Source organism: Macrobrachium nipponense, chromosome 23 (assembly GCF_015104395.2).
Source record: "Macrobrachium nipponense isolate FS-2020 chromosome 23, ASM1510439v2, whole genome shotgun sequence".
NCBI classification, from domain to species: domain Eukaryota; kingdom Metazoa; phylum Arthropoda; class Malacostraca; order Decapoda; family Palaemonidae; genus Macrobrachium; species Macrobrachium nipponense.
The window spans coordinates 14,944,476-15,016,564 of NC_061090.1; the positions used below are offsets into that span (position 1 = coordinate 14,944,476).

At 37.6% G+C, this 72,089-nt stretch overlaps 2 protein-coding genes across 6 annotated transcripts in view; one reads left to right on the forward strand and one right to left on the reverse strand.

The window, feature by feature from the left end:
* Positions 1–21,487: 21,487 nt before the first annotated feature.
* On the forward strand, positions 21,488–51,761 carry LOC135198820 (ADP-ribosylation factor-like protein 4C). The gene is made up of 3 exons (XM_064226791.1): positions 21,488–22,884; positions 50,627–50,862; positions 51,502–51,761. The coding sequence occupies exons 1-3, from the start codon at positions 22,665–22,667 to the stop codon at positions 51,673–51,675; spliced, it is 630 nt and encodes a 209-aa protein (XP_064082861.1). The 5' UTR covers positions 21,488–22,664; the 3' UTR covers positions 51,676–51,761.
* Positions 51,762–70,277: 18,516 nt separating this feature from the next.
* Positions 70,278–72,089, reverse strand: part of LOC135198828 (protein RER1-like) — a 49,498-nt gene continuing 47,686 nt past the window's right edge. For all 5 annotated transcript variants that reach the window (XM_064226829.1, XM_064226815.1, XM_064226821.1 and 2 more), the window contains 2 exons: positions 71,850–71,933; positions 70,278–71,504 (listed from right to left, as the gene is read on the reverse strand). In XM_064226829.1, the coding sequence (XP_064082899.1) occupies positions 71,415–71,504; positions 71,850–71,933 (174 nt within the window). In that variant the 3' untranslated portion in view covers positions 70,278–71,414. The remainder of the gene's footprint in view (positions 71,505–71,849; positions 71,934–72,089) is intronic.

The window sequence follows — 72,089 nt, forward strand, 5'->3', positions numbered from 1 at the left end:
TCTTCAGGTATATGAATGAGAAAAGTTACCGAAAAGGTGTCCTTTAATCTTCTTAAGCGGATTAAGAGGATTAAAGGAAGATTATCAGTGGGAGTGACCTAAATTGGCTTACCTGTGGATGGATCTCTTGGTATAAATACCACCTTTTCTGTAACTTTTGTCATTCATCTACCTGAAGAGGGAGACAGCAGTCTCTGAAATATAGTATTTTCTCTCTATATTTTGGTGTTTTTTATGAGCTCCTTTTATTAGATGGAATTCTGTTGTAACAGAACACTTTTACCAGTCATCTCTCCTAACATTCTCTAACGTCACGTGACATCCGCAATTGCTCCGAGAATCGCGTTAACCCTTTTAACTCTGACATCGACCGGCTCTCCCTGTCATCTGACATATAGTCTCAAAACGAATTTCCCACCACTGAATCTATAGACACAATTAAACGCGATCAATTTTATAATGTGGTACTTCTCATCAAAACAAGTTTTATCATATTTTTATCTCGTTTATTACTATTATCAAGATGAGCGCACCGACACCACCATAAAGAAACGGTAAGACGAGCTAGTCTAAGACGACAAGTCCGAGTCCTAGAGACGTTTCGTACCGCCCAGAAATTTAGACGAAGGTGCTTTCATTCTGCATCTACTATAGGAAGGTCCAGCTCTGGGATAAGTCGGACCAAACTCAACGACGGCTATCGTCGTTACATACAGAAATATAAAGGTACGCGGTAAGCTTCATTATGCCACAGGATTGTTAGCCAGAGCATTAAACCCACGAATCTTATTATATGCTTCACCTGGACATCACTTCATAACAAATCGAAATCACCTTATAAATCGGGCTATTTTTGGAAGCAATAACAATCAATCCTTGTATCGCAGTTTATTGTCTAATATTCTATTTCATTTTTCTGATTTTTCCACCTCTCGCTGACTTATAGAAGAGCAGGTTTGAACAGTTTTAAGAATAAACTACCTTCAGTAAAGACTTCTGAATTTCTCGAAAACGTTACAGAAACACATTTTTAAGCGTAGGGCCAAAGAGGCGGATACCGGAACCCCCTGTTCTAGCCCAGACCCGAAGAAACTAGAAAAGTAAAGGAAGGAGAAGCCGGGGTAACCATCGTCGTAAAGGAGGATAGGTTATAACGTTCGGGAAATACAAAGACAGTAGAGAATGCCAAAGCTTGTCAGCAGGCGCACAGTAACAGTCCAGTGAACCTGGTAAGGTAATTGTGGGAGTGAGTGGCTTGGCGGGAATTACGAGGAGTGACGAAGGAACTCTTCCCCTGTGTTCGATGTAAGTGTTACCATGAAATATACGTAGAAGTGGGTTTTTTCTTTTATATTGATTTATAGACGTGTTTTTTTTAATATTGCTATTGAAGTAAGAGAGCATTAATTATTTAACAGGCAAGTAGACAAGTAACTTAACAGGTAAAAAGAGCGATATCCTCATAGAGGAATAACATTGACAGATTTATTTCACTAAAAACTATTCCTAATTATTTAGCAGGCAAGTAACTTAACAAGTAAAAAGAACGATATTCTCATAGAGGAATAACATTAACAGATTTATTTCACTAAAACCTATTTCTAATTCATTACCATTATCCTTGTGAAGTGTTGAAATGTATCAGCTTCTTGACTGATTATAAGAATCGTTTGTATCAGAATGCTACACTGTCTCAAAGAGCGAAAGAAAAAATGTAAGAATATCTATAAAAACAAACCGAGTGAAGATGTCCTCCACTATCATCTAGTAAAAGATACAGGGTGTCCATAAAGTCCCAGTACCATTACAGGCAATAAATACTTATAATGGTACTGGAACCTTATGGACACCCTGTAGTTCTGAAAACCCATCCACATCGGTCTAGTTCTAACCAGATGTCAGGAAGCGATGAAAACAGCACTTCACGTTGCGTTGCATCACAAAACAATGAATCAACTTTCTACCCACGAACCTTCATTCAAGTGATTTCTGGTCGAATATGATAATGGCTTAACCTGTTTGAATCTGACAGACCCATCAAGGAGACAGCCATGTGGAAATTCCCTGACCAGATAACTGACAAAGCGGTTTCGTGGCTTTAACTTTTGCTTTGCGACTTTTTACGGTAGAAGCTTCTATAATGATAGTAATTATAATTATGTAAGTGAAATTATATATAAATATATTCATGTATATTATTATATATATTATAGGTGTGAGTATCCATATATATATACATCTACATATACAGATACGTCGAATCTGTAAACGTTAAACGAAATAGACATAGTCAAGCTTATTACTTATTTGAGTGAATTAGCAGTAATAGGATAGTAGTATAAATAAAATCACATCATAACAAGTCACTAAAGACAGATAGAACAGAACACAGAATTTCCTTTGCTAGATTCACGCCTGACACATGGCAAGAATGATGCTCACATTAATTATAATATTCTGTTACATTTATTTAGTTTGTTTTCATGAATGTTGTTCTCTCTTTGATCCACATGCAGTCTAGTTTTCGTGTTGGGGAAGTGGGTAAATACTGTGTTCATATGCTTTTGCTTTAAATTGAATAGGGGTGTGTCATTCAAATCATATATTAAAAGTTGGACCATGTGATAAATCAAATAAGACTACCAATACATTCAATCAAACCATCTTCAAAGTTATGTTCAGCTTATCGCCTCTTCCTGTACTTCAAAATTGGAGAAGACGAGCAGACGTACGGAGGGGAATAAAAGTTAGTCCAAAACTGTAAATAAACGCAAGGACCCGTTGCAGATCGCCGGCCAAGGACCGAAAATAACTACTTGGCGGTCAAGGCAGATGTGTCGAGCGCAAGTTGGCGGGAAAATCCTGGGAGTTGATTGGCTACAAATGGCGGGAAACAAGACGGGGAAGATGATGAGCCGCAAATGGCAGTTTTTTAAGAGAATAACGGTGCTCGGAGGGCTGTCACACTTTGCTCAAATGAGTCTCTAGCAGCCGTAGTGGGGGAGAGATCCGCTGTGAGTTTATGCTGTAGTGTTTTTTGCGTGCTTGGATTTATCGTCTCGAGGTGTAGTCATCCATGACAAATCATACGTTACAGAAGGGGCTCTTTGCTGCTCCAAGTGTAGGAGGTGTGACTACTTCAAAACATAAGGCAGCTCTTTTGTGTGAATGTACGCTTGCTTACGAAATTTCTTATGTTCATTATATTACCAATATGTGTACTACTAAAATGTATTAATTTTTCATAAAACAAATAACTAATAACTCGGCATCTTTAGCTAATTTACAGTAAAAGAGGAAAACAGGTAGACTAAATCGCAAAAGAAATTCACTACTTAAACCGTTTAGATTTCTCTCCATGAAGCATCTTCATGACTTTAAATTCTTGAAGAAATGTTTGTATTGCGTGTTTGAATCTACTGCCCATATTTTATGATTATTTGTCTTTTTCCCTTTTAATCTGCTCGTGCATAAGTACTGCCATTTCTATTTAGGGTTGTTTTTTATTGGGTGGAGGCAGACTCTATAATACACATACACACACACATTATATATATATATATATATATATATATATATATATATATATATATATATATATATAGAGAGAGAGAGAGAGAGAGAGAGAGAGAGAGATGTTTTTACGGATTAGTTTATTTCGTTGATAATTTGATCTTTAAAACATAACAGGCTCACACGCACATATATATATTGGTAGTTCATCACTGAACGAGTGGGTTCCGTACTCGACAATCAATCTGGTAGCCGGAGTTCGCTTCCCGCGGCCGCCAGCGACGAATCACTATTTCTAGTGATTAGAATTTCATTTCCCGATATAATGTGGTTCGGATCCCGCAATAAACTGTAGGTTCCGTTGCTAAGAAACCAATTGGTACTACCTAGCCACGTAAAATAAATCTAATTCTTCAGGTCAGCCCTACGAGAGCTGTTTATCAAATCAGTGGTCTAGCAAAACTAAGATATATTTAGCTTTCCCATGTTGGTATAGTGGTAAGTGTAGTATATGCCACTCAGATGTCGCGGGTTCGCGTGCTAACGACCCATTCCTGTTCATCACCAAGTCTACTTTATTCACCGGCGCCGTAGTTCCTCTTAAGCGTGTCGTGCAGAACCTAACGCTGAGCAGAAGTTCAATCTGTTACTTCCTTCTCACCAACGCAACTGAGGCACGATGCGATTTTGTTTATCTGTTTGGTAGTAAGTGCACTAGTTTTTTGTTTCGTGTCACGCGATACAGCCACACTGCTGTTCATTAATTTTTTCCCACATTTTTTTAAAACATTAAGTTTCCCTTAGAATTTCCCAATCCCCCTTAGACGCTCTTCTGCCTGAGGATGTGGTACGTGTATACGTAAGTGTGTATGTACAGTTGGACAGACATGTGCGGGTAGTACTACTCTCACATGCGGTTTTTTGTGCATCCCTCAAATTATCTTCTTAGAAGAGGTCATTAAGAATGCTTTGGAATACGTTTTGCCATGTTTTGTTTGCTAATCGTGAAACTAATTGAGCTCTCTCTCTCTCTCTCTCTCTCTCTCTCTCTCTCTCTCTCTCTCTCTCCTGTCTATCTTATTCATCCTCTTGTACGTTATTACATGTCTCTCTCTTCTTTTTATTTTCCTGAACCACTCTTCCATTATCTCACCATTTAATTCTCTTCTGCCTTATTATGACTCTATACCAACACAAACTTTGCTGGCTTGGTGATTACATAATTAATTTTGCACACTTTTCGTCTTCTTTCTTTTCAAATCCAATACTGATGGACCTCAATTTTCAACTATCCACTGAAGCTAGGTATGGGTAGCCAGACTTTTGGACTCCGAGATCTACTCTAAAGGCTGAAACTCTTTTACGATCTACCATACTTCATAATCACACAGTTACGTGGGAAAACAAATTCAAATAGCGCCATAGAACGATAAAACATGAGTACAATTGCCTCACTTATATATATATATATATATATATATATATATATATATATATATATATATATATATATATATAGTATATGCGTTTTTTGTTTTTGTTTATATAGGATTGTGGGGGAAAGGCGATCGACCAAAAAAGTGGCCGCGATCGACTGTTTGGCCACCTCTGTGAGGGTTAAATATTGGTTGCTACTTAATCTCTGTGAGGCTTAAATATTGGTTGCTACTTAATCTCTGTGAGGCTTAAATATTCGTTGCTACTTAATCTCTGTGAGGCTTAAATATTCGTTGCTACTTAATCTCTGTGAGGCTTAAATATTCGTTGCTACTTGATCTCTGTGAGGCTTAAATATTGGTTGCTACTTGATCTCTGTGAGGCTTAAATATTGGTTGCTACTTAATCTCTGTGAGGCTTAAATATTGGTTGCTACTTGATCTCTGTGAGACTTAAATATTGGTTACTACTTGATCTCTGTGAGTATTAAATATTGGTTGCTACTTAATCTCTGTGAGGCTTAAATATTGGTTCCTGCTTGATCTCTGTGAGGCTTAAATATTGGTTGCTACTTAATCTCTGTGAGGCTTAAATATTGGTTGCTACTTGATCTCTGTGAGGCTTAAATATTGGTTGCTACTTGATCTCTGTGATACTTAATCTCTGTGAGGCTTAAATATTGGTTCCTGCTTGATCTCTGTGAGGCTTAAATATTGGTTGCTACTTTATCTCTGTGAGGCTTAAATATTGGTTGCTACTTTATCTCTGTGAGGCTTAAATATTGGTTGCTACTTTATCTCTGTGAGGCTTAAATATTGGTTGCTACTTGATCTCTGTGAAGCTTAAATATCGGTTGCTACGTGATCTCTGTGAGGCTTAAATATTGGTTGCTACTTGATCTCTGTGAGGCTTAAATATTGGTTGCTACTTGATCTCTGTGAGGCTTAAATATTGGTTGCTACTTGATCTCTGTGAGGCTTAAATATTGATTGCTACTTGATCTCTGTGAGGCTTAAATATTGATTGCTACTTGATCTCTGTGAGGCTTAAATATTGGTTGCTACTTGCTACTTGATCTCCGTGAGGCTTAAATATTGGTTGCCGCTTGATCTCTTGTGAGGTTTAAAATATTGATTTGCTACTTGATCTCTGTGAGCTTAAATATTGGTTGCTACTTGATCTCTGTGACGCTTAAATATTGGTTGCTACTTGATCTCTGTGACGCTTAAATATTGGTTGCTACTTGATCTCTGTGAGCTTAAACATATTGGTTGCTACTTGATCTCTGTGAAGCTTAAATATTGGTTGCTACTTGATCTCTGTGAGGCTTAAATATTGGTTCCTGCTTGATAAATTAACTGAATTTTTCCTCAAACAAGAATTCTTAATTTGCGGGAATTTCCCTTAGAAATTAGTGCCCGTTTTCATTATTTCCTTACTTGTTAGCATAATAATAAGGATAATATATATATATATATATATATATATATATATATATATATATAATATAATAATAATATCTCGGGAAAAGACCCCATCTCAAGCAAACCTCACTGAACAGTATGTTCGTTCGTCTGGATTCCGTTTAGTCTGCATCGTAGTTTCTAAATCACTCGAGTGAGGTTCTTTGTAGCAGCAGGTAAAACAAACCTCATTCGAGAAATTGTGAAACTACAACACAAACTAAATTGCATCCAGACCTCCATACTGTTCAATAATACAGGGTGTCCATAAAGTCCCAGTACAATTACAAGTATTTATTGCTCAGAAACCATATACCATAGAGTAATGCAGTTTTTTTTTGTAGAATGAAGTGCTCCGAATGCAAATTTGAGGAAATATAGAACATTCTACAAAAATCTGCATTACTCTATGTTATATTGTTTCTGAGCAAACAATACTTGTAATGGTACTGGGACTTTATGGACACCCTGTATAATTATAATAATAATAAACAAATAGTCATATCTTCATACAAGACTTCAAGAGTAGTATCCTAAAGAAGACCCTTAAGAACGTACAGGAATTAGTGGTAAAAATGATTTTAAAAATCGCCGAAGTTTCTTCGGCACCGTCGAGTTTTCTGTACAGCGTATAATCAAGGACACCGAATATAGATCTATGTGTGAGCCGGGCCCCAAGTAACCTTAACCTAGACCCGGGTGGTGGCCTGTCCTATATCGTTGCAAGATTCACCATTAAAAGCTACTGAGGCTAGAGCGCTGCAATTTGGTATGTTTGATGGTTGAAGGATGGACGATCAACATACCAATTTGCAGCCCTCTAGCCTCAGTAGTTTTTAAGATCTGAGGGCGGACAGACAAAGCCGGCACAGTAGTTTTCTTTTACGGAAAATTAATAAAACGGGTACAACCGCACCCGACTGCGCCCTGACTCACTGGAGGGAAATTTCCCGACGTCCAGGAGCGATGCCCCTGCCCCGAGCACGGGGATGCCCAAACGGGATGTTCCTTTTCCTATTGGCATGACACCGCCTCGGCACGAAGTTGTTACTCGTCCCTGTTATTTCCACTTAATCAGCCGACTCTGGGGACGGGGGCATCGTTTTAATGGGACGGGTTGTTGATGGTGCGTGTGTGTGTGGCCACTTGAAACTTTTGTATTTAAGAATCTGTACTATATGTAGTCCACAAAGGTATTTATTAGTTGCTTTATATATATATATATTATATATATATATATATATATATAACATATATATATACATATATATATACATATATATAACATATAATATATATATATATATAATTATATATATATATATATATATATATATATATATTGTTGTACAGCTGGGGGAAGGAATGAAAGGAGTTGACCAATGCTTGGTCAACTCCTTTCATTCCTTCCTCCAACTGTACGACAACATGAGATATCCCATTCTTTAGCGATAAGATCGTCTATATATATATATATATATATAGTCGTAAAGCTGGAGGAAGGAATGAAAGGAGTTGACCGAGCGCTTTCGTGTATTTTTCACACCTCTTCAGGGTCAAGTGATACAAAAATTCATTATTCGTTACAAAGACACCTCTGTGGCAGCAATACATAAACATAAAAACTATCGTACTACTATTTAAAAACTAATTGTCTAAAAATGTTATTTACAAGTAGTTCATCCAGTTTGTACATCCCGGGGCTGCTGTTGATCAATTCTACGCGATTTTTCTTTATTATACATGATTCAACAATATTTCGTTTTATGATGTCTTTACAGAACATGATCTCTTTTGCTTCTTTCCAATTCATAGTGTGGTTGCATTCATTCATATGAATAAGAAACAATCCTTTAGATAATGTCAATGCTCACTTCAACAAAACCATCAAAAGTATTCTGAAAAACCATAAGGAATTATTACAAAAGTTCATCACTGTAAATCCAACTCTTCCATATTTATATGGGCGTTATCAAACTCATAAGGAAAATAATCCTGTTAGACCCATTATAAGTTCGGTAGCTCTTGTACTTATAAACTATCAAAGTGGCTTGTTAACGAATTGTCTCCAATGCTTGGTAACATATCAGGTGTGGCCGTGAAAAAAATAATGTGGATTTTATAGACAGGTTAAGAAGGTTTCAATTAATTATGATTTTAAGTTAATCAGTTTTGACGTCAGCTCATTGTTTACAAAGGTACCTGTGGATGAACTACTTGAATTTATGAAGGAAGAAATGGAAAATATACTTTCTCTTTGGACAGGCCTTCTATGATTAAGCTGATAGAATTGTGTGTTAGAGGTTGTAAATTTATGTTTGGAGAAAGATATTATGAACAAAAGTTTGGCATGGCAATGGGCAATCCATTATCTCCATTACTTAGTAACCTTTACATGGAGTTTTTTGAGAGTAAGTACTTACCAAGGATACTTCCTAAAGGTATCCTATGGGTCAGGTACGTTGATGATATATTTTGTGCTTGGCCTGTTGACAAAAATGAAGAGAGCTTCCTAACAGCATTAAATACCCTAGTACCTTCTATAAAATTTACCTTGGAAACTGAAGTAGATAACAAGTTGGCGTTTTTAGATGTTTTAATTGTGAGGAATGATAGAAATTTTAAATTTTCTGTGTACAGGAAGTCTACAAATGTAGATTCCTACATACATTTTTATTCTAACCATCATCCGAGAACGAAGATGATGGTATTTTCGTCTATGTTTTTAAGGGCACTGCGGGTCAGTTGCCCTGACTTCCTCGAAGCTGAGCTTTCAGAAGTCCGAGACATTGCAACAAACCTTAGATACCCTTGTGATTTTATTGACAGGGCTTTTTGTACAAAGCAAGAAAAACATTTTATGAAGTTAGTCGTAAGAGTGATTTTAATATGAAAAACCTCCTTGTTTTACCATACTGTAACCAGTTTATGGCCATCCCTGGGCTGTTAAGACCATTTAATGTTAATGTCATTTTTAAGAACTATGTTAATCAGGAATTCCCCTCTACAGAAGAGTGGCTGCATATATGAGATCCCTTGCAATCAGTGCAAGAAAATGTACGTGGGACAAAGTGGAAAGGATCTCGAAACAAGATTAAAACAGCATAAATATAATGTTAGAACAGGGAATAATGCAAGCAGCTTGTTTCAACATATGAATGAATGCAACCACACTATGAATTGGAAAGAAGCAAAAGAGATCATGTTCTGTAAAGACATCATAAAACGAATATTGTTGAATCATGTATAATAAAAAAAAAGAAAAATCGCGTAGAATTGATCAACAGCAGCCCCGGGATGTACAAACTGGATGAACTACTTGTAAATAACATTTTTAGACAATTAGTTTTTAAATAGTAGTACGATAGTTTTTATGTTTATGTATTGCTGCCACAGTGTCGTTTGTAACGAATAATGAATTTTTGTATCACTTGACCCTGAAGAGGTGTGAAAAATACACGAAAGCGCTCGGTCAACTCCTTTCATTCCTTCCTCCAGCTTTACGACTACATGAGATATCGCATGTTTTAGCGATAGTTCGTCAATATATATATATATATATATATATATATATATATATATATATATATATATACATATATATGTGTGTGTGTGTGTGACATATATATATATATATATATATATATATATATATATATATACATTGTGTGTGTGCGTATGCATACTGTTGAGCAAAGAATTTAAATCCTTTTGAAAAAGAACCAAGCAAAATGCATCTAAAGGCTATAGTTTCAATATAAAAAACTAAACTAAACCATAATCACTGAAAATTAGTCATAACTTTCATGAATATCATTCTACTTCTAATATTAATTTATCGCGTGTCGTGAAAGAAAATAAACATGCGTATTAAAAAAGAGAACAATTCTGAAAATATGTTGATACAAATGGAAAAGTGAATAGTGCATTTTTATCAAAATTCAGTCTCATTTAGTTTATCAGGATAGATTCCAAACCTCACGAGGTTGTTAAGTATATCTTAGTTTTATCAGACTACTGAGCTGACTGACAGCTCTCCTAGGGCTGGCCAGAAGGATTAGATATTTTTACGTGGCTAGAACCGACTGGTTACTTAACAACGGGACCTACAGCTTTTTGTGGGATCCGAACCACATCGAGAAATGAATTTCTACCACCAGAAATAAATTCCTCAGATGTCGCGTTGGCAGAACGAGTGGGGAATCGAACCCGGATCTGAGATCGCTAGTCGAGCACGTCACCGACTCGTCCAACGAGGAACTATAGTAGATTCACATCACCCGTGCATATTTGATGTCTAGGCCAGTCCCTTACGACGTTCCTGACTGGCTGTTGATAAGCCAATCACAGGGCTGGAAACTCAGTCTCTCTCGAGGGTTCACATGGGTAGGATCTATGTTCCACCTCTCCTGCGGGATACTTTTGAAAGACGTATCCCTCAGGAGAGGTGGAACATAGATTCTATCCATGTGAGTCTCCAGCCCTGTGATTGGCTTATCAACATCCAATCAGGAGAGTCGTAAGGGACTGGCCTAGACATCAAATGCACGGTTGATGTGAATTCACTATAGTACTGTTCACATTCCAGTGGAGTCAGAGAGTTTCTGTGATCAATACGTCATTACGAAAATGGCACGCTGGCACCCCATCCCTGCAACAAGACAACTTGTATTGTTTTCAGTCTGATTCAGTGATTATCACTTCACGGTTAAGAGGCTGAGACGGGAAAAATTTTCCCCGGATCAAGCTCACTCATTGTAGTCAAAGTCAATGGTGCACTTTCCGTATATGACAACAAACCTGTTCTGTTAACGGTACTAAGGTTGAGTCTAGAACAGGGGTTCTTAACCTAGGGGGGCGTCAGCAGTTCTCAGGGATGGGGCGCGAGCCCTAGGGACAAATGAAAAAAAATCTCTAATCATATTCGTTATTCTCTTAACAAGAGTGAGGAACCAATATTCAGTTTATGAAAAAATGCAAAAGTATCGCCTTATAACGTTACTTTCATTGAGTCCACTACTCTAGGTAGGCTCGTTGAGCTGACCATTTTTTTGTAGTATTGACCTCCCTTCCTATCCCTCTTTTTTTTTCTTTTCTTTTTTTCTTTAAATCTGGGAGGGAAATTTACTCATAGATGCAAGGGGGCCGTGTGAAATAAAAGGACCAACTCTTAGAGGGGGTGAGGTAATAAAAAGGTTAAGAACCACTGGTCTAGAAGCATAAAAGAAAGCAGTGTGTTTTACGCTTCAGAGGTAAATTTACGGCTAACTGCGTTTCAAGGGTCCGTGAGCAAGTAAGTCCATAGCAAATCAAAGCTGGAACGTTGGTAAGAGATGAATTTATATTGATGGGGCGGCGAGCCTAAATTACAGTGCCTGTTGCAGCTCTTCGGAAAGGGAAGAGGTATTTGAAACACTGCTTAAGTCATCCGAAGGTAGTGATTATTCTTTCTGTATCCCCTCACTTGTTAACAGCTCGGCTTTGTTAGACTCTCATTACTTACCCGGTTGCCATTAGTGAAATGCACTAAGCCGTTGCCTCGAAGAAGGGCTAATTGAACGTATGGAGCAACAATAAACGCTGCACCTCAGAGTGAGAGATGTAAATCAGTCACGCGAGCTTCCCGTTCAGCCACTCCAAGACAGCTTCTGGTTTACGTTCTTTCTGGCGAGAATAATGGATCTTCTTAGGCCCACAACATAAGCAGGACGTTCTACGATTTATTCTTTATCGACTTTAATAATGTGAATTTGTAAACATTTTTTGTTGCTGAAATCTGTAGCATTTTAGAAAGCGTTATTCCTTTCACGCGTTTTCCCAGTCTTGTTTATTGTTCCTTCTTTATTCTTCCTCTGTGACAAGAAGGTTCCTCTGAAATTGAAGGGAAAGTTTCATAGAACGGTAGTCAGACCAGCAATGTTGTATGAAACAGAAACAGCAAATATGAGGAAAACACAGGAAAAGAAGATGGATGTAGCAGAAATGAGAATGTTGAGATGGAAGATAGGATTAGAAATGAGTATATAAGAGGATCAACAAAAGTAGTTGAAATATCAAAGAAAATAAAGGAGGGAAGGCTTCGATGGTATGGGTACCTGTTACGAAGAGAGGAACATCATGTTGGAAGACATACGATGGAAATGGAAGTGCGGGATAGAAGGAAGAAGGGAATACCAAGAAAGAGATGGCGTGATTGTGTAGGGGAAGATATGCTACAGAAAGGTATTAACGAGAACGATGCACAGGACAGAAATCGACGGAGACGACTCATTCACAACGTCGACCCCATATAAATATTGTTGAAGCTGGGAAGAAGAAGAAGTTTATTCTTCCTTCCTAAACTAGGAAATCAACCATAGAAGTTTCTTCCTGCTGAAGTCAGGAGGAGTTGAACAAATGTTGTTACGTTTCACGCCTATGGCCTTCTCATAACCCTATAAGTCTATCTTATGCTTTCGACCGAGGAATGCGGCCGTTAAGTATTTCTTGTTGCTATAATCAGAAGTAGTTGCAAATTCTTTTGTATTTTTTATTTCTTTGATACTTAGAAATGCGACCTCAAGACTTTCTTGTTGATGGCTCAGGACTAGTTTAGAAAGTACCCATCTGTTCTAAACTTATTCCTTGAACACAATGTATCAGGTTTTTTTCCTGGTTTAAGAATGCAACCTTGCTTCGGAAATCAGAAGCAGTTTAGAAAGTATCTTTTTTTTAGGCCTACAACGCATACAACACTGCAAGTTCATTTTCTGTTTCCATGATAAAGAATGTGAACTTTCTAAGAATTTTTTAGGCCTACAGTATATACAACACTGCAAGTCCATTTTCTGTTTCCATGATTAAAAACCGGGGAAATGGTTGGGAAACTTTTTTTCTAAAAAGAAAAATTTTTTAAGGGGCCTTACCCAGTATTAAATACAAAACCCCCCCCCACCTTGCAAGGGGTCCATTTTTTCTGTTTTTCCCATGGATAAAAAAAAAAGGGAAAATATTTTTGAAAAAAAAAACTTTTCTTTTAAGGGAATTTTTTTTAGGGCCTTTTCAGGTATTTTATTTTTTTTTTACAAAAAAAAAAAAAAACACTGCAAAGTTTTCCAAATTTTTTCTTTGTTTCCCCCCATTTTGGATAAAAAGGGGGGGAATTTGTTGGAAAACTTTTCTAGAATTTTTTTAGGGCCTACAGTATATTACAAAAAACACTGCCCAAGTTCCCATTTTTTTTCTGTTTTCCAAGGATAAAAAAGGAATATTTTGGAAAAAAACTTTCTTAAGGAATTTTTTTTTAAAGGGGGGGCCCTTTTTTAAGGTGTATTTTACCAAACACTGCAAAGGTTTTCATTTTCTGTTTCCATGATAAAGAATCCGACCTTTTTAGGAATTTCTTTTCGCTAAAACCAGCGGCTCTTCCAAAAACATCTTAGGCCTACGGCACCAGTTTTCCTCTCTGGCTAAGGAATGTGAACCTTAGGAATATCTCGTTGCTCAAGTCAAGAGCAAAACGTTGTAGGTTTAATTTTTTTTTAATACTATTTAAGGAATGTGACCGTAAGAATTTCTTGATCTTGATTTTCTTGTTCTAACTTAGAAATACAGCCTAAGAGAGATCTTAATATTCACTTTTGTCTCAGTCGGGAACGCAGCCTCAAAAGAAGTCGACTTTTTCTCATGGGCACTGGAATGCAGTCGCTCAAGAATTTTTATAGCAAGAGGGGAGCTGAACAAGAATATTTTTGTTAGTCTGACATGGAAAGTAGTAACAACAAAATCTATGTTTTCTTCATTTGCATTTATTTATTTTTTTTTTGTCTTGGTTTGTTTGTTTGTATGTATGTGTTTTTACGTTGCATGGAACGAGTAGTTATTCAGCAACGGGACCAACGGCTTTACGTGACTTCCGAACCACGTCGAGAGTGAACTTTTATCGCCAGAAATACACATCTCTGACCCCTCAATGGAATGCCCGAGAATCGAACTCGCGGCCACCGAGGTGGCAGGCAAAGACTATACCAACCACGACACTGGAGCGCTATGTTTTTATTTTTTTTTTTTTTTTTTTTTTTTGCGGGGGGGATTTTAATTCAGTCAACATTCCTATTTTCGTTTTCTACTCCATTCTAATTCACCAACGCAAAAAAATAGCAGTGACAGATGCACAAACACGTAAAGTCTACGGAAACTTTCTCTTGACACTTGTTATGATCGTTCATATCCCGTAATCGGAAATAACGTTAAACTGTTGTTATGAAAAAATTCAAGTTAAATCGAGATGATTATGTAGTTATCAATAGAGACCTTCTATCATGTTAGAATCTTCTCATATGACTTGGAAACTCAGACCCGGTAAAGAATTCCACTTAATTGCACATGAAAATAAAAAACTCACAGAATATCCATTTTTTTTTATTAAAAGTTGTAACCTTACAAAACTTACTTTCTCATTTCCATTATTTCTTCTTCTTGATAAACGCTAAAAAGACTCGATAATTTCCAGGTTCTCTCGACTCAGTGATTAACTTAAGACAAATATGACCATGATGTTAAACCAAATATAAACATACAATAAAATAACTCGTTTATATCTCAGCTACTGTAGTAACTCGCATAAGTTGGTATTGGAATACTCAAGCCACCTAAAGAATTTATCTTTATAGTAATTCGCCGTCAGCTTCGTACTTGGGAATGTGTCAAAATGTGTAGCCTTTCTTCCCAGCAAAACTTTGTCTTTCTTCATCATCATCTACTTCATCTTCTTCTTCTTATTTGTTTTTCAATTGTTTTCTTCTCAGTTCCCGAGGTTCTTTATTCATCATATCGTTGGACTTTGAAACAGTCTCCTCCTTAAGGATGTCGTGCAACTGGAACGACAGGAAATCAGGCGAAGATGCAACGCATTACGACCCAAATGCAATTTTTGTCTATCTATTATTTTTTTTCTTTTTAGTGAGATCTCTTTAATTTTATTTTTTTACCTCCTGTTACTTACTAATAAGCATCATATTCTTTGAAAGCTTGAATTTCAAGCAATAATAATAATAATAATAATTTTTACCTTCTCTTATTTCCTAATGAGCATCATATTCTTTGGAAGCTTGAATTTCAAGCAGTAATAATAATAACAATAATAATAATAATAATAATAATAATAATAATAATAATAATAATAATAATGATACATTCGTAATTATTTAATGATGGGTCTTGAAATATGGTGTGGTAAAGCCGTAGAGTTTCTCGGTTGCCTGTGGGTGTTTTTTTTTTTTTCTTTCTTTCTTTCTTTTCTTAAGTCATAATTCATAAACCATTTATTCTGTAATCAAATTGTTGCGACTGGTGTACTTATATTTGCTCTGGGCTTATTCTTTTAATCATATGTGTCCTTAAGTATAGATACGGGGCTTTTATAGAAAGAGGTTTATCAATTTCGCTCACAATAACCATCAGCAGATTCGTTGACGAGGAGAGACCTGACAATGGAGTTAAACAAATAAGTGGACAATATTGTTTTCCTGTCGTATGTACACATTTGATGTGCTTCTTGATATTGTGAGTAGTTGATGTGATATGTGAACTTTGGTGATGATGGTTAATTGTTTATCTGAAATAGCTTGGCGACAGCGGTCGGTCGCCTAGCTATTTCAGATAAACAATGACCATCATCACCGAAGTTCACATATCACATCAACTACTCACAATATCAAGAAACACATCAAATACGTACATACGGCAGGAAAACAACATTGTCCACTTATTTATTTAACTCCATTGTGTGTGTGTTTACGTGTTTGTGTTTTTATGTATGTATAATATGTGTGCGTCTGTTTGCTTGTGTGTGTATTAAGCGGTGTGCTGGTATACCGGGTAGGAGGGAGGGAGAGAGGGAGGTGAGGTAGGGATGGAAAATACGTTGGCCCGTTTCCAGAAATACCTGTGCCTTCACTGACGTAATCAATGACTTATGTGTGCGTTGTAGTTCGTCGGAGGGCGGCGAAGGGTATGTAGGGGGTTAACATCCTCATCCCAACCAAATTGCTGAGAACCGGAAGGTCGGCACCCTCTTCAGCCACTTCCTCTACAGGAGACAAAAAAAAAATAAATAAATAAAAATGTAGAGTTCATTATATATGTGTGACTGTCTATGAGTTTGTGTGTGTGTGAGTGTGTCTGCATTCTGTGTGACTGTCTTTGGGTTTGTGTGTGTGTCTATGCATTTGTATGTGTATATGAGCGTGCGTGTGACTGTCTATGCGTTAGTTCGTGTCTGTGTGTGTCTATGCTTTTGTGTGTGCGTGTATGCGCGCGTGTGTGTGTCAATGCGTTTGTGTGTGTGATTGTGTCTACGCGTATGCGTGTGTGTGTTTATTTGCCTGCGTGTGTAAGAGTATCTATGGGTTTGTGTCTGCGTGTTTGTCTTTGCGTTTGTGTGTGTGAGTGTGTATACGCGTGTGTGGGTGTCTATGCGTATGCATTTGTGTGTGTGTGTGTGTGAGAGAGAGAGCGTGCGTGTGAATGTCTATGCATTTGTGTGAATGTCTATGCATTTGTGTAAATATCTATGCGTTTGTGTGTGTGTGTGTGTATGAACTTGTGTGTGAGTGTCTATCTTTTGTGTGTGGGTATGTGAGCGTGTATGCAGCAGCAGAGTCGCGTGTGGGTTGCCGTGAGATTAATGAATACGATATTCGGGCTGACAAGTCCGATCGTTAGTCAAGGTGGCTCATTTACCGCCTAAATTGCGTTGACAACATTAGCATGCAACGGCCGGCGATGGCTCCAGGCTGCTTATCTTCACTGGTGATGGTAATCTGGCTCTTCACTTCATTTACCCTTTTTCTTTCGTAGATCAGGACTTTCATAAATTTATAAAGGATAGTGGCTGGATTCCAGTCATCAATGTTTTAAAGTATTATTATTATTATTATTATTATTATTATTATTATTATTATTATTATTATTATTATAAAAGAGCAAGTTATCGAATTGTTTTAAAAATTAAAAAAAAATAGGAGGCTGGTGTCCAGGCTTAATTTTTTTTTAAAAGTTATATTATTTTTTTTTTTTTATCGAATTTTATTAAGAATTTTAAGGCCGTTTCTACTCGTGTTCATTTGCTATATTCCACGCTTCTAATCACGATATCTTTAGAGTAATTGCATAGACCGATGTCTATTGAAATCTATACAAATCTCACGAACAAATCCACTGGGGACCTACTGTAACTGTTAATGTACAGATAACGATGACAATGACAGTAGTAGTAGTAGTAGTAGTAGTAGTACGTAGCAGTTATAGCAGTAATCTTAAAAGACACTTATAACGAACATAGAGTTCCTATACAAGAGGTCCGTTGGTTAGACGTTAAAAAAAGAAAGATAAAAAAGTTATTCTTCCACCTATTTGCATGAGGATCTGCCGCTGACTCATCTACACGATTTTCTCCACCGCCCTCGTTCGTTTGTTTGTTTACTTCTCTGCATTCCTTTGTTCGTTCCAGTAAAAATTCAAAATATTATGTATAGCGTATATAATATATATATATATATATATATATATATTCTATATATATATATATATATATATCTATATATATATATATGTGTGTGTGTGTGTGTGTGTGTGTGTGTGTGTGTGTGTGTGTGTGTGTGTGTATGTAAGTAGAGACATACATTCATTATTAATGGATATAAGTACCAGAAGACAAGAAAGCCCAAAAATATAATAAAACTTGAGTTTAGCCGTGGCGATATACAAATGTAGAGGATATAGCTGGATCATTTTATCTACAATTAGTCGTTATTTCAAGTGATTCTTTTTTATCCTTTTTTTTTTTTTACGTACCCAGTCCACAGAGAAAATAAAGAGGCGAAATACGGTTAAGCAGAGATGAATTTTTAGTCGCATTTTCCAGACTATGTACGAGGTTGGATAGGCATCAAATGAATACATTCATTTAATGATACATATTCTCCATTCCCGCAATGAAGAGACTCTTCACTTTTGCAAATTCATTACATAAATTGACTTCATTGTCGTATGTACCATATTACCATGAAACTTCTGACTCGTTGTTAAGGATTGAAACTATTATGAAGTAAATCAATATTCTCATTTTTACCTTTTAAAGTTGAATGGAATTCGGTAAATTAATAGTCTCCTGTTTACCCTTTAAAACTGAATTTATTTTTCTCTGTTAAAGAAGATGCGTTCCTCCCATCTTTGGATGCAACAGTTGGCATCTACGGAACCGCCATCAACCCAAACCTGGACTCAGCAAGCAGAGAAAAAGAGGACTTTGATGACCACCCTGGTCTTTTCAAGCAACCCGACCATTACGAATGTATGCAGCGCTAGGAGCTGTGGGTCCTGGAAAAACAGTTGCACGTCAGCGGATTCCGAGAAGGCTGCCTGCAGCCAATCTATCATGCAGGATTGAGCAAGAGGTTAAATGGGAAAGAGTAGATAGTCGTGGTCAGTTATAGGAATTTTTTTCCGTGGTATTTATGAAGTCTTCGTCTTTCCCACCGTTATCCCTATATTAAAGGGTCGGTTGCCTGATGCGCCATCTCCTCCACTGCCTTCTGTCGAAGGCATCATACTCCACCGAACCTCTTCTCTCCATATCTTCCTCCATTATCGCGCCATCTAATTCTCTGTCTCCCTCTCGATCTTCTTCCTCTAACAAGTTCCTTCTAAGCCCCGTTATGATGTGAAATGGTTCAAATCTTGAGGTGAAAAATATTTCAGTTTACAATCCTTCCTAGCTACTACACTATTATTATAATTGTATGATTATTACTATCATTTATGTTGTTGTTGTTGAAGAAATCTACAATGATCTTCTTGATAAGGAGAGTCAAGCAGGTTCATTATAAGTATATGATTATTACTATCATTTTTGTTGTCGTTGAAGAAATCTACAATGGTCTTTATAAGGAGAGTCAAGCAGGTTCATTATAAGTATATGATTATTACTATCATTTTTGTTGTCGTTGAAGAAATCTACATTGATCCTCCTTATAAGGAGAGTCGAGCAGGTTCTCGAAAGCTCTCGCTGTATACATTCCGTTGAAAATACATATATTTACTTCACTGACATCACTATGGATTCCTTCAACATTCTATAGTGACTCGTGTGATTATGAGATTCTCATAAATTACTACCATGAATATCGTTGTTGTTATTGTTCTCGTACGAACATTCATATTAAGCAAGCCTTCTAGGTTCGCTGAATATGAATAAGATTGCTGAGCAAGATTTCTCAGAAGAAAACGCAGCATTCATTTTTTAAACTGTCTGCACCAAAACTGGTACAATCGTACTTTCTGTTACTACTTCCCAATGAACGTCAAGTTATTTGGAAGCTTGAATTTCAAGTCAGTGGGCCCTGTGGGCTTGTTCCACATGAATAAGGTTCCGCTTTTGAATAATAATGATAATTGTATCGTGAATCTATCACATAACTTGCAAACTAAGATTCCGAATCGCCTGAGTATATAGGTTCAATAGCCTCATCGGACTCAGAGAGGCTTGAATGGCGAGAGTCCAAGCTGATGTATTTGCCGAGTTCTGCTCAAACAGCATTTACATGCACGAGAGAATTCGCGAAGCAAAGTCAGTTTAATAGAAAAAGATCAAACTGGGTTTTTTGAAGGCTTTGTTACATACAATACGTGGCTTCCACGAACCACAGGTGACGGGACAACAGTCACGCAGATTATTTTCTTAGGGAAGCCTCGAACGTCAAACTATTAAATCAACAACTTCCCTTAAAAGGTGTAGTACCCCGATTTATATTATGTTATCATTGGGTTATGCAATTGCATAGCCATGTTTTTTTATGAGTGCTACACAATATTATCTTTCTTTGCTTATTTGTATAGAAATTCTATAAGTACATCTTAGTTTTACCAGACCACTGAGCTGATTAACAGCTCTCTTAGGGCTGGCCCGAAGGATTAGATATTTTTACATGGCTAGGAACCAATTAGTCACCTAGCAACGGGACCTACAGTTTATTGTGGGATCCGAACCACATTATATCGAGAAATGAATTTCTATCACCAGAAATAAATTCCTCTGATTCCGCGTTGGCCGAGCCGAGAATCGAACTAGAGTTCTATAAACCAAGACATATTTGCAAGTGTTAGGCTGTACATACACAACACACACACACGCACATATGTATGTTATGTATTCTATATTTATTTTTTTTTTTATTTTTTTTATATATATATATATATATATATATATATATGTGTGTGTTGTGTGTGTGTTAACGTAGTATTGATTGTGTACACGCTGTGTGTAAACTGTGGGAAAGCGGGGATTTGTGCATAATTTCTTTTTCTGATATTGCACTTATTCGCTTATTTAATTGTGAATATCGTTGACCGATTCTGTAATTTTGTTTGAATTTCTAAAATGTGTCGAGCTGTATGCTATGAGAGAGAGAGGAGAGAGAGAGAGAGAGAGAGAGATGTGGGTCTAGTGCGTTTTGTGTACGAATTCCGCTCAGGGAAATGTATTCAAACGCCCTCGTAAGACTGCATCGTTCACTGACAGTTGACGATAACGATGTATTTCAGTCCTCGCGGCATTTTTTTAAACGATCCTAAACCGCCAAAATGAGTGAAGTTCCCTTCCAAGAGTTTCCATCCTGTCTGCTCAACAAGTGTCCGGTTAACAGTTAGTCCCAAAAGATAATTAGATATGCAAGGGGAATGTTCTTGAACCCAGTCAGTGTGAAAATGTACCGTTCATGAGGAGTAATCCTATGGACTGGGAACCTGTGTGTGTCCGCTCGTACAGCATCATGGTGGGTTAGCAGGTTCATTCTTCTCACGAGAGTTTCCAGTTAGCATTTTCATTCATCTTTAACGTTACTCGTTTGTTTGCTGGTTATCGGCGCTATAAACGGCTATAGGTTTTTGTATTTATGATTAACATATCAGAACAAGACAATTGAACCCATTTTTCCCTACTTGTGTGTAAAATACGACTGAGTAAAATGACGTTTGGCCGAACGGCAAGATCGGTAACCATCCCGTGCTCCATCTTCTCTGGAGAGGAAGGAATCCAGGTTCCCACATTCTAAGCTTAGTCATTGAATAGGTGGCTGGCTCTTCACTGTGGAGATACCTCTTCACTGGAATTTGAATTCCTCGTATTCCTGTCGGTCTTGGAAATTAGTGCCGGATAGAACCGAACTCGAGAATTCATCACTGTGCCAGAAGTCGTCGTTGTGAGATATGGTGTTTCGTGGTTCTCTCGCCTCGTAGTGAGAAGAGCCTTCGGTATTTTGAAATGGCTAATGTTGCAGGGCGAATGTGAGGTTGGGTGCTCAGCGTGCGAGTGTGCGTGTGTGTTCGTGTGTATGCGTTTGAACCCCGACAGGAAACCAAATGTCATTCCTGTAATATTTTCCCTCCACTTCTGAGGATTTTATGGCGGTGATCAGACGCGTCTGGGCGCTGTAAACGGAGGGATTAGAAGTGGCTCATTGGCCCTGATGCGTCGCCATTTAACACTTTGCGGAAAGTGTTGTCAAAAGATTGAGAAAAGGGAAGAGAATTGTGAATGAACGGGAGAGTTGAAGACCACCTATAGCCCCAGGGATTGCGTTGGCTACCTGCCCAGCCTCATCTCTTCGCCTTCGCCTTCTCTGGAACCCCTGGCCCTCCCTCCCCACTGCCAGGACCCTCTACCGCCTCTTCCTCTTCAGATAAACTCCTTTGACCGCAATATAACCTATCGATTTGTACCAAAATAACGTCAGCAGACGCGTCTCGGTCAGTGTCACAAGAAGAACTTGGGTGGTTTTTCTCTGTAATTTGGCGACTTTAGTGTTTGAGTTATGTGGGTGCGTTGAATAAATGGTTATCGATTTGTAAAGGAGCAAAAGAAAAAAACAGCCAAAAAAAGGAGAAATTGCAAATTAGTCAGAGGGTACATTGGAATGTACTGACCAACTGTCTTGTGTAGCTTTGGTTGGTCTTATCAAAGGTATCGTCAGGATTGTTAGTGTAGTCAAATACAAGAGGTAGAAGATTCGCAACTGAACTAAGATAAGGAGACAGAAGTAGTATATCGTCAGTTGACTCATAATCACCAGCATCATGTGTGTGGACTCGAGGGTAATCTCCCTGAGGTCTCAGCATCAGACATAACAACCCTCTCTCCTCTCACCACCCCCTCTGCATGAGGTGCCCACGCCCCCTCTTCTCCTCCCGCCAGAGCATCGCAAGGGCCGAGCCATGGGGGGGAGTATGGGCAAAGGGGGGTCAGGAAAGGGGCATTCTCTTCTGGACGCCCTGCCCTCTTTGAATGCGCCCTTACATGTCGTCATGTTAGGGCTAGACTCCGCGGGCAAAACCACGGCGCTCTACCGTCTGAAGTTCGACCAGTATCTGAACACAGTCCCCACCATCGGGTTCAACTGCGAAAAAATTAAGGGAACCTCCGGAAAATGCAAAGGTGGGTGCATTCTATCGGTACTTGTAGCTCGGTTGTTACTGTTATACTGACATGTTGCTTTCTCTTGATTATTGTGTTTTGTCTAACTCTATTCGTTACTTTGTTTGAAACCAAATCTTTCTGAAGAGAAGTTGTGTCCGTTGAAATTTATTCTCCGGCATTTACAGGGAAGGGAATAGAATGACGGACATCTCGCAAACCAACAAAATACCAAAGTTCAGAAAGTCCCGAGTACTTTCACCCTTCGGTGTAGACTTAAGATTTAACGATGTGGAATAGAGTGCAACCATGAATTACAAAAAAGAATACAACTACCTTATTAATGAAAAGGTCTAAAGCTAAAGCAGTCGCCTAAATATCATATAGATCTGTCTCGCCCAGCTACTTCGATAATAATCGCCTTAATAAAACGTAGCCAGTGCAACATTCCATGCATAGATTTAACCATTTTCAAAATCCCCTTGAAGCAGGTATCAGCAGAGAGAGAAGGAAATTGGTTAAGCAAATGAGGAAGAAAAAGAAGAAGAAAGGCAAAGACAGCACTTCCTTAAGTGGAAAGATAAAGAAGAAGAAAAAAGGCAACGACAGCACTTCCTTAAGTAGAAAGATAAAGAAGAAGAAGAAAGGCAAAGACAGCACATTTTCTAACAAATGGTACATAACCAGGCTCTTGCTTATAGCATCGCCCACATCCATCCATGTCTTTAATCTTTTCCGTATAGAGTTTATTTCGACGTCAGTGGCTGTTGTTGCAGTGACGTCCGTCAGTTGAAACATAATTTGTTTTCTTAAGCGAACCAATTACAGTGAATAGGATACACCAGTCTTATTACACAAGCGCGAAGTACTATAGAACTTCATTGTTCCTCTGGCTTAAGGAACAAGATCCCGTGTTGCGTGAATAAAAGTCAAACAATAACTTTTTGACACTGAAACTACAGTCATTCGTTTAGGACATTAGGCGTAAGAAAGATTCTTTGGGATAAATTTTGTATCCTTTTTCACTTGTATAATTTATTTTTTTATAGTTCGTGTGGAACTTAGGAACCCGTGATATATATATATATATATATATATATATATATGTATATATATATATATATATTATATATATATATTATATATATACTATAAACTACTTAATTGTCAGCTGATGCAATAGGACCCCTTCACTATTTCACAAGGAGTAATCAGTTGTAGAAGCCAAGGCTAAATCTATTTTTATATCTCCCTCCCTCTGTTCCTAACACACATAAACGCAGCACTCTCTCTCTCTCTCTCTCTCTCTCTCTCTCTCTCTCTCAAAATCACTCTGTGGTGTCTGGAATGAAGGGAGGGCTGCTCCGTCCTCCTATCTACTGTTTATCTTACCTAACTCGCCCCCAGGGTATCTTCATTAACGAGCCACAAGGTGCAGCCACACCTCTGTGTCTTCGAGTATACAATTCTCAAAATAGTATATCTACACCGCGTATTTGTTGACTGGGGAAAAGTCGTGCTGGAAATGGTCTGCTATTATCGCCAGTGACTCGAATTTCTCCTCAGTGTTATTTTCTTCGCGGACGTACAATCGTGCAGCCGACAGGCGAGACGGAATGTTGCTTTGAATCGTTTCGTGCGCGTACAGAAATATTGAGCAAATTCTTCTCGAAGAGTATTGCTGTATCCGAGTTATGTCGGAAAATATTCTCTCTCTCTCTCTCTCTCTCTCTCTCTCTCTCTCTCTCTCTCTTCTCTGTCAAATTGCTGTTTTGATGTTTAATAACAATTTGTCATTTGCACCACTCGTTTTACAAATGGACAGCGTAATTGTTTCTATACACTGCAATTTTGTTTGTAAAAGTAGAGGGACTTAGGGGAAACCAAAACAAACTGCCAACAAAAAACAAGAAAGTGTCGGTCATTCCTTCTTCCTGTGACTTCTTCACACGCATATATACTAATCTCAGTATACGAATAAAAAAAAAAAATTAAAAAACTGTTGAACACGACAACTTAAACTCGTGTTTTGCGGAAGTTTCCCAAGCGGCGCTATACTCCAGCTCGACCAAGCAATAACTGGAGCAAGCGCGTTCGATTCTCGGGCACTCCATTGATCCATTGAGAGGTTAGAGATGTGTATTTCCGTTGATAGAAGTTCACTCTCGACGTGGTTCGAAAGTCACGTTGCTGAATAACAACTGGTTACATGCAACGTGAAAACACCATACAAACAAAATATCTGGAGCAGTGTCTGTAGAAAACACTTACTTATATCCTTTCCAGCGTAACTTCGGCCCCTAGCTACCTCTTTCATTCCTTTTACACTACCTCCGTTCATGTTCCATCTGACTTTCCACCCTCTCCTTACAATTGTTTTTAGTGCGACTGCGAGGTTTTCCTACTGTTACACCTTTCAAACCTTTTACTGTCAATTTCTCTCTCAGCGCTGAATGACCTCTTAGGTCCCAGCGCTTGGACTGTGGCCTAAATTCTACATTCCAGCAAAATGAGGACACGTTACTGCAAAGAGGGAGGGGGGGGGAGGGTTGGAGGAACCAGTTGCACTGCTCTCATTCAATCAAGAGAAAAATACATTCTAAAAGAACTCCTAATATGAGAACAAGATTCCTGGCAAGGCGAAGGCAGAAAAGGGTTAAAGATTATTTAGAAGCAAGTAGGGGTTAAATGCTGAAGGAGGTACTAATTGTTAAAGAATAATCAAGATTTTGGATCTTTGCAGAACAGCCTTAACATTCTTTCTTCCAAGAAAAAGGAGAAAGGTTAAAATAACATAGATTATTTGGTATAGAAAACACTTCTGGGTATCTGTTATCTTATGCAGGACAGCTATTTCCGTTCGAATTTAAAGTTGATATCTCCATGACAAGATATCTTGGAATAGTGAAATCCTTTCTTTGGGTCCTGAAAAGAACTTGTTGTAAACCTTCAATTCTATCCCCACGGATGAATATTTGTTCCAGCATATTTTAAAAGCAGCGTCTGTCTGCCATTCTTGTGTCATCATTTTCATCCAGGAAGGTCTAGGAACATATATTTCATCGACCTTGGTTTGTTTATTCCATCTGGAAGAATTACCCACAGAACCTTGACACTACAACCTCCTACCAATAGGGTTTCTCTTCCTGGTGGAGATCTAATTATAAATATTACTTGTTGTTTTTTGTTTTAATCGTCGAAGGCCACTTTATTTTTTATTTTTATTTTTTTTATCCGCTCCCTGCTGGAGATGAAGTTCCTCGGGAATCTACCATCTCCTCATTCCCTTTTCCACATTTGTTATGTTTAGTACCGGTTCACTCATCTCATACATTTTTTGGATTTATTATTGAAGCTGGTCTTCTTTCAAAGCTACAGTATATGTATTGTTTTAACCTATACATAATTGATATTGGCATTAATGAACTTTTAGTGTATAAGCGCTGAATGGCCTGAGTTGCCCCAGTGCTTGGCTTCTGAGCCAAAAAAAAAAAAACATAATTCAGTTCAATTCATACAGTGGTGATTAATCTGCGCTTAAAAATAAATCTTGCCCTCACATTTAACCCGCCAACATTATCCACAGGCGGAATATTTATCTTTGCTGATATGTTCAGTACTTATTTAGCGTCTTCGCTCATTGCTGAGAACATTTTTTCGTTCTTAGAATTAAGCAAGGGGCTGCAATATGAGGATGACAAGCTTTGCCACGACAAAACAATAAGTTCTATTTAGATGCCATCATGGTCTGCTCGAAAACATTGTTGTTTAATATTGCTTTAGGCATAGAACCTAAGTGTTTTTTTTTTTTTTTTTTTTTTTTTTTACCCCGTAGGGGGTTAGTGCCGTCAGTAAACCTCACGGGGTGCCCTGTAGACATTACCAAAGGTTTTATGCAGCGTCCTTTCGGTCCCTAGCTGCAACCCCTTTCATTCCTTTTACTACACCTCCGTTTATATCGTTCTTCCATCTTGCTATCCAACCTCTCGTAACAATTATTTCACAATGCAGCTGTAAAGTTTTCCTCCTGTTACACCTTTCAAACCTACCTACTCTCAAAATTTCCTCTCCAGCGCTGAATGACCTCATAAGTTTTCTATGTTCTTCTCTTCATTCTATCAAGAATTTTCTTTGTGTACCTTCAGGAACAACCCGACTCTTTGCCTCTGTCCTTAGGCTACCTGTTCCCGGACCTCTTCTCCTCCTGCCTAGTAGATCCTTGAAGCTTAAATCGAATGTTATCCTCCAGCATGACTGAGGTGTGCGATTATGACCTCGAGTCAGGCGTTTCAACCTGTCAATTTTAATCTATTAAACCATCCCTGCTGCTCACCGAGTTTGGTGTTGACGTTGCTTTGTACAAAAGCTGCCTGTGTTGTTTTGTAAGAAGGAGAAAAGGCCAACGCTCTATCTAAAGTTGAAAGACTTTATATTTGTCCATTTTTAGTTTTTATTTTGGCGTCTCACAGCTCTTGCACAGATATACGCAATATGGTGTTAATAAGTAAATGTTGTATGTAATCCTTACATTATGTATACAATCATTGTTTATTTAAATCGCTTTTCTCAGCCTGGAAAATGTATCAGGCGATACGAAACGTCGGCATTTTAATAAAAGGGATATAAACAGAATGCCTTTACATGAACTCCAGATTGTCTATATATATATATATATATATATATATATATATATATATTTATATATTAAGAGAAAGCTTGATTTCATTTACTACTCAGTTTTCCCATTAGCTTACTAATATGCCATAAGCCGTAGCGTGCAGTTATCTGCAAATTGCCACTCGAGAGAGATGGCCAACATGAGCTCGTCAGACGAGTCTGGTCATTTCCGTTCTGGCATAACCAAACGAATTCTTTGCGCTGTAACCTGGAACCCCTGACTTTGTTGCTGAGAATCTGGGCGCAGACAGCGGCGTGATTGGTATGGTATTAGCGTCCCACCTCGGTGGTCACGGGTTCGATTCTCGGCCATTCCATTGAGGAGTAAGAGATGTGTATTTCTGGTGATAGAAGTTCACTCTCGACGTGGTTCGGAAGTCTTACGTAAAGCCGTTGGTCCCGTTGCTGAATAACCACTGGTTCCATGCAACGTTAAAGCACCATACACACAAACAAAACAAATTGGTTGATGTCGTTTATGGCCTTAGTTGTAAGGTACTGGTTATCTTCTTGGACACGAAGATATGGTAATTAAGTCGTACCCCACATAAGAAAATGAAAATTGTTTATCTTAGAAAATGCCCAACAGTTTCGTCCTCCAATGGACATCTTGGAGCGTTTATTAATAAACGCTCCAAGAGGCCCATTGGAGGACGAAACTGTTTGGCATTTTCTGAGAGAAACCATTTTCATTTTCCTATGTGGAATACAATTGAATTAGTTGAAAGATATACTTTTGTTAGCGAAACACACACACGGGCATTGTTGAGCAAATTCCGAGAAGTTAATAAGCGCATTACATTGATTGCTTGATAAATTAAATATTTAATTGATTGCCTGAAGGAAATTTATCTGTAAAGTTTTGTTTTTCATAATTTCAGGTAAAACAAAATTGCTGGAGGAAAAGTCTTGACATTTCTTTTGGGCAATACAATCATCTCCTATTTTTCATCACTTGTTTTCCCTGGGGCAATTTTGTTTATTTTTTATCTTTTTTTCCCTGTAGCCATTGGTTTATATTTTTTCTTCTTAATTCATTTCAAGATTCAGAAATGCCACTGGAGCCTAGCATGAATCCTGGTGTCGTCTCCTAAAACTAGGGTATAGTCAGTTATGTAGTAACGGCTTCATGCTAGGCTCCATTGGCATTTTAGAATTTCAATGTTCATATCCTAAAGATAAAAATCGACAAAGAGGCCCCCTTTACCAAAGATTTCTCCAGAATCGCATGAGGACACGATTATTACATAACTGACTATACCCTAGTTTTAGTAAGTGACACCAGGACTCTTGCTAGTCTCCAGTGTCAATTTCAATGCGATGGTTTCCATTTTTTCGTTCGGGCTAAAGTGAAAGAAAATGTAGCAATTTAAGATCTCAGTAAGTTAAATTCCCGATTTATTATTATTTTTTTCAAGATCGATGTATATAATTCAGATTATACAGATAAACTATGATATCAAACTCTCTCTCTCTCTCTCTCTCTCTCTTTTCTTATAGCGAGCTTTCGTCTGGAGCAGCCAGACATCCTCTAGGCTGGGAAGCTGAGGGTGGACTGCTTCTGGAGTCGTGTCCGTCCTCCTTATATTATTATTATTATCATCATTATTATTATTTGCACCAGCTCTTTGCCTTAAAATCTGTAGCTCAATCGCCCTCTTCAGTTCGTCGCTCTCGAACCCCTTCTCTCGAAGTAACCAACATATTGGTGTTGCTCAGGTAAACTCAGAGAGGGAGAAGAATGCAATTTTAAATGCGATCATCAGGACCCATCTGCCCTCTTAGAACAGGTCAGGTTTTTATTGCGCTCGTCGTACTACTGATCTCTTCCTATCATAGTTATTACCCTTCACCTGGGAGCCAAATTTTCTGGGGAGATAATGTTAGGCCCGAAAATGTAGGTCGGTCGTTTTGCCATAGGCTGGGCTCTCTCTCTCTCTCTCTCTCTCTTCTCTCTCTCTCTCTCTCTCTCTCTCTCTTTGCTGAGAAGTACAGGAAATGCCTACACTTGCCATAAGAACCTACCATGGAAATGATCTTGGAATAACTTTTAGAAAATGGAAATCGAATGCTATTTCAGCAATTAACGTATGATGGAAACCTTAAATATCTGGTTTTCGAACACACCTAGTTTATTAGGATACTTGGCTACATTCCATTTCGCCTCCTCGTTGCTGGGAATATTAGATCAGGGTGTTGCCTCTTTTTTTTTTTTTTTTTTAAGGTGTGTGCGCGGAAGAGTGACCACTGATTTGGAATTCTTGGTATCTGAAGCAAAAAAACTACTAACCATAATTTAACTGGTTTTTCATTTAGTACTCGTATGCGTACGATGAACAGCTTTGACATTTTGTCATTTTGAACACTTGTACATTTTTTCATTTATGATTTGTATTTTTCCTCTTAAGGCGTTTTAGTTGCATATACACGTACAAATACACACACAATACAAAGAAACCTACAAAAGTAGCCTCGGCGCCATTTACCATATGCATTGCTTCTTATCATCCCATAGTTGACTTCAGACGGTTTTTCCCAAGTCCATTCACGTACGCCTTGATAAAATTCGATCTCACATATGTCTATCAAGCAACTTCACTTTCGAGAGCAACTTCTTTCAAGCAACGGACTTCATCTCATGAACGCTGCTGCTACAGGAGGCCCGCCGAGGAAAAATAATTACGAAGATTCCCTAATTACATCCTTGTCGGATTTACCCGAGGTGCTGAGCTAATAGCTTGCTTCTGCCGAGATGATATTATGATCCTCTGCTGTTTTCTTCGTCATAAATTGCTGTCCATTGCCTGTGATTATCGGGCTCTCTCTCTCTCAATTACTAAATTTTCTCCCCATTTTTTTTGCATACGTACCCAGGATATCGTCTCTCTCTCTCTCTCTCTCTCTCTCTCGATTAGTCACAAGACGCCAACTATTGATTAACCACCTCTATTCATACGGTATCAGAGTTGAATCCACCCGTATGTATTTTCCGAACCTCGTCTCTATTAGCCTCATGACTGAAAAGAAGATCAAGTGTCCTGTACCCGTATGATACCGACGGCCGTGATCTCAGCTGACCAGGATCTGATCCAGCGTGTATAATAGTACTATAACTGCTGCGAAATGCTACCACGATGTCAATCCTATCGGTTATTTGTCCCAGTTGTGGATTCATCGTTCTTATTAAAATTAAACTACGCTGAGATCTGATATGATGCTGAACAGCACGTAATCCCGCATAATGCCATCTGGTCTTGTTATTACTATTATGGACATCACACATGGTAATATCACACACATCATATATAAAATATAAAAGCATATGTATATTATTTTTTTATGTATGTGTATATATATATATATATATATATATATATATATATATATATATATATACGTCAGTGCATATTTTAACATTGTAACTGGGCGACCGTATGGCCGACTAGTAAGAAGAATTTTTGACTACTAGGCGACCAGGACCAAATCCCCAAAAAAAATTGACAGGAATGATTAAGAAATGGAAAGTTTACCCTTGCAGCTTTGGTCTCTAGGGCTCTGACCCAGACCCTGGTGGTGGGGGGGGAGGGGGGGGCGCTCACCCCAGGCCCCCTAAGCTTTATGCCTCACCCCAAAGGCGCTCGACAGAAGTACCCTATCACAAATCATACATCCATCTGAACGCCCAGGAAATTTCCTTAAAATATGCACTGAGATATATAATATATTATATATATATGTGTGTGTGGGTGTGTGGTGTGTGTGTGTACAATATGAGTGTGTGCGTGTGTATAAAATGCCAATGCTTCAATAGGCCTTGAAGTAATGCAAGGAATGACTGGTTCCATAGCAAACCGTAACCACAGACTTAAATCGTAACGCACAGTCTCGTATTTTATTAATAAACTGTTTTCTCGTTCTAACAATTATAATTATTGCCTTTCATCAGAAAACCGATCCTGAAAATCCAATGATATCAGAAAACAAGAATTATAATCATTATCAAGTAGATGAAACCTGTCCATATGGAACAAACCCAGAAGGGCCACTGACTTGAAATTGAAGCTTTCAAAGAATATGTCCTTCATTGAGAAGTAGTGAGAGGACGTAAAGGGAAATATAGGAAGAAGAGATTTCACTTATAACAAAAAATAAATGGATAGATGAAAGAAAAGTATCAGCTATTATCTTTCTTTTAATCCTCTAAGTTCTACCGAATTTCGGATACTGTATACGCACTTTGGATTATATCCCATTTACCTTTCTCTCTCTCTCTCTCTCTCTCTCTCTCTCTCTCTCTCTCTCCGTGTATGTATATATGTATATATATACATAACTTCAGGAAAAGCCGAAGACACATGAAGAGTTAAAAGGGTTTATTCGCTAAGAAACGTTTCGCACAAGGAACTTTGTGCATCATCAGTCTGTTAAAAATAAAAGTACATTTTAAATTATAAAAGCAAAATACAATAAAATTACAATCTAAAATTTTTAAATTTAAAAATTATAATTTAAGAATTAGCATAATTTAAAGTTAAAAGTGAATAAGAACATTAAAAGTGAAATACGAACATTAAAAGTGAAATAGAACATTAAAAAGTGGAAATAAGAACATTAAAACACGACTACTAAAACACCACCATTCGCTTAGAAAAAACAAAAAAAGGGGGGGAAGGAGAGGAGAATGACTAGAAATGAAATTGAGGTCAGAAAGAAGACTATGCCAGGTATAGCGGAGACGATGAATTACCGCTATTCAATGAGGGAACAAGTCTTTTGATAAATAATGACTCGAGTGTTGTTAAATACTCAGAGTCCTTATTGTAACCTAAAATGGAGAAGTGCTGTTTTCTTGACTTCGATCTTACATTTGATGGCATGATTTTTGATATTTGAATGCTCTGGTCTACTTAATCTCTGGCCAGTTTCTAAAACTACACCCCATGTGGCTTTGGCAATATCCGCATTTGCAACCGCCTCTTGGTAGATCCTTACTTTAGGACCAACGTAATACCAGGACATCCTGGGCACGTAAATTTATACACAACATTAGACCTCATAAAAGGCTGCAGACGATCTTTAAAGCAGAACAGGGAGCCAATTTTACTCGGGTTATTTGATATTAATTTAAATTTAAGGCATGGAAGTTTCACCTTCCAAATGATTTGAGTAAGTTTCTTTGACAGTTTCAGGTTGGAAATATAAGGAATCGAGGCATACATGAGTTTCTTTGGAACGTCAACAATCGGTGGTACTGGTTTCAGATATTTAGTTAAAATTTTGTTAATTATTTTCTGAACTAAGTCTTTGGGATATGAATTTTGTTGGAAAAAAGATAGTAAAAATTCTATTTCCCTATGAAAAATGTCCCAACTCGAAGAGTACTTCAGGGCTCTTAATGAAACTAAAGTGGAGATAGTGTTAAGTTTAAAACTTCTTTGGCAGGAGCTGTAAAAATTATTGGCTAGACCAGTATACGTTTTTTCCCATAGACAGCTGTATTAAATTGATGGTCAATTTCTGTTAATGCAAATGTCTAAGAATGGTAGACAATTTTCCTTTTCCTCTTCTATAGTAAACTTGATATTAGTGTGTTGTAAATTAATATACTGTAGGAATTCTGCTGCCTGCCCATTGATGCTTAAAAAAGGGCGAAGGTATCGTCAACGTACCTTCTATAAAACATAGGTTTAAAAGCTGAAGAACAAGATTCTAAGAATTTCTGTTCCAGATGAGACATAAAAAAGTTAGCAAATATGGGGCCCAAAGGGGAACCATAGCCACACCATCCACTTGAGAGTATAGTTTTTGGGTTAAAAACAAATAAACATAGAGTCTTGTACTGCGAGTTCTAAAAGTTGTTTAAAAAGCAATTTACTAAAACCATGAAAAATATATTCTTCGTCAGGAAACACTTTGTCAATGATAATGTTCAATAGTTTCATTAAGTGGGACATTTGTGAATAAAGATTCCACATCAAAACTAGCCATATATAAATCACCATCTTGGTTGATAATTTGATTTTGAAACTCAAACCCGTTTTTTAAAATATACTGACTGGAAACATGCTCACTCAATAAGGACACGACAAATTTTGAAATTGAGAAAGATGGCTATTATAGGCAGCCATAATCGGTCTAACTGGTATATTGGATTTATGAAAACCTTAGGAAGGCCATATAAGATACTGAAGGCAGAGCCAGTAACAAACAGTTTCTGATAAGTATTTTCATCTATGACGTTATCTGTCTTTAATTTTCTCAGAATCTGTTAACCTTATCTTCCCTCTTATAGATATCTAAATAAAAAATTAGGATCACCATGATGTTTGAATTTCGTGGTATCTGCAAGTATATTTTCCATTTTAGTTATGTATAATTTTTATTTAATAAACCTACGCCTTTGCCCTTGTCCGGCTTACAGATTACCAGTCTTCACGTTTTCTTAAGGCCAAAAGTATATTTAAAATCATCTTTTCTGAAAAAAGGGGTCCATGAGATTTTTAGCTGTGAATAAGTTTTGTGGACCAAAGCAGATATTTTTTGTTGCAAGTTACTGATATTTTTATCTATGTCCAACTTTATAAGTCGTTGAAACAGCACTTCAAATGGATAAAGAATCTGCATAGTCAGGTCTAAAGGAAGGCAAGCAAAAGTCAAGACCAAAAGACAATAAAAACTCTTCTCTCTTTGACAAGACATAGTTAGAAAAATTAAAAATACAGTTGTTCTATGGTTAAAACAGGAGTAACAACACCCAAGTTCCGAAGTTTTCTTTGGTGACGTTGATAAATACTGGATACAAAATCATTAATATATTTGGAAAACAGTTTTTGAAATAATAAGCGGTCCAAAATTGATAGATCATTATGCAATATATTCCTGAGTTGAGTAACACTGGTATCGAGTTTCTGTATGGCAGCTTGCTTCGTATAAATTTCCTTGCGAAGGAGTGTACTCAGTGCTTCCTTGTAGAATTCCGTGGAGTAAAGCGAGGACTTGTAAAGCTTAAAACGGACGAATCTGGGGTAGACATCATTCAGTTCACAATATTGCAGGAACTCCAAATCACATCTGGCTTTCTGGAGCTTGAGGGATGTTTTCTCGAGTTTTCTTGAGGTAGACAACGTAACTGCACGGTATCGGTGCTTCAGTAGTTGTGAAAAGTGGTGAATCTTGCGGAGTCGTAGGCGGAAGGCGAAAAGGAAAACGAAGAACAGGTGCCGCAACATCACGGGGACATCCAGGATATGCAGGAACTTCCATATACATTCATAACTTCAGGAAAGCCGAAGACACATGAAGAGTTAATTTTTACAGCTCCTGCCAAAGAAGTTTTAAACTTAACACTATCTCCACTTTAGTTCATAGAGCCCTGAAGTACTCTTCGAGTTGGGACATTTTTCATAGGGAAATAGAATTTTTACTATCTTTTTTCCAACAAAATTCATATCCCAAAGACTTAGTTCAGAAAATAATTAACAAAATTTTAACTAAATATCTGAAACCAGTACCACCGATTGTTGACGTTCCAAAGAAACTCATGTATGCCTCGATTCCTTATTTCCAACCTGAAACTGTCAAAGAAACTTACTCAAATCATTGAAGGTGAAATTCCATGCTTAAATTTAAAATTAATATCAAATAACCCGAGTAAAATTGGCTCCCTGTTCTGCTTTAAAGATCGTCTGCAGCCTTTTATGAGGTCTAATGTTGTGTATAAAATTTACGTGCCCAGGATGTCCTGGTATTTACGTGATCTACCAAGAGGCTGTTGCAAATGCGATATTGCAGCCACATGGGTGTAAGTTTTAGAACTGGCCAGAGATTAAGTAGACCAGAGCATTCAAATATCAAAAATCATGCCATCAAATGTAAGATCGAAGTCAAGAAACAGCACTTCTCCATTTTAGGTTACAATAAGGACTCTGAGTATTTAACAACACTCGAGTCATTATTTATCAAAAGACTTGTTCCCTCATTGAATAGCGGTAATTCATCGTCTCCGCTATACCTGGCATAGTCTTCTTTCTGACCTCAATTTCATTTCTAGTCATTCTCTCTCCTTCTTTCTAAGCGAATGGTTGGTGTTTTAGTAGTCGTGTTTTAATGTTCTTATTTCACTTTTAATGTTCTTATTTCACTTTTAATGTTCGTATTTCACTTTTTTTAATGTTCTTATTTCACTTATAACTTTAAATTATGCTAATTCTTAAATTATAATTTTTTTAAATTTAAAATTTTAGATTGTAATTTTTATTTGTATTTTGCTTTATTAATTTAAAATGTACTTTTATTTTTAACAGACTGATGATGCACAAAGTTCCTTGTGCGAAACGTTTCTTAGCGAATAAACCCTTTTAACTCTTCATGTGTCTTCGGCTTTCCTGAAGTTATGAATGTATATGGAAGTTCCTGCATATCCTGTGATATATATATATATCTATATATATATATATATATATATATATATATATATATATATATATATCCCTTGCCGATATATGAAATTACAATTTTTTCTCTCTCTCTCCCGGTATATAATATATATATTCTATAATATATATATATATCATATATTATATCTATATATTATATATTAGTTATCCCTTCGCCGATTATATGAAAATTACAAGTTACATCCTACAAATACCCTAAACTGCGTAATTGCTTGAGTACGCAAAACGAGGCATACTTTGCCCAAGAATTTTAAGAGCACAATATGTAAGGTCAGTTGCTTAAAGCGGTTTACATTATACGTTTGATTTGTCTTTTATTGCATCCATTAACGCGCCAACAACCTCCAATAACCTTTCAAAAGCTACGCTTCCCGGAGTCCGGTTTTTTTGTTATTGGTGAATCATAAGCCTTGATTTGGTAAATGCAGTAGGTCAGTTAAGAATACTCGTTCAAGATGCGATCTCTCGTCTTCACTAATTCGCTCTTGCCTGCGGTCACTCATTTCCAGTAAAGTTTTCAGATTCATCTATCACAGAACGGTGGAGAAAATAATCGGTGACAAATTCAATTCAAATTAAAAAAGTTTAATGATATACATCAAATGGAGTGTAGCAGCATGCTGCTATACCCACCTACAAAATTCAAAAGATTCTGGGCAAAACAAAAAATAAACAAATACATAAAAAATAAAACAGTAATGAAAAGAAAATATTTTAAATGAGAAGAATTTTATCCCAATTTATAAAAAAAGCAAAAGCCAAGCTATAATGCAAATTTTATACAAATCAAATGTTGATAATATACAATAGCAAAATTACAATAGGCTAAAGTCATACAAATCAAATATAACAAAAGTAAACGTTATATTAAAAGAAAAATGTTAAGAAAAGGTGCAAAAAATCTAGTTATGCAAAATTATACTAAAGGAAAGGAAAATAGCTCACAATTATTTATTCCAAAATAAATTATGAAATTTCTTGACAATTTTGGAACATACGTCATTTTTCAGAAAATAACACTTGATTTCTTAAGTAAGTTATTCTGGGGTTACAAAACTCTGATAATTTATAATCGGTAACTCTTTATTATTATAATAGGCCTAATCACCATTGAGGGGGGGAGGTCTAGGCCTATGTTGTTAAGAATTATTTTTGTTATTGTCGGAGCCACATGGAGCAAGGGTCTCTGAGAGAGTCGGACTTGAATTTTAGAGTCTCAGATTTCTAGTCAGGATTCCTGAGTCCTTAAACAGAGTTCCTTCTGGTCACCCCAGACCACATATCCAACCGTCTTCCTTTGTCCTGTTAATAGGATGCGCCCATCTCTCTCTCTCTCTCTCTCTCTCTCTCTCTCTCTCTCTCTCTCTCTCTCTCTCTCATGATTATTGAAACTGAATCCTGAACATTTTTATTTCTTAGGTCTGGTATATGGTCTCTCCCTCTCTCTCTCTCATCTATATATATATATATATATATATATATATATATATATATATATATATACATACACACAATGTTCGTCAGTGAATTCTGTGTAGAACCTGTACCCTAAACGCACCATATCCGCACCGAGTCTTAGTCCTAAGTTGACAGGTCCTCCAGCGCCACTTGAACCGTAAAAGGCAACTTTGGGAGTAAACCTGCCATGAGTAACTGTTAAGTTTCCTCTTCTTTTTTTATGCAAAGCTAGAGTCGGGAGTTAATCCCCTTAGGGATTTATAAAGTGAATTGTTTATACATCGCTGTGTCATAGTTTATTAATCAGTTAATACGATTTTTTGCCTTTTTAGTTGAATTCATATGACAACTGATCACTCCTGCATCAGTCGTATTACGTATAATTCGACGATGTAACATCTACTTGAGCTCTATAATTTATATAGGCCTAATGGTTTATGATGCAGCCATATGGCAATTTTATAAATCGACGATGCAACATCTCCTTGAGCTCTAAGTTATATAGGCCTAATGGTTTATAATGCAATCATTTGACCATGTTGCATTTCCAGTTTTGTCCGCCAGGCATACTTTAGGCTGATATTGCATTTACCTTATTACATTTCTCATTAAGCCTAACAGTTCCTCAGCGTGGTTCCTCCCCAAATAGCTAAATCAGTCGACACAAAACGTTTGCTCAACAGGGAACCTGTTATATACAATAACCACTGATTGAAGGAGAAACCACCGTCTGGTCCTTTGCTTGTGTCCAGCAGCGAACTGACTGACTGGCCTTCGTCTGCAGGTCACTCAACCTTATTGTAAAGGAGAGGAAGGTTCAAGAAGCTTCGCGCCTCATTTTTTCTTTAGCCTAGACCTCCAGAAGGTGTTACTCTCCTCATTCTTAACTAGCATTTTGGGATGAGGTCTCTATCACAGTGCTTGTCTCCTGTCTGTGTATATATATTATATATATATATATATATATATATATATATATATATATATATATATATATATAACGTCGCCAAAGTCCTGATTTCTCTTCAGTCCGCTGGGTGCTAATTCGAACCCACGAGAGGACGAAATTATTATCAACTAAAAAAATTCCCCATCGGTTACCACATATGAAAATATATTAATTCCGAGGGAGAGCGAATTGGGTATTAAAGGATAAATTTTATAGCTCTTTTAATTATTATATATATATATATATATATATATATATTATATATATATGTGTGTGTGTGTGTGTGTGTGTGTGTGTGTGTGTGTGTGCGTGCGTGTGTGTGTAATATAGTGTGTAGAGAGAGAAAGCGGGTTTACGGACACACGTACTACATATGTACGTTTGTGTGTCCAACTTATGGGTCGCCTGGATTATTAACTTTCTAAAAATAATATGAACTCTTTTTCGTGCGCAGAATGCATTACACCTTGGAATAAGGAATCATTACATATGAAGTGTATTTCCTACTATTACAGTCACGAGTCAAAAGGTGACAGCGTTCCGGATATTATGTGCCATGTAAGCTTTCCATATTCATTTTCTTTAACGACGATGAAAATAGCTATGATTAAGAGAGGAAGACTGGAGAGATAAGAATAGAAAACGCCATTAGAACTGGCTTTCGTTATTCTACTGACCTTAGTCGAAAATTGCTTCTGTGCGTTTCACTAGACGCTCTTGGTCTTCAGTTAACTGAAAATCTTTGTTGTTGGTTATTCGGTTTTTATGTTTTCTGTAAAAGAAAACCATTGACATGGCAATTTGCCTGTCCGTCCGCGCTTTTTCTGTCCGCACTCAGATCTTAGAAACTACTGAGGCTAGAGGGCTGCAAATTGGTATGTTGATCACCCACCTTCCAATCACCAAACATACCAAATTGCAGCCCTCTAGCCTCAGTAGTTTTAATCTTAATGTTAAATTTTAGCCATGATCGTGCGTCTGGCGACGCTATAGACAGGCCACTACCGGGCGGTGGCTGAAAGGTTTATGAGCTGCGGCTCATACTGCGTTGTACAGAAAACTTGATTGCGCCGATGAAACTTCAGCGTATTTTTTGCTTGTTGGTATTGAAATGAACATTAGATATATGAATACATTAGAAGAAACAGGATCTCTCCATTGCTCCATTGCTGCTTTTTCTTATAAAAGATTGTAGGAAACTTCTCCCGTTTATCGAGCAATGATCCTAAATACCAACCTCTGGAAAACGAATAACATCTTAGCACTAGAATGACTCAGAAAATGTAAGCTACTTTTTACTTATTCATTCTTACACGGAAATAAGTCGAAAGATCACATGACTGGGACACGAATTACCTTGAAACTAGGTAAACGTAAGTCCAAAGTGAGGATGAGACGCATGACGAAGTCAAGGTCTTGGACGAATCCATTCGTGTTGAGTGGCGTTTCTTAACTTCACAACAATGAGAATATAAGTTCATTCACTTGCAAGAATCGTCTCTCTGTACTTTTTTGTTTTCGTATGATTGTGTAAAACATACTTTGGTTTTATTTATTTATGAATATTTCATGACATTGTTATCTTGAAGACCATCCTTTGTCCACAACGACCATGTACCAGAGCACTTTAGCCGACAAGTTCTCTGCGGAGAAAACAGAGTCGAACCTCTTAAACCTAAGCGTCTCAGTGGCGTGATCGGTATGGTCTTGGCCTGCCACCACCGTGGCCGCGAGTTCGACTCTCGGGCATTCCATTGAGGGGTCAGAGATGTGTATTTCTGGTGATAGAAGTTCACTCTCGACGTGGTTTGGAAGTCACGCAAAGCCGTTGGTCCTGTTGCTGAATAACCACAGGTTCCATGCAACGTCAAAACACCATACAAACAAACATTTTAATCCCAGACAACGAAAAAGAAATATAAGAAATCAAAAAAGAAGATTCCAGCCGTCACCCTTGAGATAGGTGATACGAGGCAACGTATCTCGAAGTTAATCATTTCTACGTAGATTAAGAAAGATGAAGAGATGCATTCTGCAAAGGCAAATCTCGGTCACGTCTTATCTTTTTCCCCTATCTAGTTTACGTGTCTTCCTCAATGCTTGTTCGTTGCCAGATTCGCGTGTCGTTCGTCGATGTCAATGAGGAACTTATGGACATAGCGTGACTTATGTTGAGAATCACACGCATTTAGCGAAAGAAATAACGCGATGCAATATATGCATTCGCCAGCAAACAGACGTGTGAGAACGTAATTTTACATCTATTTAATGCATACATACATATATGTATGTATTTATTTATGAAGATACTAAATTACGCTCTCACGCTATGTCCATATATATATATATATATATATATATATATATATATATATATATATATATATATACTATATATTATATACATATATATATATGTGGGATTTTCCAATTATCCGACTTATCTATGTGTTACCCAAGTTACCCTACTATTTCAAAGCATTCACATACGTATATATTCATAAAATGTTCATCAGTAAGCCTTTTATCCATTGATGGGGGTGACTCCAGAATATGAGGTAACGGTTGTTGTGTAGTATTTTGCAGTCTCTTTACTTGTTGGTCACCCATTCAAGTGATGACTGGATCAGAGTAAAAAAAAAAGTAGTTGACTTGAACCTCGAACAAGAAGCCTAAACGACTACGCTAGTAATTATTACCTACTCTATAGCTATCTTCATATAGGTGGGTTAGGGCCGTCAGTGCACCTCACGTGGTGCACTGTAGGCATTACTTAAGGGTCTTTGCAGCGTCCCTTCGGTCCCTAGCTGCAACCTCTTTCATTCCTTTGACTGTACCTCCGTTCATATTCGCTTTCTTTCATCTGACTATCCACCTTCTCTGACAACTTTTTCACAGTGCTGTTACGAGGTATTTATCCTGTTGTACTTTTCAAACCTTCTTACTACCGATTTCCGTTTCAGCGCTGAATGACCTCCTAGGCCCCAGCTCTAAATTCTACATTCTATTCTATATTCTACTACGTGGTTGTTGAAGACGAATGAGGAAAACCGAAGCTCTGGTGATGACTGCAATCTTCGTGGATAAAGAGGAGTTAGGCAGCAACTACCCTGTCTTTTCCTGAAGCCACCCCTCCTGTGGGAAGCTTGTTAGTTTTCTGAGAAGAAAATTATTTTGCTGGCTTTGTCCGTCTTCACTTCTTCTGTCCGCTTTCAGATCTTTAAAACTACTGAAGCTAGAGGGCTGCAAATTGTAAAGTTGATCATCCACCCTCCAATCACCAAACGTACCAAATTGCACCCCTATAGCGTCAGTAGTTTTTATTTCATTTAACGTTAAGGTTAGCCATAATCGTGCATCTGGCAACGATATAGGCCAGGCCACCACCGGGTGGTGGTTAAAGTTTCATGGGCCGCGGCTCATACAGCTTTATACAAAAACCACCAAAAGATAGAGGTATTTTCAGTGGCCTTGATCATACGATGTACAGGAAACTTTTTTTTTTCTAATGAATTTGTTTGGGATATGTTCATATTACGTTCACATAGGAAATCATAACGTCTTTCACTTCAGACAATAAGACTACTCAGGAGTATCATGAAGGTCCCATTTGCCAATGAAACCACTTGAAGATCTAAATTCCTCGATCTGTGGCAATCTACACTGCAGACTTTTTTTTTTTGTTACAACACACCGAACTAGCTGATATGATTTATCAAATTAATCTAATTCACTGGTATTAGCAGCGAGCGTCATCATCATCATCATCATCACTAGATGATAAGACCCAATCATTTTATACGAAAGGTAAACTTGTCGTGAGGCGTCCGTTGCAAAAATGTTTCCTCAAAATAAGGAGACACTTTTAGTAAAGTTTGACCTCCTTTCCGAAGGATTTACGTTTGATAATGACACCATGATTGGGCTATATCGAGTAGTTATTAACTCGAAGTGTGAATTAAGAAGTATTATTTGTTAATGACCACTAGGAGACGGGTGTTAACCTTGATTTCTACGGCATTTATAGTTTAATGATGTTGCAACATTATTCTGTAATTTTCCTAATCGGTAATTCAAATAGCGATAATTTGACACATTCAGGTACTGATTTGGAAATCATGAAAACTTCAGGAAAGGTGAAATCATCGGAATTTGATTTCACTTTTCGTGAATTTTGCATGATAAATGAGCTTCCAAATCAGTACCTGTAATGTGTCAAAATATCACTTGACTGGAGACGAACATAGTACTAGGTTCGAAAGCTTTTAATATCCATTATTATGGACCTGCAACCATTGACATCATTTTCGACACGGAAAATTGTGCCCAATATCGCTATTGTAAAAAAAGTAAATAAATAAATAAATTCTGGAAGTCCATATTTTCTGTGACTATCTTTTTCAATGAACTGTACTTACAAAGTAATAAATAACAAACTTTTTTTTGGCAAGTCCTTTTTTTTTTTTTTTTTTTTTTTTAACATTAACATCATTCTTTAGTAGTAGGAAATACAAGGGTGATAATAGTAATATGATATAAGCCACCATATTTGTAAACGATTTTAAGTACAATTCTGTTAACCAAAGTCAGTACTTTGAAGAACATCTAATCGTGTAGAAGGGCATAGACCGCATACCCAATTTTTCTTCTTAATGTAACTAATGTAACAAGTATTTCATCTTGTATATACCTATATGTGCAATGACATTTATGGAAGAAATGGTCCAGTTGTGGGAAAAACGACCGTCCCAGTCCGCCACAAAAAAAAAAAAAAAAAAAAAAACACAAAAAAAAAAAAAAAAAAAACACTGGGTACGGGCTAGAACACTATTAAACTATGAAGACCGTAGAAATGAAGGTTAACATCGCTTTTCAAGGAGTCATTAACAAATAATACTACTTAATTCGGAATTTGATCTTGGGATGAAACATGCAAATAAAGATACAGTCAAAAACACATAGCAGTCCCGTCATTTTTTTTAAAGGAACCGCTAATGTAGAAGTTAAGGAAAGCTTAATTACTGAGCGATGACAAAATTTAGTGGATCATCGTAAATCTAACTGGGTCTGGAAGTAGGTTCTGAGGATGATATGTATTTACATAAGGAGTTTGTAAGGTTTAAGACTACAATGCTGCATAAGGGGGTCGAGAGAATAATTGACGAGTGAGTTACGTAAAATGTCTGCTTGAGGAAGGAATTTTACAAAATAGATATCTTTGCGCCAAAGTCAATCCAAGGATATGCAAGAACTGTGGGGATAACATCACTCGCCGTATCTGGGAAGGTGTATGGATATGTTATGTTCGAGAAACCGCGACAGATGGCGGTTAAATTTACAGAAGAAGAGCACTGTAGATTAGGCAAGGGTGAGGAAGTGTGGACCTGGCGTGTTGTGAAATAACTGCGTGAGAAGTTAGAAAGTAAAGAGAAAGGCGCCTGTCTGCGGCAAATCGGCCTAATGAAGACCATGACGCGTGCCTGTGATACTTGCTGATCTGTGAGGAGACAGGTATTAAATTCCATCCAAATAAATGTAATAATGATAGGATAAGCATCTTAGTCCTGGTGGCAAATAAGTGGAAATCATTTACTTCAAGGGTTTTAGGGGACACTTTTTGCAAACAGTTGTAAGTTAAAAGAAGCATTTCACCGAGTAAGCGTAACACGGAAGTCAACTGAAGCAATGCTGGAATTGTCGAAGGAAAAGAAAAGGCAGGGAAATGAAATCCCCAGTCCATGAAGAGACTGTTGATTTGCTGTCATATTCAGTTGTGAGCAAACTTCCATATGAATCCATATACTGGTTGAGAAGAAAACACTGAAGAGAAGAGGTCGCTTTAAGAAAAACCTGATTGTGTTCGTCTGGTGAAGTAACAGAGGTAGCGAGAGAAAGAGTTGAGTGTGTGTGTGTGTGTATATGTGTGTGGAGGTGCGAGGATGATAATGGGCGGATGGTGTTTGTCGAAGTCTAAATTTTCCATCTGACGAACTTCAAAAAGTTTGTTAAGAAAACTAAGTGAACAAAAAATTAAACTGGTGTGTGTTACAACTTGTTAAATTAATGACTGATGTTGGTTTGAAATTAATGATAAGATTTAGGCCTAAATTACAACACTAGGTCTAGACGGCAGATTATAAGCCTGCGACTTTAGCTCTTAATAGAGGAGCTGTTTGGAAATGAAAACAACTCTATTTCGATATTATTTCGGCATTACTTAACAACTAAAAATTCTTGACATCTCAAGCTTCCGCTCTTTAATTCTTTTATCATCGGAACTGATTCTTTATACTCTTTTAGTACTGTTTTTGTTAATGATCAGTATATTTTATGAGTAGATTTCTTTCGCTGAAAGCCTTCTCCTTGGGTCAGTTGCACGTACGTTTCCTCTGATTTTATTCTTGATTTACTTGTGTATTAAAAGAAGGCGGGACCTCATAAAGAAGCTTAGGCAGTGAAAACTACTTCCGAAGAAGATCATGGAAGCCGATACGAAAATAACAGATGTAAAATATCGCTTTTCAAAACATTAACAAATCTCTAGAAAACAGAAAGATTCTGTCGGTGAAAGCGTGATTTCTTCAGCTGTGGGATATTTTTTTCGAGGAGATACTTCAACAAGGTGAATGTTAATTATCATATAAAACTCACTGAAGCCTCGTAGATCCATTGGGAAAGAGTAGTGACTCGCAAAGGAAAACGAATAATTTCGGAAGAAGAAATGGAGATGCTTCGAACAGAAAGGGGCTCTCATTTAGAAAAGAGATCTTAACAAGAGAAATAAACACCAATAACAGTCTAATCAAAATCAATGTGAAGGCAGACCTCACTTACAAAGCAAAATACCACAGCAGCGAAAACGAAAGTCTCAGCAGCAAAAATAAGTTCATAAAAAAAGGTCCTAGTGGCAAAATTCATTGAAACGGGATTTAACAGCATCCCAAAAAGGGCGATCTTCCCAGTGAATGGCGCGTTGTAATAAATCAGAATACTATTCATTATCTATTAGTCTTGCCATTGGCGCCGAAGGTAGTTTCGTGAAAGGCTCAGAGATGGTCGACTGGTTGGCTAGTATAGCTTTTCCTGCTCCTTCTCCTCGCCAGTCGCCACTAACCACCTTTGCCAAAAGGCAGCATATCCTCTAACACTCTCAAGAGAGATACAGATGCAGAAAATAGTAAGCGTACAAGCCACTCAAAATTCTTCGGTATATAATACGTTAGATCGTTGGTCATTTTAAAAGTTGACAGAGGAAAACCAAATCCTCGTTTGTATGGCAGAATATGAGCACGGTTTTTCCATGTGATTCTGGATAAACCACTCTTACTGTTCTCCGAAGCTATATTTGCTTGTAGAGTCGTCTGCACCATGGATATCCATTTCATTCTATTAAAGCGAGAATTAGCATATTCATCGACCCCTTTTGTGAGTAGGCTCAACGCTGGGTAGACCCATTGGTAGACCACATGAGAAAAAAACGGGCGGCGATAGGTGAGTTCTTCATAAATAAACTCGAGGCACAGAGAACTCTCGTATTCTAATGGTAATGTCTACAGAGAACGCATCCTCCACCCGTGCCTTTGAATAATTCATGAGCGTATATACTAAATTCTCTTGGCCTTGCCATTATCGTCATTTTTCTCGGCTGTTATTTACCCTACAGGGAAGTATGCCCTAACCACTGGCATTTATGTGTAGGTAAGTTTATCTTTCTGTCACTTCTAATCACATACTGTGGCTAAGCCATAGGATGGCCTTGTTTGTTATTTATCTGCTTATGAATTTGAGGATGTCGTGTTGGAAGTTCAAGCTAATCCTAGCAGAAGAGCAACAGTAATCGGGTCGTTTTTCTGTACTGAAAACTCACATCTTTTTTATTTCATTTTTCCTTGTCTTTTTATTTATTTATTCATTTTTTTTCTACTTTCCATATCTCGAAAATATGAAATGAAAGCCAGAACAAAAATGTTTCTTACCAAATGTCAGCTGTTTAGCGTCATGAAGTGCCGTGTTTCAAACAATACTGTTTTATGTTTTGCTTCGGTATTTGCAAAATCTTTGGCTCTGATTAATTTCTCATCTTAAAAGTTACTTTTAAACTGGTAAGCCTAATTTTTTTTTTAGCTTAACTCACACTATCACTTTGTCATACTTTAATTCACGTACTTGCGATGATCTCTAAACATGCAAGCAAACTTTTTTATTAAGAATATCTTCAGTTAACATTCATTCATATTTTTTCATATGCTGTAAGTAAATTTCTACATTCTTCAGATTATGCTCAGAGAAGAAATAAACGAATTATGGATGTTTTCTAGTTGTAGTAGATTCACATCGACATTGCATATGATGTCTAGACCAGGCCCTTACGACACTCCTGATTGGCTGTTGATAAGCCAATCACAGGGCTGGAAACTCTCAGTCTCTCGAGATAGTTCACATGGGTTGGATCTATGTTCCACCTCTCCTGAGGGATACGTCTTTCCAGCCCTGTGATTGGCTTATCAACAGCCAATCAGGAGCGTCGTAAGGGACTAGCCTAATCATCAAATGCACGGTTGATGTGAATCTACTATAGTGACCCCACAAGGGTTTTAGATGGTTGTTACCTAGGACTAATATGTTTTTAAGGTCATCCCCAACGGGCTTGTACTAAACATGCCGCAAAGGAGAGTATACATACCGGGTTAAAAACCTTGGGGTGACGTCAACCATCTAGGAAAGACTCCGAGTTATATTTGTAGGAGAAATAGTAATAATAGCTGTAGTCGTTAGAGCTAAACCTGCTATTTTGATTATACCCCTATCACATAAGATAAAGCGAGCACTTTAGAAAAACCTTCCTTGCCTCACTTCTTGGAATCGAGGCACTCATACATCAACGGATGAATTTTTCATAAGGCGATGTTAGTCTAGCGCTTACCAAGAGTATTTGCGTCAGATATAGAGCTTCCAGAACTGTATAAATTCTTGCTCCGTTAACGTAATAAATCTTTGATGTTAAGTGCTATTAAAGAGCTAATACCTAAAAGTCATCTTCGAATTTGATAACGATAATGTGAAACATAGTCATTTCATCGATTATATTAATAATAATATGACACTGTTTAGTAGATTGTATCCTTTTAATCGCCACATTTATTGTTGAGCAGATAAAGGATAGGCATTCTGATGCCCTTTCCTAGCCCAGACCAGAGGAAAACAAGAATATTTCCATAAAAGTAGAGGAGAAGAGTGGAAACGAAGCTTGGAAAAAAGTTTTTAACCCATTCTTATCTACATCGTTAAGCCGCGCAAGATGTTGTGTTGTCCTAAAGCATAAACTATTTTTTTAATAGGCCTACATTCTTTCCTCGTTTACATGGAAGATTGCCGTTTATGATTCCGGGAGTCCCTTGTAAAATGACAGAAAACCGATTTATTCGCTGTACCCAAAAATGCTGGTATGGCTGATCTTGTTTACAAAGTCCTCAAGAAAGAAACGGAACGTCAACAAACAACTCTATTTCGACAGGGCATCCATTCCACAACCAAGTACTGCTGGTAAAAATTTACTGTGCTGGTGCTGACACGAAAATCATGCATGTCTTTAAAGTCAAAATTACATAACCAACTTATGTTTGTATTTCAACTATTTTTCTCTCGACATGGCCGTCTTTCGGTTTATCTATGAAAATGGTGGGTAGTCATGTTATAATTTCTGTACCATGCCAAACAAAAACTAAGGCAAGTTTCCAAACAGTGTAAATGAGACGTTTTGTCTTATGAAATATGATTTGCCTCCTCTCTACGGCGGTGCGTAACTCTCTCTCTCTCTCTCTCTCTCTGCGTTAGGGCTGGTTCTTTTCTTTTTTTTTTTTTTTCTTTTATCCATGGCGACCCTATTCCGCGCATACCAGTGCCGAACAAGAGCCCTCAGCAATATTGGCCGGTTAATGGTTTATGAAAATTGGTGGCTCTCTCAGAACAGTTTTGAGAACATTTTAAATTTAGGTCATCGAATGAATATTATCATTATTATTATATTTATTGATTTTCTTTCATTTTTAATGAAGCTGCTGATTCTCTTAGCGTGGCCACAAGATACATTTTACTTTGTTAAATAAAATTCGAGGAATAACTGACAAAGAACTATGTTGATATTGGTCTAGGAGTTTTTTATTTTTCATTTTTTATTTATTTATTTTTTCTTGTTTTGGTTACATCCGTACCCGAAGCACTCTGTTTCTTACATAGACTACGCGGAATTTTACTTTAAAGAATCTAAACTGGTTGCATGAATTCAGAGGTCCACACATCCCTCCTTTACACTTTCCCTTGCCATCGCTTATGGGACTTCACAGTGAATGGGTCCGAGCTGATATATGACGGGTTTAATCAATGATTAACATTTCGCAACGCTAAATTAATGACTCCAGAAACCTTGGCACTTGGTGCAGCTTATTCGAACCATCCTCTATAGAGAAGTCTATATATACCCTTAACTGCTAAGGAGAAGTCAATACCCTTAACTTGGGTTGGGGAAGAGTAAGGCTAAATCGGTAGCAGAATGAATGGGAGAGGAGATAGAAGACTGGAGGATGTTATTTATAAAGGAAAAAAGTGAGAGACATTACAAAATCCTGAGGAAGGCAGCTAGAGATGTCGAGATGGGAAAGGAGGCAGGTGCTATTTCGGTCGTACCGTCGGAGTGAGAGGGAGAGTCTGGGCGAAAGGCAGTACGAATTACATTGGGAAAGTGCGATGCAAAACTTGCTACTTTCCCACCATTTGTGCAACTAATTCTTTGCATGTTTCGAGCCCACTTCTTTAAAAGGTTAGGTTTTCAATATAAAAAGTTACAAAAACTGATCATTTGCAAGAATTTTTATGACAGGTTCAACTGAGAATCTGCAGAGTACTAAATTGAGCTCTTTTAGCCTAGGTCTCGTGCAGCCGTTAATGGAGTGACGCTTGAGCGCTCTCTCTCTCTCTCTCTCAGCTATTTTATGTCCAGACCGATCTAGAAAGTAGCGTAGCCATAATGATATGAATTTGGAAATAAAACATAATTTCAATTTTCTTGACATTTCCCCTAAAATATTTCGTTCTCACAGCAACCCAGCGTAAATTGATTCTAATTATATACAGACTATAGGTTCTGTATAAAACATACTATACACTTATAAATTTTAATAAATTCTTCATTAAAGTCCACATTATCGAAATTGGATACTATCCACTTAATGTCAATTATGATGAAATGATTTGTCACCATCATCATCTTCATTATACCCTTTTGTGTGTGAATGTATATGAAGTTCCACGTAGACGCTTTCGGCACGTGATCATTTAGCGTCTTTATCTGTATAAAAAAAATTAACAGCTATTAAAGTGAGCGTGTTTTACAAGCAAAATCTTCCTGTGTCAAAATTGCTATAGTAGATTCACATCAACCATGCATTTGATGTCTAGGCCAGTCCCTTACGACGCTCCTGATTGGCTGTTAATAAGCCAATCACAGGGCTGGAAACTCTCAGTCTCTCTCAAGAGGTCACATGGGTAGGATCTATGTTCCACCTCACTCACCTGAGGGATGCGTCTTTCAAAAGTATCCCTCAGAAGATGTGGAAGATACATCCTGCTTATGTGAACTCTCGTGAGAGACAGAGTTTCCAGTCCTGTGATTGGCTTATCAACAGCCAATCAGGTGCGTCGTAAGGGACTGGCCTAGACACCAAATGCACGGTTGATGTGAATCCACTATAGCCGTTTCTACAACTGCCCGTTCTTTCGATCATTTGATGCTCGTATCTGCTGAACTGGGTAATGACTACTAATCTACCAATACCTGTGCGATGTTATTTATTAATATTACTGTTGTTATCAGAGATACGAGATCCACGATTGTATCATGAAGTTGTATTATAAAGTCGAGACCTACTCTTTGTTCCCGGCTCCCGAGAGTTGAGAGTATACAAAACTCCCATCCGTTTAATTTTTTATTATAAACATTGTAAATTCTTCTTAAATCCTATTTTTCTATTGAGTATTTTCACTATTATGAATCTTATTTAGTACTATAGCTGGTTCACTTAAGGTAGATTCTTGGGTGAGCCCTTTGCCTGCGAGACGATTGTTTGGCGGCCGCTGATTGGCTGGGAGCCGCTTACCTCCCGGTACCAACCAATCAGCTGCTGCCAAATAGTACTTATGAACTCAAAATTTTTATGTTTTCTTCTAGGTACGAGTTTCCTCGTGTGGGATGTCGGAGGTCAGGAAAAGTTACGCCCACTTTGGCGCTCCTATACGCGATGCACGGATGGCATCGTCTTTGTAGTTGACGCCACAGATTCCGAAAGGATGGATGAAGCCAAAATGGAGCTCATGAGGACCATAAGAGCTCCCGAAAATCACCACGTCCCCATTCTCGTCCTTGCAAACAAACAGGATTTGCCAGGGGCAAAGGATGCTGCAACAGTAAGTACCGGAAATTTTTTTTCCCAAAGTCTATGTATCAGAATTGGATTAAGTAGCAGATGATATGATTGGCTCCGCCAATGACTTTTTGAGGATGCAAAGTTTTTTTTGGTCTGCGTCTGTCTGTATTTTCTAACAGTATTTCCAGAATGGATGAACAGATTTTGATGAGCCTAGATGAACAAATCCATCCACTCAGATGATTTGGCTGGTCACGAAACCATATCTCTCATAGTTTTATTCCCAGACTACAAATGGAAATAGGCCATTCAGCAACGAAGATTTTATACCAGATTTATAATAATAATAATAATAATAATAATAATAATAATAATAATAATAATAATAATAATAACCGTGTATTTATTAGTGCAGTTCTTTTGTTCATAAAGTAGAGTAGCCTTTGGCAAAGACCTGCTCGCTGTCTAATACTCTAGTTTAAACTAGTGTAGTACTAGTTGCCAAGATCCGGTGTATTTGTTCTGTCGTAATTGAATGATAGTTACAATCTTTATTGAACATGATACTAAATCTCATAGCATGTGGAAGTTTATACATTTGCTTTGGGAATAGATTTTAACAGTAGTCTGATTGACCCCTTTGGGTATAACTATTTATTCATTCATTCATTTATTGCAGGTTGAAAAGACGCTAGGCCTGAAAGATTTGGGCCCGTCCCAGCTCTTCCACGTACAGCCATCGTGTGCAATTATTGGAGACGGACTGGAAGACGGCCTTGAGTCCCTTTACGAGATGATCTGCAAGAAGAAAAAGATCAGCCGGAGTAACAGCAAAAGCAGCAAGAAGCGGTAACTGGGAAATGGCGTTAGCTTTAAGGTAGACTAAATGTAACGTGTTTATAATAAAATAAACCATTTGAATGGATTCCTTATTTTGCACCGTTTTGTTTGATATTCCCTGATGTGCGTCGAGATTCCCAGCGCTCCAGATGCTTCTTATTCACAGTCTTACTTGTGAGAGGCCATAAAAGACAGTAAGGGAGACATGCTTTAGTGGATTGTTATATTTAGGTTTCAACTTAACCATTATTATTAAGCAACATCAGCCGGCCACTGAATACTACATTTGGAAGTTACTCGATAAGGATAATAATGGAAAAATCTGTCAGATTGTTTTGGTAAAATCTACACACTTTAACCTTTAGAAAACTTATTTTGCAATTTTATCTCCCAGGAAGCTCAAATTGTTATTGTTATTACTATTAATTATTATTATGATGATGATTATTATTATTATTATTATTAAAAAGAGTATCAGGCCCTTCTTAACTTTCATAAGCTAGCCCGATAAGTTAGATCCTCAGAAATGTTAAATCTAATCGACTTATAACTTGCAAATTTAACGACTGGACGAACTGAATATGTTGAGAATGGTTTTGAAAAATAGGTTATCCAGGCCACTAAGATAAAATTCTTGAGTCGTGCGCGCTGGGCATGCTCCTTGTTTCAGATACTTGATGTTCGATTTTGATGGAAATTTTGACAGCCATATAAAATACGTTTAACTGAAAGTGTTGTTTTGCATTCTTGGTTTTATCCATGTGGGTTATATCCATCGAATACCCATGAGTCAGAAGGGTGTGCCTAATCCCAATGCGGGATAGTTCATCAATGTGGCGTTCTCTTTGGATTGAACATCACAGTCCAACATAGGGTTTAAAGCTCGTTTTGCGAGGACTATATATTTCATGTCTTTTAGTCATTTATTCATTTTACTTTATTTTCATTGTTAAATCAGTTTCTTTATTTACCCCTCTTAAAAGTCGGGCGTCACAATTCTGAATGTGACGTCACAAAACATAGAAACCCTCTGTTGTTTATACGCTCAGGCAGCTGTGATGACAGATTGACGATGTCATTCTTGGAACTTTAGGTTACTTAATATGAACTGCAGTTCATTTAGAATTCAGTCGGAAGTTGGGGATTTTAAATACAATTTTCTGTAAATAAATACAGCAAATAGAGATTCACCGATCAGCAAATGATAAAGGAGCAAAAGGTTTAAGCTAACTTGTAAGTTCTATCCTCAATTGCATCAGTCAATTCACCAAGAAGTTGAAAAATATCACAAGAATGACCTCTATCCTAGAAGTAAGAAAGTGATTCACGTCATTCGAACACGCATCCTAACATAGGTAATTGGTTAGGCTAGTTGAGATTTTTTTTTTTTTTTTTTTTTTTTTTTTTAGAGCATAGGCTAGCCTAATAGCTACTGGCCTTGGGTACCTATTGTTTTATAGGTAATACGTCATCGTTTCTTCGCCTTTCTGTAGCGTAGTATCCTTAGCTCAGTTGCATCACTTTTTCATTTCAGAATACCTAACCCCTTAAAAGTTTTAACAGCCGTCGAGCCGCATTGAAAAAAATGGAACGGATGCAGAGTAGGGAGACTGGGTTAGGAGAGAAATCCCAACCTCTCCCAGAATGCCATGTCCTGACTAACTTGACCTTACATTCCTAACCTACCTTTGGGCGCCATGCCCTGACCTGCCCATGGGTGCGCTAAGTAACACTAGCTTTCCCTGTCTATTTTGCATAGGACTACCCAAAATTTTGAAGTTCCAGTTGGCTAGCCTATTATGAGCAGAGTGACAGGTCATGACATAGGTTATACTAGCTATTTGGATAGGTCTGGAGTTGGGGGGTTGAAGCCTCCCGGCCAGTCGTAGGGCATGGCTTGAAAATTTTGGTAAAGGTAACCCTGATTGAGGTCAAATTCCCTCAGAAATAACCTACCTAGCCTATTACTGAAATGCCTGCTACAGGACCCCTGACACCTCACTGCATTTGCTCCAGTTTTTTACTTTCTCGTTTTTCATTTTTCAATTGTTTGAAATGTCATTGACATAGGAAATCAAAGATTTTCTCTCTTATTAGCCTACCTTGATAGGTAATTGCTGCTTTGAAAAGCTGGTGACCCTTCAAGAATTAGGTTAGGAAGCAGCCCAGGCTATTGCACATGCTGGATCATAGTGTTTTAAATGTGACAACTTTCCTATTTGTAACTTTTACAGAAATTTTGCGTTTTCTTTCTACACAATAGACTTACTTAAGGCCTGTCCACACGACCGGGCCTGATCGGCGTGCTCCAGTGCTGACGGGCAAATTCTGGCGGACTTATCCGTGAATGTTGTCCACACGGGTGAGGCGATGGAGAGGTGGGCGTGCCGACTATGCCAGTAGCGTGTTCAGTGCGGTACGATAAACATGGGTGCCTTCCGCAAAGAAGAAAATAGTGTAGCATGATAATTGCTTTGTGTGATCAAAAAGAAGAGAATATGGTGCAAAGAATGCTCGGTAAAAGAAATGTATATGATTAACGTACGTCTGCCAGGGTCGAAGCTCAAGCCATCGGGCACCACCATGGTGATTTTGCTACAAGACCCATCGGGCAATTTGACGGTTTGCCCGTCAAGTGTGCCCGTTAGAGGGGAAGTCCGCCGATCAGGCCCGATCGTGTGGACAGGCCTTTATAGGTATAGTAGTTCCTTTCAAGGCATAGGCTACGTCTGAGCCACTTATTGATTTCTATATGAAGATTTGTTTTCCTTAGTAGGAAGTACAGTGTTTCAGATTCTTTTTTATTTTCTTAAGCTTATAGGCTAATGATTTTTGAGGCGAAGCATTTCGCCAAAACAAGTGATTACTGATCTTTTTTTTTTAAGAAGGAAGCAGGCTTCAAGGCTTTCATTACAGTTTCCTTAGGGAAACTTAATGTTCTTTCTGAAGACAAATTACGTACAGCAAATTTTCTTGCAGCATGAAGAAAATGTCCAAGAATATCTGTAAAAGATTCAAATTGTTATTGAAGAAATTTTTGGCATATTCATAGTTAAGGATGTCAGAGGAAAAGATTCTAGTAAAGTTAAGATCATTCTTCAACAAGTAGATGATAATGCTCTGATTGTTCACAAATTAGCCAAGTTGGAATGTAGGTTAAATCCCAAATGTCAACCTGACTATGATAGAAATAAGCCTGATGTGGCTGTCAAATTGCTCAAATGAGCATGTAAGGTGTTTAATGGAGAGCGTATTGATAAGTTACACTTCAAGAATTGTTTTGATGCTTACAGAAAATTGTCAGAGTCTAATAAATTTAGGCTACATGTAATAAAAGGAGCCCATATTTGCAGTTTTTTGTCATGTTATGTGCTCAAGGTAATTTGTCATCTTTAAAGATGAATTTATTGATATTCCTAACATTAGTCATGAAAGCTTCAAAACACGTACTTGCTCTCTCATCCAAATTTGATCCTACTTTTGATGGCTTGCACTCTTATATCAATGAATGCAAAGCTATAGTTCATGAAATTAAACAATACCAAGTAGATCTGTTAGAGTTACACGTAATAAACTCTTCGGGTTGCAGATTGCTTAGTCTTAAAATCTATTGTTAGTTGCTTTCTTCGAATAGAACTAGTAGTACATAAATTAAATGGTATTTCCCCCACCATCAATTATGTTCTTTAAAATTACCGAGATACAAACGCAAACTTGATTTGGATATCAAATCATAAATGCAGTGTTGAAATTGTACAGAAAGAAAATTTTGTAAAAAAAAAAAAAAAAGCAGTATGTATTAAAGTTCTACTGAGGCTCAATTAAGTTTAAAAAAAAAAACTGAAAACACATCCCCTTCAACTTAAAAATTGTGTTACCTCAGCCAAAGCTAGATTTGCTTCAAAAGGGCAATAACTATGAGTAGGAATGTTGTTAATGGTAGTACTACATACTTTCAATTTTATAATAGATTCAGTAAAATATGCTCTATTGCAACAAATTTGAGTTGCAGTTACTAATTAGGTTTGTGTGCATTGCGCACCAGTAGCAGAATGGCCCAGTATTGACAATAAATTTGATTTTTCTCGTACTAGTTGCAAGGAGAATGCTCATGTCGGTGTCCTAACACTTGTGGAGGATCTCAACAAATCTTTTGTTTAAATTTACATTATATAAAACCCAGTTATCGGCCTTTTCTGCTCCCTGTGTAATCAATCAAATTTATGGTGTAAATACATATCTCACTGATAGGTGCTTATCGACACAAGAATTCAAAGAAGTTATTTGCCTGTGCCCATTGCAAAGGTCCTTAGAGGGTTTATGAACTTGCCTTCTACCTGTCATTATGCAACCACTTTCCTATAACCATCCAGTGTCAATTTAGAGAATGTCTGGTGTGTGTGTGTGTTCCTGGGAACAAGAAACAACTAATTTCTATAGTTTCACAGTTTGTCTGATGTGTGTGTGTGTTTTGGGAACAAGAAACAGCTAATTTCTATAGTTTCACAGTTGGATTCAGCCGTAAACAACGTATTTCATGAATGAGGTAACTTTGGGTAGGAATGGTGAAGTTTTAGTAGGAGTAAACAGTTTAACTTACTCCTGACTTTCACATCACCGCATGGAGAGTGCATCTGTTTCTTGTTCCATTTGGATATGTAATACATTTTCTTACCCAAACCAAGTAACTTCTATCAGCTCTCATGAACAAGTATCTACAAAGTCCTAGACTAGAATAATAGGAGGTTGTTCTCATTGGAAAGTCAGTCCTTCTACTTCGGTCAAGTTTGTTCTTGCCTACAAAACTTTATTTTCCTCCATTAGAGTCTGTGTTCCTTAATAGTTCTGTTGAACACAGCCTCAAAAACGTTCTGCTTAGACTTTTTGGTTGTCAAGAAGTCATTTTAGTTTGTCAAATAGGGTCAATTTTGGCAATGCTGTAATGAGATATCTCAGTACGGCATTGCCAAAATTTAGGAATTCGAAAAGGGCATTACTTTCAAAGACAGTAGGTATTATTTATACTACCAGTCAACAGTTGGAAAGAGAACGGATTGTTGACTGCATATCAAGAAGCCTTCAATAATCAAATGGTGGAATTATTGAGAAAATAAATGTTGAACCTAATAATTTTGAGAAGTATATTTGGTTTCCACTATGTTTAATTCTTCTCTGAAAACCAGTGTAATGCTTTCTCTCTTGATAAAGCTGTTTATGGAAGAGTTAACCTAATGAGAGATATTGTGAAGTTCTCTTTATTTCAGATCTAATCATGATAAGATCATGCTCAATGACATCAAGCAAGCACTCTTACAAATGATGTTGGTCAGTGAAGAACACAAAAACAGATTCCATTTTTTCATGAAGGAAGGAGAGTAGCTGGTTGCATACAGGTAGAAACCCATCATTTTAAGCTTTATGCTACTTTTTTTTTAAACTTAAGTTATCAAGAATCATGCTTATCATTATGGTGATCATGAGTCTCCAGGATTACTCAAACAAAACATTTAAGTGGACATCCTCATCAACACTGGTAACTACTTAATTTCTTGAAAATTAATAGGTACTGAACATGTATTCATGATATCTCAACAAAATGAAGCAAAGTGGATTTTGTCTGCATTCCTGGAGCTCTTGTAAAGGAAGGTGATCTTGCCACTAGGGCAATAATTATGAAGAAGTCTTAGGTCTCAAATATTTCATGAAAGGCATTTCCATTCAGTTATCTTGAGCACGATAGTGCTTCGATTGTTTTAGTGCAGGTGACAAGCCCGCCCACTGCCGGGAATATTCAAAACGATTTAGCAAATAAGTATCTTCATTGTTTTTCAGCCAGCTCTCGATTATATAACATCTGGGGTTTGCTACAGCTTTTGTTTACTGATTTTCAGTTATATGGCTGGATTTTGGTGAAGTATTATTGCATATTTGATATCTTTTAAGCTTTAATAGCTTTTAGGATCATTTTAAACATTTCTTTGATTATTATTATGTCTGATTCAAGTTCACCTGTTTCGCTCTTGTAACGAAAGTTGCAAACCAGTTTGATCGAATCTTCGTATGATTCTCGAACAATTTGCAGTACTAAATGTAGGGGCAGAAATGTAATTAGGAGAAAAATCTTGTGCAAAATGTAATGATTAGCAAGAGTAGAAAGTATTGAGTCCCAATTCGAGTTATAGAAAGAGGAAAGCGGCCTGTAGAGCCGAGAAATGAGCTTCACTTAGCCTAGAATTCCACCATAACCTAGGTTAGAAAATAGCTCCGCTAATCCTTCTTCCCTTTTTCTAATTTTTTTCCTGCTACTAGCCCTCCAACTTTTAATCCACCTACTACCTCGCCTGATTCCCTCTCTTCTGTACGTGATGCTACATTGGACCCCGTATTCGTGTTCTCGAGATTCGCGGATTTCTCGATGGACCATATTTACCCATTATTTGCGGGAGATTTGTGCATTCGCGGTATTTTTCTATGAGAAATATCCACAGATTACTGTATTTTCATATCAATTTGATGATAAGATGCAACTTCAGATAAAACTATTTAAAAAAAAAAAACAGGCATAAACAATTTTAGTGGCTTTTTCTTGAGTTTTAACTAACAAAATAGGCAGTTTTAATTGTTTCTATAGGGGCTCCAAGTATTTGCAGATCCCAGCTATTCGTGGGGGGTATGGTAGGCATCCCCGCGAATATGCAGATTCCACTGTAATGCTAGTCTAGTTAGGTTTGTCAAGAAAATTAACCTATTATTGGAATTTAGTGGCAGAGTTAAGTGCTTCAATGAAGGCGGTAATGGCAAAACGTGTTCATACGGCGCCACTTCCCATAAGGTGATAAGTGACTGTGCAGTGTTTGCGGAGGAGGTGGTTACTCATCCCCCAATGCTCCTAGACAAAGATTCCTGTCATACTTCCCTTTACATGGAAGGAGTCATACCAGAGGTCCAAGGGAAGTCAGTAGGTGTGCCCCCCAACCATACCTGTTGTACATTCAAAGGTGTTGGTAGGGCTAGTGTTACTGTCTTGGGCCCCCAACCCTGGGAGAAGACATACCAGGTCCAAGAGAGGGCGATGGGTTTGTCCAACGGTACTCACTCCCTCAATCAAGCCCGTGGCATGATCCCAAGCACTGTCAGACAGCCACTGAAAAGGCATCCTGTTAATAGTGCACCAAGTTTTTGGACACTACTTCAAATTGTCATATAAAGGTATGATAGTTGAAGGCATCGTACCAGAGGCAGTTTTATCATACATGTATGATAATTGTATGAATGGCAGACAAGGGAACTTATGTATGTCTTGTCAGCGATCAGGCCTACCCTTTGCTCAGTCCGCTGCAAGACTTATGCTTATGTAGAGGTGACCCACGGCTCAGCTCAAATAAATCACTCGGAACCAAAGTTCCTGGAAGATAGAGGCCTAATCCAGTTAGTTGAGAGACTGTAATGGAAAACTGTAGCTATCATTTTAGATACTGAAAGAGACCTTCCTCAGCTTAGGTGAAAAGAAAGTATGCAATCTGTTGAGCAAACACTCTTAGCAGAGATACACCCTCTTCTGTGATACTGATCATAGAAGTCATTCCTACCTTTGATGCACTTTTGTTGAAAAAAGCATAAGGTACACACTACCAGTTCCCCTGCTACCCTAGAGAATTCCAGGCTAAAGTTGCAGGAAGTGTACTACACAATGAAGTGGCTAATAAGCAGCAGTCAAGGGAAGAGGGCTGAGTCACTCTCACTGCCCTCTGACTAGGGAAATTCATCAATAAGAGGCCAACAAAGAGTCGCCGAGTCAAGCAGAGGAGGAGGAAGTTTGGGAGAGGGAAAACAAACACAACCAGAATATCCTACAAGTGATGCAACTAATTTCCATCAATGTTCAGAAAACTGAAATTGAAAACAGAAAACTGAAGTTTTCTGTGTAATCCTGGTCTCTGGTGTGTCTACTCATCGAGAATGGCAACTCAAATACTTGGTACTTCTCAAGTTCTCTGATACCCTTGCCCTTAGAATCTGACAGCTGAGTTAAACTGCAACAACATTCCACAGTGCAGAATGCATATTGTAGACAAAATGCAAACTGTCTACCTAAGCACCTGCACTGCTGAGGGACATTAGTATGAGACACCGCTGTCCTTTATATGTACCAGGAACATAAGCTTGCCAGCTGCCATGAGAGGTGCATCACCACAAGAGCTCACCAATGAACCCAGCCCCCTCCCCCCCACACACAGTAATAGTGATAAGTTATTTATTTCTTCACAACATACAGGTTAATAGTTGTGCTAACTACCAAAGCACCTAGCATGTTGCTCTGATCACTGTAAGTGGTCAAAACAAAAACTAAATAAATAAAAGTAACGTTCCCACTCACAGACACTTGTCTACCCTTTGTTTCAGTCAAGACCAGGAGTGGGCACTTTGCTCATATGCCCAGCTTTTGCCCTGACTGTTTGTTGCCACATGACCTGATAAAAGCATTCACTGTTACATCTATGTGACTGGAAAATGCAAGGTGTTTATAGTTTGTGTAGGAATTTATAGTATTAAAGTTAACATAGCATACTACATGAATTTTTAAATTACTTTGAGGATTTTAACTAAAAATAAAGAAAAAAATTTGTAAAGTATGCGTGCTATTTGCCAAAATTTTACTTAAATACTTTTATTATGTACAATATGGAATCATAAAGTTAGGCAATATTTACAGACCATCACATATGAATATGCTTATTTTCATAGTTCATTAAAAGTGGCAGTTAGCATCCAGTTTCATTAAGCATGGTTATTAAGCCAAAATTCAAGTTTTGTGCTATTTGTCCTGTGAAATAATGCAACTAGGGAATATTTACACGTCAGCCATGAATTTGGTTATGTTACGTTAATTTGTTAAAAGTTGTTGTGAGCATGTGTTATCACGTACAGCTATGCATGTATATGTGACCAAAAGGTGAAGTATTTGCGCTAAAGTGAAATCATATCACTAGTCAATATTTACATACCATGGTGAAGAAGTATATACTTTTTGTTGGTGTTAATGCAAAAATTGTTGGTTAGCATATGTTTATTTACAGCAAATCAGATTTTTTGTGAAATCAAACTAGGCAATATTTACATACGTACCAGTGATGTGCTCATTTTCTGTGTTAGTTTCATTACAAAGTTTAAGCATGGATGTATTTTATCATATTCAACGTATGTTATGTGGGCATTATCATTACAGTTATGATACACGAATATAAATATTTATGAGTCGACTCTTTCCAGTTTTTATCATTGGTGTTTTACAGTAGCTCCTAACTCATTCTCTGAGAATACCACTGAGTGAGTTGACCTTATGCAATCACACTACCACTCAACCCCACCATTTCGAGAAACTTCCAGCAAAGAGGATGAGCTCATTGCAGTGCCAAGCACAAGCTCTGTTGAAGCCACGCAGAAAAGGCATAAAGGCAAGTCTTTTGAACTTGCTACAAGTGATGCACATAATTTCAGCCATTTTATTGATGTGAATAGTCATACTACGTATACTTTTGAGGCTTTTATGAAATGCAAATGATGTTTTTGTCTCTTGCAGTGCAACCAAGGAAGAAGGACAGCCTCTCATTTAATAGTATTATTATATATAATATTTAATGTCACAAAATAAAATAATATGAAAATACAGAAATTTGCTGTACAAAATCATTTTATAGATAAGTTCCACAGAAAAACCTGAATATGGGGGACCTCCTCCTGTGAATAATTTTTAGATAGGTTCCACAGATAAATCCGCAATCCTCGAGAACCCAAATGCGGGGGACCACTGTACTGTTACAGAAAATGGCAAAATAAATTAATAATCTAGATCTGTACACCACTTGCTTGGACTGTGCATATTACAGAAAGTCTGAACATCTCAAGCAAAGAAACGGTGCAGGTTCTCCCTAAAAACATTTAGAAAACACTGGGAAGGATAACCTTTCTGCTGCCAGCATGGACCTGACTTTTAGACCAAGTATGCAAGTAGCTAACAGGTCGCGCAAACCGAGAAGTTGCAGAAAGAAAAAGTTGCTTTGCTTACCCATGTAGGTACCACAATCATCTGACTGGATGGATTGACAAAGCAATGTGCTTTGTTGCCAGCAGTAAACCACATTCATAGAAAAGTCATGCAGCTATCAAACTGATTGCAAACCCTGAGTGGGTCACACAAACCCCCCTCCCCCTCTGTGCAGCTCCAGAGTCGCGGTGAAATATGACAACTTGTGCACCAGTCTTCCCCCGACCATCTGATTGGGCTTGGACAAAGCAAACAAGCCACACAGCCTCGAAGTAGCATGAGCCTGAACTCAGGGCAGACTTCGAGTTAAGCAAGATGGCATCGCAATACCAACCTTGCCTGAGGCATGCCCATCACCACTGATGATTGAACATTCTTGCCCTCCATGGAAAAAGGAAAGTACATGGAAGAAGCCTGAGGAAGACTGAATGCACAAGGTGTAGGCTCGCCTCTCTCAGTGCCTACCTGCATGAAGAAAGAGAAAAGTATGGCAGTGGAAATAGATGACAAAAGAGCAGTTCCTTGGTTTTTTCTTTTCTTTTCACTGTCCTCACTCATCTTGCACCACAAGGCTGGTCAAGTCCAGAACTGAAGACTTAACAACACTCATCAATGGTATCCTCACAGTCAAAGCCTTTTCCCAATGCAGCAGTCAAAAACGTCTAGACAGCCATAACCACTGGGAATTACACCTCAAAAGACTGGTGGCCTCTTCCTCCGCCACGTTAATATGAAGGCCAAAATCCTGCAAGTACTGTCGTAATAACTATCTTTATGAATGTGAATAAGAGATTGACACAGCTGCTGATCAAAACCTTTCTTCAGAAGCTTCTGTATCTTTTTTAATTATATAGAATTTTGGCATTATGCTAGCACTGGGGCAACATAGGCCATTCAGCGCTCAAATGGAAACTGACAGTAATGAAACAATTGTTAGGAGAGGATGGGCAGTAAGATGGTAGAAAGAGCTTATGAATAGAGGTACAGAGGTACAGTAAAAGGAATGAAAGTAGTTGCAGCTAGGGGCCCAAGGGATGCTGCAAAGAACCTTAGGTAATGCCTACATTGCACGAAATGAGGTACACTGATGGCACTAACCCCCCTACAGGGAGAAGCTTCTGTGTCCCCAGCAAATACAAAATAAATTTTCTCTTGCAAGGAGAAGTCTAAACAAGTTCCCTACATCCCAATAATGATGTTCCTCAAATTTTTATTCCGTAAGAATAAAATACAAGAAACAAGGCAACAACAAACATAATTAAACAAAACAAAATGGCTTTTAGCAAATAATCATCCAAAAATCCAAGTTTTTAACTGCCAGTCAGAACAGAAGAGCACATCTGTTCTCTCCCATTGCTGAAATATAAGAGAGTGCGTCATTTGCCAAGTGAGGGCAAATCCCTCACTCATCCCCCCCTTTCCACCTGTTAAATACCTGATTAACCACCTCGTTACCAAGATTTGACTGGTTTCCAGTCCATGTTGTTACTCCAATTTAAAAGGGATCGGTTGGTTTTCCCATAGGAACAACTTTAGAATTGTTGTTAATATATTTTTGACATACACATAAGTTACATATATCGAAGAAAATATCGAAGAAAATACAGGAAGGAAGGCTTCGATGGTATGGACACCTATTACGAAGGGAGGAACATCATGTTGGAAGACATACGATGGAAATGGAAGTGCGGGGTAGAAGGAAGAAGGGAAGACCAAGAAAGAGATGGCGTGATTGTGTAAGGGAAGATATGGAATTGAAAGGTATAAATGAGAACGAGGCACAGGACAGAAATCGATGGAGAAGACTCATTCACAATGGCGACCCCATATAAAAATGGGTTTAAGCTAGGAAGAAGAAGAAGACATAAGTTACATATACATGGCATGACAAGTGTCCTAGACATGGTTGCCTCTGACTTACAGACATTTCATAGGCAAGTTGATTTTGCTATTACCAAATCTAAAAAAGTCATGGCATACACACTGTCCAGCAGACCAAGTGTAGTAGAGGTTATCGTCCAAACAGGTAAATTTAATAGTTGTTGTACAGCAGGTTTCTGGTACATGTAAATGGTCAGACAAATTTGGCTGATAATGACAAAAATTTTGCCCATCAACTCTGTCCCCCTACATTGTCAGACCAAGTAGACTCAGCCCTTCTGAAAGTCTGTACAAAGGAGATTGTGTAGGCTATTCATCAAACATCCATGGATATGGGTCGAAATTACTTGCGAGTACCATTCCGTTTGATATGATGTTCATATTTTAACTTTCAGAATATATTAGGCACATACTCTGACAATAAAAAGATTGTAAATGCAAGGAATCTGTGGCATCTGACATCTGATACGTAGCTGAGATGGAAGCAAGTCAGAGACCACGTTTGAAACTAGTGATGCATTAGTCTTTCTTCCAACCCAGGATAAGATATAAGAGGGGTGGCTAGAGGTGGGCAGACAGTGTTAAGACCTCAGGTTTGTTAGCTATGAAAAAGAAATTTTAATTTGTTCATATGCAGAACAACCCTGTGGTCTTTTCATAGGATAGACTCACACTTGGAGGGAGATATGAGAATCCTGAACTCACTGGAGGATCAGCACACCTGATCATTCTTCTTAGAAATAGGGATTCTAAAGAAGAGGATCTAAACCTTTGAGATGTTAGATATGTGGATATCTAACACAGTCCACTGGGTTTAATTACAATGTAACAATTCCAGATTCACTACACAAATGAAGTCAATGAGAACTATATCTATTTGTTTTGTTTGTATGGTGCTTTTATGTTGCATGGAACCAGTGGTTATTCAGCAACGGGACCAACAACTTTACATGACTTCCGAACCACGTCAAGAGTGAACTTCTATCACCAGAAATACACATCTCTCACTCCTCAATGGAATGGCCAAGAATCGAATCCGCGACCACCGAGGTGGGACGCCAACACCATACCAACCACGCCACTGAGGCGCTAAACTACATCAGTTCAAGCAACAAACCATATTAGCCGCATGAAACTGGTTTGTCACCACTCCTCACTCCCCCTGCTGGAGAGAGGAGTTGAAGCTACTAAGCAGCAGATTTGTATGTTGTACGGTAAAAAAATGCTGTAACAGTACGACTGCAACACTTACCTGCATCAAGCCAGTTCCAGTGTATGATGTGTGTTCTTCAGACTGCCCTTAGGTATTGAAGAAAGGAGAAAGAAAGAAAAGGGACCAGTCATCTCACTCATTCCCTCCTCCACACTATCATCTTAGGCAAGACATGAACTGTCCTGCCAAGGGCACTGGATGAGCTCCACTTGTTGATCAGCCATCACGAGACAAAAGGAAAAAGTCTGGATCTGTGGGCAATATCCTTCAGGTAGAAGTAAAAGTGGTCTGACATAGTCAAGGAACCAACATTCAAAATTCTAAGAACAGGTAAGTTCTTAAATCCTAGAGAGGAACTTATTCCTTTGATGTCATGTGCTTCTGCATGCACAGTATTGGCGACAGAACTTGACGAGGAGGAGTAGGCTTGCCCAATCACCTCGTGTAGCAAAACGAAAAGGCATTCTTGGACATCTTTTTCTTGGCCTGGCTTGTGCTACCAAAAAGTCTACGACACCTTGGTAAACTCCATGAAAGAACTGAAAATGAAGCAAATCTTTCATCGGGAACAGAGGGGATTTTGGGTCTTTGCCACGAATTCTGGGACAAATTTGAAAGCTACTGACCCCCAATCCCTTGTGTTAACATCATAATCCTGACCATGGAGTTCTCAAACTCTTTTGAATTAGCCAAGGTCAGAAGGGAAACAGTTTTCAAAGTCAGTCCCTTGTAAGACGATTGATGCAAGGCCTTGAATGGAGTGAAACTACTCGGCACCAGAGTAAGGTCTCATGTAGGTGGTATGAGTTCCCTAGGTGAACAAGGGTGCTCAAAGTTCTTGAACCACAAGAGAATTCCCAAGATGAAGTGATGGCTACGTGCTTAAGATAAGGAACTTATCATAAGGTAGCCCTATGGCCCTTGACAGCAGAAACATTAAGAAGTTTCTGCTCTGAGAAAGATAAAGATGATCATTATCTACTGAAATTCTGAGCCAGAGATATCCTATCTATGACAACAATCACATCAAACAGCTCATTTGCCCTTGTACACAACAGATGAAGATGATCTTTGGTAGCCAGACATCCGAGTTACTGCTCTGTGAGAAAGATCCCTTGCTCAAGAGATATTGGACAGACTCCAAACATGAAGAGAGAATCCTACTGACTGGTGGTACCTCTCCACATGATGGCAGAGACTGTTGTCCTAAACTGGAATCAGTGCTGAGAGAGATAAAAGACCTGGACCACCGTGCCTGGAGCCACAAAGGAGCTGCTAGGATCATCCTGAGATTCTTGAAATCCATTACTCTGTTCAGGACAAGACGGATCAGGCAGAACAGAGGAAAAGGTGCAAACTTCAGGTTGTCCAAAGTATGCAGAAGGAAGACCTTGGCCAAAGCGAACAGAACTGGGACCACTGAACAGTAGACCTCTAGCTTTCTGTTGAACCATGTAGTAGAGAGGTCCAACATGGGTGCTCTCTTTCCCAAAGTAGACCGAGGATATGATAGGAAAATCCCAGGGGATGTCCTATGATAAGAAGCAAAGTACCCTACTGTCAACTTGAGCACTGTCAAAGGAATTCACACTGTAGACAGATGTCTTTGCACTGCCAAAGGCATGCACATTGTCAACAGACACGTCCTATGAGATCCCATATAATGACATAAGTTCAGTATGTTGCTCAATAGAGATGTCTTATGATAATAGGAAACCGACCCTGGGAAAGGTGGTTAGTGAACATTCATTCTTTTATTTTAGCTGTACCAGTCATTGCTAAATCACAAAGGCAGAGTTAGAGATGGTTCACCATTCTAACTTAGCTTGGAGATTATAGTCTCGTTAGAATATTTACAAGCTCCTGGGCATATTCCAAGTTGCTCATTATGAATTGGATCTGGACTTCTAATATCTGAGGTTGAACAGTACATTTTTCTCTAAAGTCAATAAACTTAGCTGTTGCTCTGCACAGCAAAGCAATGTCAAGGTTGGTCTGTCAAACTCTTTATTTGAGCAACACACTTCATTGAATTAATTGAATTTAATGCATTTATTTGGTTTTTAAATCAGCTATATGGGCTTTCCAGTTGAGGTGTGTTAAAGACTAAGCCTAAAGCCCCTCCCACACAAGGGACAAATGCGTGGCAGGCAGACAATTACCAATTTTGTGGGTGGATGGCGATCACGAGTGTGGTCAGTCATAGGTTCGCCTGCCTGTGCCTGCAGCCTGCCTCGGACTGTTTGATCTGGTAACAGTATTTAAAAGTGAAAGAATTACAGGCAAATACAAGTGCCTGTCATGTCTTTCCCCCAAAATACATTAAAACATAAGGTTACAAAAAAAAATACAGAGCTAGTTCAAGATTAAGAGGATGTTCTACACTTAAATACTAAAAGGCTAGTGCCAAACACACTCACGTCAGGTTAGCAAGGAAGCATACAAAACTTCAAATGAGCTACCTAGCATATCAATCGCCACCAGGTTAGTGGCTTCTCATTAGAAGCTACTGGCATCAAGTAACTACAAAAAACAAAAAAAAACCAAATCTGAAAACGGCATTCATATTGTAAATAAAGCAGAAATAGTACTCTCTTACATAAAAAACCAAGTATGGCGACAGGTCAGTGAAATACCACTTGGATGGTAATGAAAGTTTTCACAAGGAAGTCCATTAAAATCTTTAACCATTGGAACTAAAATGAGGCCTAAGGGATATGTTAGTCAATTTATGAATTTAAAAAAAATTCTTGGTTAGATTTTTGAGAGGTGCCATTGCTTGCAATACCACTTGGTATATTTTCATCCCAAATTCCTCTACAATAGTTTTCTTATCCCCTTTCCACTGTACAACCATCAAGGATGCAAGTGCCAATCAGTCACATGCTAACATCTGAAACTACCACATTGTACAGCAATGTCAAGGTTGGTTTATCAACTCCCCACCTTGTGTTTGAAACTCTTAATGACAAAGTGCATTATAGCATTTGGCTTTTATATAACATGTATGGGTTTTCCAGTTCAGGTGTGCATCAATGAAGAAGCCTAAGAGCTTTTCTGTTAGACTTATGGTAAAACGCAAGGCTAAATAAAGAATAAAGAAAATGAATACTCTTTAAACATAATACAGCATATCACCAGGTTATCCCTTGCTAAATAAAATTCACTGGCAATAAATAAATACAATAAACCATTAAAGAAGACTATCATTTTCACCTTAAATCAAGCAGAAAAACTGCATGGAATTTCACCAAGGAATTCTCACCTTAAATCAAGCAGATGCATGGAATTTCACCAAGGACCATCAAGAGGGAGGATGAGTCAGTGCAGTACTATACCACTTGGCTGATAATGAAAATCTGTATGAAGTCCTCTAAAACCTTTTGTAAATCTGTATGAAGTCCACTAAAACCTTTTGTAAGCAAAAGCTTGGAAGAGAAATGAAGTCTTGGGGATGCACCAGTTCAATTTGAATTTTTAAAATATTCTTAGATCAGATTTTTGTGATATGGTACAACATATAGCCCCTTCTCACTGCATAACAATCAGGGATGTGGGTACCTGTCAACCACACAGCATTACCATAAAACTAGGTATAATCCACATTATACCTACTTCCAAAGAGTTTAAGGTGTCTAAGCTAAACTGCTTGTTACTGCCAATTCTTGTTTCTGCAATACTTAAGGAAATTCATACAAAATATGATAAAAATTGTGGCAATATACACTGGTCGAAAATATTTTCCACTGCTTTACAGTGAAGAGGCCAATTTTTTTTTTTTTTTTTTTGGGAGGGGGGGCATGCAGGAAAAAAAAAAAAAAATAAAAAAAAAAAATGAAAATCATGGAGAAATGAAGCAGAATAGTTCACTCAACTCCGCAAACACAGCTCAGTCCGATATTCTTGTCTTGCAAACATTTGTCTTGGTGCTCTATTGGCTGTCAATAAAAAAATAGTGTATCTGTGCATTACATATTTCACTCGGACTTTCTTCTTGCTTCTTACTTGGTTACTTTTACCCATTACTCACCATGTTAAATGATTTTACAAGCCATATCTTTACATTAATATTTTTATAAACTTGTTTTTCATCCAGATAGAAATTAAATAAATAATTTGAGTGTGTATTAAATATTTTTGTTTATACTCATTAAATTTTACAATTTTTTAGATTTTAGATGGCAATACACAACTTCAGGGTACATTGGCAAAAATATTTTAAACCAACATGACATTGTTTTGTGAACTTGGATTTCACACAAAAAATATAGTTCCCATTTTTGCATTTACTCAAACACCATACACAACGGGGAATTCAAATTCTAGCATGCTAGTGAGGAAATATGCTTATATTATCTTAAAACTACAATATTAGATTCAGTTTTTTTTGTGAACTTGAATTTTCACACAAAAAAATTTCCCATTTTTGCATTTACTCAAAAACCACACACGATAGGGAATTCAAATTTTAACATGCTGGTGTGGAAATATGCTTATAGTATCTCAAAATTACAGCATTAAACTACAGTATTAGATTCAGTACATCTTAAAAACAGTGGCACATCCGCTTAAAAGGAATACATGCCTAAATGTCAAGAAAATCAGCAGTGCTGTAGGCCCTCAGAGATTCTTCTTATAAATTTGAAATGAAGTTTCCGGATTCATGAACACCAGAAATGTGGGCTAATTTTAAGTACGGAGTTTGTTGTGAAAATTTATATACAAGATGTTAATACTATTGAGAACAAAATTTTAAGAAATTACTAGCAAAGCACGACATTCCAGCAGTGCCAAACTATCACAGACATGCAGACTTAGGATCACATTGTGGGTTAAGTCCTTAACAAGCATTTACCTTCCCCACCACTATATGGCAATGACTTCAGCTGCTTGCATGCAGATGGGATAGCAAAAGGGCAATAAAAATATGGACTGCCATAAGCACTTGGGGTATTGGTACATGCAATTACCCTTTGAAGGAAGCAAAATATCACAAAAGTAGTAGATATAAAGTGCTAAACACACCCAGCTCTGCCCATATACATATCCATGACAAATTCCCAAAGTTCCTCCAATCTTCCATACTGAATAGGACAATTTCCTGGTCCTGTCATTTAGTCTATTTCCAGGAGGATCTCTTCACCTCCAGTTTGCTAAACATCAGACACTTAGCAAAATATAAATAAAGGGGTCAAATTATTAAAGATTTTAATAAATGCACACCCTTCATCAGCTCTTCCTTAATATTAGATTAACCAAGTCAGCAATACCAAACTCCTAATATGGATGGTATTCATTTGCTGAAGATTTGGCTAGTCCCACTAACTGGGGAAGAAAAGATCTGCAGGACATATTGTTATCTCATGTTAAGAAAAGAATGTCACCAACACATTACCTGAGGATACTGCATCCAAGCAGTTTGGATCAGACATTTATTCATATAAAATAGGATAAGGACAGGAAGCAAACATTTCCAAAAAATTCACTTAAATCATATTATCATCATTTACTCTCGAGACACGACTCTCACATCAAACATCTAGAAAAAGACTAAAGTAGTATGTAGTGCACTCCCCATACACTTGTACCCCTCTAAAAATATTTTAGATTATATTTCAACATTGCACATTATTTACAACTCAATATCTTTTAGTATAATCTTTGATCACTGAACTTGCAAAACAAAATTGTTTGTCTTTTCAAAGAAAAAGCTAACAGGTCCAATAGTACAACAAAATTCCTTTGACTTGGAAAGAGGCCTAATACAACAAATTTCCTAAAATTTTGTTAACCATTTGGTTGAAAGTTTTCCATTATAATAAAAGCAAAACTACTGGAAAAACTAGCAAGATCACCATTCCAAAAAATTCTCCTTTACACATTTATAAAAGCATTTTCAACAAATATTACAAAATTTCTTTTAAATCTTAATCATGGTGTGAAATCTATACCATCTGTCTTGAATAACAATAATATACAGTAAATACCAATTATAGTAATAGCACTACCTATATTTAAACAATAGATTTTGATACAATTTCTGTATACCTGTACAACATGACTATTAATGACGTGCCTTATTCCTTTAAAAAAAAAAAAAAAAAAAAAGTGGCTAAAGTGTATTCAACTCTTTAATCTCCATTATACATTTCCTTATGACATAAATACAAGATTAACCCATCTAAAAATATTTTACAGCTATATGAAATCACTGTACAGGTATAGTATAAACATCCATTGTAAGTAAAGAACTAAGGAATGATGAGTAACATGAAAGCCTAAAATAAAAGAATGGAGACAAAAATAACACTATTGTTAATATGATGACCATTAATTACAAAATTCAGTTATGAAATGTTTCAAATTTGGAAATGAATCGGCAGTCAAAAGGTTGGCTTTATATATGTGAAGAGCAATCCCGTGTACCTAAGCACAGTAGTCAAAATAGTGAATTGGCGCCAATATGGCTATCAACGTTCATGTAATTTACTGTACTGTACTTGGTATTGTACACTTCCAAAAATAACTTCCACAAATAATGATATTTAACAGCCGCAAAAGTAGCAGCACTGCAGTAGGCTACGCTTAATAAATGTGATATCCTATGACAGGGTCAGTGGGCAGCAGGTTTAGCTGAACTCTCTTGGCTCTGGTAGCGTGGTTTCCCCAAGGAGAACGGTAGGTATTTATACTTTATCATGTGCTGAAAACAAAATATTTGTGATAAATCTAACTTTCCAGCACCAGAAATATGAAAATAATTATTTGAACAACTTTCAGCAAAGCTAAGATGATTTTATTAGTACTAAAACTTTTGAAAGTTAATCTTTAAATTTGTATAAAAAAATACAAAGCTAAAATTTTTTTATTCTTTGTATATATAAATAGAAAGCGAAGATTTTTTATGCATAATAAAACTTTTTAAAGTTAATTTTTAAATTTGTAAAAATATATATAATTGTGGAACACTGATGAGTTAAACTTTCACATACCCTGGCAGATTCACGAAATATTTTAATTAATAACAAAATATTAGAGAGAGACTTACCCTTATTTGTCTTTTCATAGTAATGCAAAACAGTGTGATGAAGTACATGACAAGAATGGGCCAAAACACCGGCACATTAAACAGCTGCAAAATAAAGTTGAGTATTATAAATGTACTGTAATCACAGAGCTATATAACTTCTGAAACTGAGAATGTAACATCATATATTTAGTCAATCCATCACATTCTACCTATCTAGATTTTTTTGTCTTAAGAGCAATTTACTAGAGTATCAATTAT

Bases quoted from the DNA above. Each gene is read 5' to 3' on its own strand.
- LOC135198820 (XM_064226791.1), top strand. From the start codon at position 22,665: ATGGGGGGGAGTATGGGCAAAGGGGGGTCAGGAAAGGGGCATTCTCTT. The intron at 22,885-50,626 runs GTGGGTGCATTC...GTTTTCTTCTAG, and splicing joins AACCTCCGGAAAATGCAAAG to GTACGAGTTTCCTCGTGTGG. The intron at 50,863-51,501 runs GTAAGTACCGGA...CATTTATTGCAG, and splicing joins GGGCAAAGGATGCTGCAACA to GTTGAAAAGACGCTAGGCCT.